This window comes from Galeopterus variegatus, unplaced genomic scaffold, assembly GCF_000696425.1.
Source record: "Galeopterus variegatus unplaced genomic scaffold, G_variegatus-3.0.2 Scaffold892, whole genome shotgun sequence".
NCBI classification, from domain to species: domain Eukaryota; kingdom Metazoa; phylum Chordata; class Mammalia; order Dermoptera; family Cynocephalidae; genus Galeopterus; species Galeopterus variegatus.
The window spans coordinates 431,241-491,551 of NW_007727003.1; the positions used below are offsets into that span (position 1 = coordinate 431,241).

Here is a 60,311-nt window from a genome sequence, read left to right on the forward strand (position 1 = left end):
GGGGGGGGGGGGGGGGGGGGGGAAGTACTCCCAAACTACCTAAAAGATTAAAAACAAAAACCAATGTTTCTTACTAATAAACTAAAAACTTTGCCTAGCAAAGTTACTCTTGCCTATTTGACCTCAGCTCTCTTTGATAATATTGGAGGTGAAAGGCCACCCAAATCACCTTAGAAGTCAACTGTTCACAATTTGAAATGACAAAAAGTATTTGTCCCTTTGTAGGCATAGTTCTCTACAGAACTGCATTCTTAATATGGCTAACACTGAATTCTAATCCCTACAGGTTGACCTTTCTAAGAATTCTGGAGTACACAGGTTTTTGGGCTTTGCTGGTTTCTTCGCTGGAATGGCTGTCCTTTCTGGACCACCTGTAGCAGGTAATAGCTTAGCCACATTCTGAGCAAATTTCCATAGCAATAAAAGAAAACACTGATCCGGGATTCATGGTAAAATGTAATGACAGTATCGGTTTAAAGGAAACTGCTATTTCAGTCCCTCCTGTACCTACTCTCACTTCATCACCAATACAGGAAAATCTGAGGGTCATTTCAACAGATGTGCCCTAAGCAGATTCTTATATTTCCTTAGGAGTCTTAGAGCAGGGATTGGATGTATGTCTACTTGTCTGGGGAGCCCATCCAGAGTTTTATCAGAGTTTCAAAGACCCATGATGCTTTAAGAAAATAGAACCACTAGTGTCTTTAGCTAAACAAGTCATTTTTACAGAGTTTGAAAACTGCAAGCCTGACACCTTTGTTCTTCCAATGTGCCACAGAGCAGTCTAGGGCTGCCCAGTATCTGTTCTTTTCAAAGAGGGATGGAGGCCCTTCACATTCTGTCTGTACTAGGGTGGGAGAATACTTGACCTGAGGGCTAGAATCTCTGTGGAGAGGATATCTGGAGCCACTGGTACACATTATATACAAGTACAGTAAATATTTAGGGAGTTCTGATTATTTAGATTAAACTTTAAGACTGAAGTGTAGTTTTACATTCACTTTTTACCTAATGGATATTTTGTGCTTGCTGAACATTTAATCCAAGACTATTAAAAATTTGACTACTCAAACAGAAATATTCTAGGGAACAGGCTTAAACTTTAGTTTTCTTATACACCATAGGTTCTTAATATATTTGAATGTTCAAATGACTACAGTATTTCAAATCATCCACAAAAAGGAACTTAGCCTAAAACTCACTTTTGCTTCTTTCAGTCCTGAAGTGAAACAGAGAAGGGATCTGATCTTGCCCCACAACCCTTTTTCTAAAACCTAAGTTTATAATGATGTTAAGTTTGCACCTCTTAAGACTTAGAAAAGGCAAATATTAAAAGAAAAAGAATATAAACTTAGGATAACAATAATTATTACTGGGAGGAAAAAGCACATCGCTATCTGAGGTTCATTTTAGGCATACTTATTCTAAAAGAAAAATTTATATAGATATACAAGCAAGTCTTACTTGCATTTATGAACACTCCACTTACCATGTTGTCTAATTCTTGGCCTACACTTCATACCTGGAAAGCAGGCTATAATTTTAAAGTAAAGCTCAGAATTGGTAGATAGGGCCTGATAAAAGGATGCCAAATAATAGAGGGGCCTAGCAGAGCAGAGAGATAGAGAAAACAGATCAAACAGTTTGCTGATACCTTTTATCAATCTTGGCCATCTTCTTCACTGGCCATCCCCAGTGGCACCTTGCAACTTTTCAAGCCTGTCGGGCCAAAAATATAGGGAGATAACAATACCAGGGCAGAGAATAATCTTAATCGAATGATAAAGGCAAGTAACAAAACTACATGTTTAATGTTCTATATGTTTTTGTATACTTCTTAAAATAAAAATGATTAAAGAGTTCAATATATGAGAAAACAAAGCAGGTTTTGTGAGGACCATTAGATGAAAAGAAAACTCTATTGGTACATATGTGGGTCTTGAAATCAATTTGTTGTGTCATGATCTTTTCTTACTTTTTCTTAATGCAAAAGGATAGACTACAACAAGCAGATTAGAAAACAGTATACATCACTTTATTGTGAAACTTTTATTTCATGCACACGCACATCTATGTAATGTAAAATATATGATATAAAAAATATTTATTATCAGTCCAATAAAGTTTAGATTTTATTACCCAAAGTACAAAATACCCTAGTACTATATTTGATTGAAGATAAAGAGAGCTCATGATAAATTTTTTTACCCACTAATTCTGAGGATATTACTTAGACAATCATAAATTTTATAAGTTCTACAAAAATGTCAAAGGAAATGATAAGGCTGTTGCTGAAAGCTTATGTAAAGATTTTTAGTCCAGGAGTTGGTCATAGTATCTTAAGATTATGATGATATATAATTCAGTTTAATTTCCTTCTCTACACACCATGATATCTCACTGACTACAAAACTGTGCTGCTAAACCTCTTGTTGAAGAGAAATTTCAGGAAAGCCTTGCTCTTATACGCCATTCTTCTGTGAAATGACAAAGAGGACTTTACAAAGACTATTAGATTTGTTCCTAACTTCTGACTCCTGCAACAACTACCAGAGAAACATCAGAAATGTTGATTTACAGATTAACTCTGTTCTCAGTAGGCATGGGCAGTCATTATTGTCTGTAGCATTAACTAAATCGGAAGGCTTACTGGTGATAAAGTATTAAATTCTCAACCAAACTTAGATCTTCTGAACTGTATGAGATTCTCATTTCTTACTTACCTAGAACTGTTATTACCAAATTGCAAAAGTTGAAATTCCTATAAAAGATTATAGGCATTTTTAATTAGGAATCTGGCAAATGGTAAAATTTTTCACAATAATCCTCAGTCAAAACACTAGTTAAAAATGGTAACACTGATTACATGACCAATATTTTTCTCTTTCCTGTATGGAAATGAAAAAGAAAAAAAAGTTAGTTCTATACAACACATTTTAATAATTCAAGGAAAGAAAACAGGAAATCCATAGGAATCATATAGCTATTTTTTATTTTTAAAAAATGTAAATAGAGCATATGGACAAGAATATTATTTACGAACCTTTCCCAACCGTGAATATAAGAAATACAGTAGCAACAAAATTCTTTATCAGATCTTTGCTGAAACTTATTGACAGGTATTGAAAAACTGAAAGTTAAAACTTACCCCCTGGACACTCACACACCTTCTTTGTAAGGCACCAACCTGCCCACTCTACCCCACAATCCCTTCTATCCCTTTCCAACACTCAGTGACAAATTCAATTTGAGTTAATAACATGAACTAAATTAGACTAAGTCAGTTTTAGGGTTGTTGTAGGTTCCCTGACCCAGGGTGGTCAGCAGACCTAAGTGTAGGCCAAAGGTCATGGCTTGCCCAAACCCAACTGCTGTTTTTTGCTAGTAGATGGCAGCTAGAACTACACACTGGTATGAAGATGGAAGCCTTGGAAGGTTGCAAAAAAATGAAAAATATTGATATTTTAAAACCTTCGCATATTTCTAGTAGACCCCTGTTAACAAAGTAAACCTGCAGAAAGCAATATAAATACAAAAATAGTGCCTTGGGCAGAAAAGGAAGTATATAATCATATCCTCCAATATACAAGTCAGATGTAAGCTACTGACATGAAATTCCTAATCTTGCCTCCAAGGCATTTGACATGTAAGCTCAAAATTCTAAAGGCTCAGTTTCATTTAAAAATAAAACCACCAAGGGCCCATATTAGCTGCCTGTAAAATAAAACTGAATGTAGTTTCCCTTTTCTCCATACACTCCCCATTCCCAACTGACATATGCAGTTATCATATATATTATGCTAATATTTATTTAAATCAACCACAAATATCTTCTGAAAACTCCTTTAAAACACCATAATTATTTGATCATAACTCAGTATTCATTCAATAATGATCAAGCAACTTATTAGCGTAACACTCTGCTAGATGCTACATGGAACAGAGAGAAGACAAAAGTCACTCTCTCAAAATCCTCCTGTGGCTCAATGAATCATGGCATGGTAGTCACTCTGCCACACACACTGCCAGGACTTCATACTAAGGGCAACAGTCTAGAGAACCTTTTAAAACTGAGAATTGTTAGAATTTGCATCTTCTTCCACTTCATTAATTGAAAATTTGGTTAAGCGACTATAACCCATCTCTCCATTTTCTTATTTTATCTTTAACTGAAGATATTCTGAGATGTGGAATAAGAGAAAGACCTTAAAATATGTTGAAGTTTAACTCAATCTAGCAGATACTTCACAAAAGTGATTTTTTTTTCCAACTAACTCTAGGAAAACCATTTCTGATCCCAAATAGCTATAAATTGATTGTACTATTTCCTAAAAAAGTAGTACATTTTTCTCTTGCTATTATTTGCCAACCTCACAGTTCATCAGAAATACCATGAAGTAAAAATGGTAATTTTGCATCAACTCTGTGTTTTATAGGAAAAGACAATGGTTAAAATGGCAATTCATCCATCTAAGCTTGTCTCTTGTTCCATTAACACAGATAAGTCATCTCTTCATGAAATGACAGGCCATTCCTTATCTCTTTTCCCTCCTCATTTCAGACATAACATTAAATAAAAATTCCATCTGGTCCTGAATGCACCTTTTACCAACCACGACCTCTACAGTTTTATCAGTCATGTTGGCCTATCAACTGACAATTTCTCTATGACCTGAAATTTTATTTGAAAAAAAAAAAAAAAACAACCAAACAAACAGAAATAACTCAGCCTTCTGAATAAAATATTACACCCTGAAGAGGCAAAAGAAAATAACATAAATCACTTATTTATCTAGTAATTATCTTCTCCACAAACAATAAAGCCTCGCAGAATTTTATTTTGATCCAGTATTCCTAAGATTGATGAATACCTACAAAAACATAAAAAATAAATTCTAGGGGCCGGTCCGTGGCTCACTTGGGAGAGTGTGGTGCTGGTGACACCAAGGCCAAGGGTTTGGATCCCTATATAGGGATGGCCGGTTAGCTCACTTGGAAGAGCGTGGTGCTGACAACACCAAGTCAAGGGTTAAAACCCCCTTACCGGTCATCTTTTTAAAATAAACAAATAAATAAATTCCAAATAATTCTCTATTGTGGTTTAAAAAGTGGGGAGGAGCAGTCCTTCCCTTGCAAATATAACACACTTTGCAAGGCCAAGGAATCAAACTTCCAAATACTAATAGAGACCACAATCCTTTTAATGAAACTTACAACACAAAGCCAATACTTAACGCACTTCCAATAAATCTTATTGCAAATTTCTATCCTGGGGCAGTTAGTGAATTTCTATCTTAAACAGCCCTGAGGTTTAAATTTGCTAAACCATGTTTCCCAAGATTTTTTTCATCATGGCACACACAAAAAATTTTGTATAACACAGCCAAAGTAAAAGGACAAGGCTGCTAGTAGCCAGCTGGTAGCCCCAGTGGCCCCAGTGGTAAGAGAAGATCATTGTCTGTGTATACCTGGAAGTCTGCCATTATGCTACAGCTCAACAGCTGGAAGTTCTGATTGAACACTGGCCACTCACTTACAGGATTCTCAATCCCTTATTTGAACCAGCTTCAAGAACTCTGGAATTAAGAATCTTCTGGGCATATTTCAAGTTTTAACAAAATGACTAATAGTAAACTTACAATAGTAATCCTAATAAAAACTATTCATAAGTCAACTCAATAATCAAGTTCTGAGATATCTGGAATATTTTTTAGACAGGATGTTAAGCTCCTTTTTTATTTTATTTTGTTGGCAGCTGGCCGATACGGGGATCCAAACCTTGGTGTTATAAGGCTGCACTGTAACTTTTTTTGGGGGGAGGGGGCTAAACTCCTTTTTAAATGTAAATGACACAGAATGATTTAAAAATATTGACATTTTAAAAAATTTAGAATCCTATACAGTAGTCCCCCTTTATCTTCACGGGATATGTTCCAAGGCCCCCCCCAAGTGGACACCTGAAACCACGGATAGTACTGAACTCTGTATACTACGTTTTTTCCTATACATGTATACCTATGATAAAGTTTAATTTATAAACAATTATAACAATATTCTGTAAAAATATTATGTGAATGTGGTCGCTCTCTCAAAATATCTTACTGTACTGTACTCACCTGTTTTCGGACCACAGTTGACTGCAGGTAACTGAAACTGTGGAAAGGGGGGCTACTGTATTAAATGTCAAACTGAAAAGATTATTCTATTCTTATCCCTCTTTTGCCGACTATAAGAAAACTGGTTTGCAAAACTGTTTGAGGAAGCTCGGCCCAATCTTCTTCTTTTAAATTATCACAGAAAACATTATTAGACATTCCTGCCCAAAACAACAGTTACAGCCACAGATATAAGGAAATAATTTAAACTAATCATTTAAAATAAAATATTATTAAATAATAAATAAGTTGACTGTGTATCAGAATCAACTGGGTGCCACCCAAGACAAAGTATCCTTGAGGGAAGACAATGAATCTGCGTTGTTAACATGCATCTCAAGTAAATCTGATACAGGTAGTACCTGGAGACACTGAGGAAATGCTTACAGAGTTCTTCAGCTTAGTAAATCTGCATAAGTTGCCAGTTTACTCCTCAGAGTGTTGGCTACGTACAGTAATACTCAGCATGGAATGAACACTCAGATGCATGCACGTTACCCTGAATTGTGGCTGGTATATAATCCTGTCTTTTTCTGACCTTCACAATGCTTTTGCTATGACCACAAAGGAATCCAGTCTTTTAAATGTCAACTTATGTGTGTGCTTTCATTCAAAACAGAATACAGTGGCTTCTGAACTACCAATGATAATTTCTTTTAAAAATGTTTACTTAGGGCTGGCCTGGTGGCGCACTGGATAGTGCGCCGCTTTGGGAGCGCGGCGGCGCTCCCGCCAAGGGGTCGGATCCCACATACAGACCTCAGCATGGAATGAACACTCAGATGCATGCACGTTACCCTGAATTGTGGCTGGTATATAATCCTGTCTTTTTCTGACCTTCACAATGCTTTTGCTATGACCACAAAGGAATCCAGTCTTTTAAATGTCAACTTATGTGTGTGCTTTCATTCAAAACAGAATACAGTGGCTTCTGAACTACCAATGATAATTTCTTTTAAAAATGTTTACTTAGGGCTGGCCTGGTGGCGCACTGGATAGTGCGCCGCTTTGGGAGCGCGGCGGCGCTCCCGCCAAGGGTTCGGATCCCACATACAGACCGGTTCCGCTCACTGGCTGAGCGAGGTGCGGACGCAACACCGAGGGTTGCGATCCCGTTGCCGGTCCCGGTCCGGTACGGGCGCAACACTGAGGGTTGGGATCCGTTGCCGGACACGAAAAAAGACAAAAAAAAAAAAAAGAAGTATTAAATTGTTTAGGGTTGGAGACACATTTGTATACAGCTTTTTCATGCTGTTACAAAAAAAAAGTACAGAAATCTAGTAAAATCAGACCAAATATACAATCTTCTCTTACTTTAAGTGGTAAAGTAAGACTAGTTATTCCAAGCAAACAGAGTAGATGTTTCAGTGCCAACAAAGCTCAAAATTTAAATTACCCCGTAGCCACTTAAACCTAAGCTTGATTATGACAACTAATACTTTTATAAGACAATCAGTAATATGATACAGTTCTGCATCCTACATTTCACCTCATATTTGCTATTATAAACAGGACTCTAAAACTAAATACTCAACTGCACACTGTTATCCTACTGAATGGTAAATGGACCTTAATAAGAATTTAAAAAATACTAACATCTCAATTATCAAGCATGAATGGGAGAAACATATTTAAAACAAATTATCTCATGTAATTTTGCATGGAAATACATGGAAATAGTTCTAAACTGTGCTAAATGATTCCCTGCCCTGGTAATAAAACATATTAAATATATTTTAATCCTTAATATTTCAGAAACAACATTATGCCATTAAATGTGTGTGTATGTATGAAATTGAAAGGTTGATAAGTAGTTTTATCTTCAATCCACTTCCACTATTTTCAGCTGTGCCCTCCTGACATTTTAGTAGCACTACCTACCTCTTTATCCAAGAATTCCTAGTCTTCCTCTTTTCCCAGAGGATCACATCTGGTACCTGTCTTATAATTCACAGATTACACACACACACACACACACACACACACACACACACACACACACACACACACACAAGTAAATTTGCTGTGCCGGTGGGACCAAGAATGGCAAGAATGACAAGGGATAACGGGGTACTGCACATTCCAAACTCCCTCCTTTCTAGAAATTTTTAGAAGAGTTCAGATACTGGTCACCTATTTCTTAAGAGATCTATATAGGTCAATCACAATCAACTTAATACAAGGACTTGTCCTAGTTGGTTTCATTCCACTCTCTTGCTTAACTCCAAGAAACATTTAATTGAGGTCACTGATCAAGGACTCCATAAGTAAAAAGCAATTTAAAGTTAGTTGAATTTAACAGGCTATAAAACATTCTATTCATTCACTTATTACATTAAGAATAGGAAACATAAAACTATTAAAACAATGAAAAATTTAAGTCTATGTCAGAGCCAAATAAGGGGACAAAGAGGAAAGCCAAGAAAGACATATACAACCACACCAAAAAAAAAAAAAAAAGGCAGGGATTTTCATATATTTCATTTACTGTTCATTAACTAGCTCCCAGAACAATGACTGACAGAAAGTAGGTGCTCAATAAACATTTGTGCAGTGCACATTATTGAGCTCCTTGATAAACAAATCACACTAGAAATCAATCCACTTAAATGTTGGTCTAAGCTAGAAGAAAAAAATCAAGAGATACAATATAAGCTCCACAATGGCAGATATTTTCATCTATTTTGTTCATGAGTGTATCCCATGAGAACCCAGAACTATGCTGGCATACCGCACCAAAATTTTTTGAGAAGTAATCAGATATAATACACATACAATACTCTAAAAAACAGTTTCTCAAAGTAAGGTCAGTGGACCCCCCCAGAGGTTCCTGAGAACTTTTTAGGGAGCTCATAGGTCAAAACTTATTTCCATAACAATACTAACTATTTATTTGCCTTTTTCCACAGTGTTGAGTTTTGCAACAATATTTAAGTGCCGGTGCCTTAGCACAAATATTCTTTGCCATCACCCAATCAGTTTTAAAACAAAAGTGTCTCACTTAAGTTCTAGTATGTGCCATTATTCAAAAGATTTTTGAGGACCCTTCCACTCCTGCTTTAAAAAATTTAGATTTCAGGGGGAACTGGTCATCATTTAACCTTCTTGACCAAGCAGCTGGTTCCTTCTCATATGCTCTCATGGCCCCTTGAAACTTACCTTCATATCACTTATCACGTGTAATTTATGTGATTACTACCTATCTCTCCACTGAACTGTAAGCTCTGTGAGGGCAGGGACCATGTCTGTTTCGGCTCATCATTGCATCTTCAATATCTTGCATATTGCTGGGAACATAGTAAGTACTCAAGTGTTTGTTCAGTGAAGGAAAAAAGATAAGTTCTCTCGCATTTTTCCTTTGGAAAATAGTAGTAATTGGTAATTATTTCCTTTGTAAAAATAGTGGTCTTCTAATAAGATTAATCATAAAATAAGATAGTATATGTCCCTAATTTTCTCCAACTTCCAATCTGAGAATGGAGATGAGTTCCAAGTCCACAATGACCTTTTCACAGGTTTAAGTTCCTAACTGAGATGAAACTGTTTCAACCTCATCAGTGAAAAATAAGACAGGTAAGAAGTTTGACTAACTTTCTAATGGGTCACACTACAGACTGGTAAGTAAAGGAGGCTCCTTCCTTCTGGTAGTCCATGGCTGAGAATTACTAATGGAAAGATTTTGTTTCACTAATAGAAATCATTCCTTCTTTCCAGGCTTGTTATATGATTATACCCAGACATATACCGGCTCTTTCTACTTCTCTGGCACATGCTATCTCCTCTCCTCAGTTTCCTTTTTCTTTGTACCACTGGCTGAGAGATGGAAAAACAAACAGTTCAAACAGAAAGAAAGAGGACTACAATCAAGTGAGAGCTTTAAAAAAGAAAACCTAAACTAATAGCATCAATAGCTTGGAAGAAAAGTTTCCTCATTTGTAAAATGGAAAAGTAAACCAGATGGTTTTTAAGGTTCCTTCTTCCTTTAGCATCCTGAGGAATGTCTAATGTCTAATGTACTAGCAACAAATTGTTAGTATTTAATCAGATAGGCTAAAATTTTAATCAGTTGAAACAACTATCTAAGGTATTAAATGAAAATCAGAGTGAAAATAAATTAATCCAAACTCTCAATTGTGCCATAGTAATTCAGTCACAAAAATATGTGAAAATGGAAACCATTTTTCTTAAAGAAGTATTAAATATAGCCATTGATTGACTAGAACTCTGGAATCTTAGTGAATATTAAAAACCTTGCTTAGTGACTGGGATAGCACCCCCCCACACACACAAAGTTTATCTTTGTTTACTGATTACAGGTAATCCTTGTTTTCTTTTGATTACTGTTTCTTAAATTTCTGTAATAAGCATGTATTGCTATGTAATAAAAAATAAATAAAAACTGCTTTTAAAAAGACTCTTTATTTCAAGATCATTTGAATAGCATTCCTGCCCATCCAAACAATATTACATTTTCACTACAACTAATTATCTAAAATATTTATGCTAAATACCTAGTTGTCTCTTTAGAACTACAAGTTTCATATGCAAGTTAAATAGATGGTTTTAATAGGAAATATATTTAACTTAAAAAGATGTTTCTTATATGTATATGGAATAATTACATTAACTAATTAATAATGTCACTTAGACTAAGCAATTACATGTGAATAGAGAGCCCTTCATTATTTGGGTGATCTTTAAGAAGAAAAAAACAGCTAGACTTCTTTGCAACACCAACCTCCTTTAGAATCTCTTTCAGAATGTTCCTTAAATTATCATCATTGTCATCATTATTCCACCCTTCTATTCCTCTCTGCTTTAAAATGTCTTGATTCCCTATAGAGAAAAATCTAAACTGAAAGCCTGTATTTAGTTCCAAGATGCCATACACTGTGACTCCCTATGTATGTCTTTGTGCAATCTTTGCCACCTGCTACAATCCAACCAACTTGCCTTTCTCCACCAGGCAGTTTCTCCCTTATCATTCACAGTCTGACTCACTCAAAGCTACCTCCTTTGGAAAACCTTCCCCAGCACTGTCATTCTGAAATCCTATCTAACTTTTTTTTATTTTTTAAAAGATGACCAGTAAGGGGATCTTAACTCTTGACTTGGTGTTGTCAACACCACACTCTCCCTAGTGAGCTAACCGGCCATCCCTATATAGGGATCCGAACCCGCGGCCTTGGTGCTATTAGCACCACACTCTCCCAAGTGAGCCACTTTCCGGCCCTCCATCTAACTTTTAACAGAGTACTATATGAGCTCACTTGTCAATCTTTTCCATTAGTCTACAAGATCAACAGATAGATGATGTTTTCTTCATCTTTGTATTTCCCAAGGTCTACCAAAATCTTTGGAACCAAATTAACCTGGGTTCGAATCTCAGTTATCTTAAAAACAGTAGCTAGTCCTATTTAAAATGTAGTTTTTATATTAAAATGTAAATGTCTGATATTCTTTCTACATTTTACATGTAAGACAATATGAAAAAACAAAAATGACACACCTCTCACACACACAAACAGCAAAAATAGTTAATAATAAATAATAAATAATAATTAATCTGCCACCTGTTACCATATGACCTCATGAAAGTTACTCAAGCTCTCTGAGCCACAACTTTCTCTGCCATAAAATCAAGGTAAAACCACAAACCTACCTCACAGATGTACTGTGAGGATTAAATGAAAATGTTCTTGTATAAAGCAAAATACCCTTCACACAGTAGGCAATAATTTCCTTTCTTCTGCTCTCTATGTCAAAACAGAAAATAAAAGAAACCAACGATTTACTAGGAACCAATTGCATTAATTCCCCCTTCCCTTTTGAGCAGTAATTAGTTCCAAAAAGGACTTTACCTAGGGCAACTGGATTCTTTCCTCCCATCTATGCAACTGTGCACCTTAAGTAGAAACAACTAAAGAACTCCAGATTGAATTCTGATTTAGTCTTTATAAATCCCATGCAACAGAGAAGTTCTTCATCCCACTCAATGGTTATAACCCCTCTAAACCTGGGTAGTGTGAATTAAGAAAGCCTGAATCTCAAGACTAATGGACGCTCAAGACTCCTACAACTAATGTGTCCATTGTAGTAACAATTAACTTACGATGTTCCCGTTCACTTGTTATAATGTCATTTTCACGGACAATATTAAAAGATGTCATACAACACATTTCTAGGAATCCATAAAATAGGAATATCATCCCAGATATATATGGGGTTTCAAGAAAAGCACAATAATCACTGATTTTCCTTTTACTGCCCCCTCAAGAGATCCCTATGAGTCAAAAAAGAAACAAATATTGGGGCCGGCCCGGTGGCGCACTGGATAAGTGCGCCGCTTGGGAAGCGCGGCGGCGCTCCCGCCCGAGGGTTCGGATCCCACATACAGACCGGTTCCCGCTCACTGGCTGAGCGAGGCGCGGGAGCAACACCGAGGGTTGCGATCCCGTTGCCGGTCCCCGGTCCGGTACGGGGGCAACACTGAGGGTTGCGATCCGTTGCCGGACACGGAAAAGGACAAAAGACCAAAAAAAAAAAAAAAGAAAAGAAACAAATATTGACTTGCCTTATATAAGTATACATGCTTGGGGTGATGAATAACTTCATTTCAACATGTAGTAATATACCAGTCACTGAGGAAGGCAAATTTTATATATTATCTTACTTAATCTTCATAATCACCTTTGGAAGCAGATACTATAATGGCCATTTTACAAATGAAAAAACTGAAGGTCAAAGAAAGTAAATACCCAGTAAGTAGTGAAGTCACAATTCAAACACAATCAGACACAAAACCCTCCACTTTCCCCTCTATAGTATTACCCTGGCTTCTTGACAGTACTAACAGATTATGAAGCTAGTTTAATTGAAAGCAGTTATCATATAATAAATTTGTTCTAACTCAAATTGGCCTAAAATTTAAATTTCTAGATTGAAATGAAAAGAATGCAAAGAACCTAAGATATAAACCCCCCATCACCAAAAAGGAAAAAGAAAAAAAGCCCATAAAACACATCTGCTACAATGCAGTTTCAATGTAGTTGTTAAGATAATTAACTTTTTTAGGTTTTCAAATATTCACTAAACCTGATCAAAGAAGGTAATGCCTAACTACAGGCCACTTCTAATTCCTTAATACGGAATTAGTTTGAATGTTTATGAATTGTAAGCCTTGAAATATACATATATATATAAATTATATCTTACTAGAAAGTAGAGCTATGACAATTTGAACATAACAGTTCAGTATACTTTCTTCTTAGCTACTCATTGGGTTATATTTAAAACTGTTAAGATTGTCATTTCTTGCAGTTCTTACTCTAAGAAAATGCCACACCAGTGTTTACAAAATACAGAATTTTCTATATATGTTGATTGTAAAATACTATTTCTAACACTAAAACTCTGCTTTATCATACTTGAGGCTTTTTGGAGTTTTTCCCCTTCTATTTTCTCGTTATCATCATGTCAATTCTGTCAGGAAGTTTGGATAAACATTATTATTCCTACTTTGTACATAAGGAACAAAAGCAAATTAAGACCAAGGTATTTGTCTAAGGTTACAAAGCTAGTCCTTAACGAAGCCAATTCTAAAACCTAATTACTGCTGATTAGATAATGGCCCCTGACTTTTCTTCTTCTTCTTTTTTTTTTTTTTTCCTTTTTTGTTTTTTTTCGTGTCTGGCAACGGATCGCAACCCTCAGTGTCGCGCCCGTACCGGACCGGGACTGGCAACCGGATCGCAACCCTCGGTGCCGCGCCCACACCTCGCTCAGCCAGTGAGCGGTAACCGGTCTGTATGTGGGATCCGAACCCTCGGCGGGAGTGCCGCCGTGCTCCCAAGCAGCGCACTGTAGCAGTGCGCCACCAGGCCGGCCCTGACTTTTCTTCTTTAATGATTCTCTAGGAATTCAAATTTATTAACAGCAACAATTATACTTAAATGTACTGAAATGACAATTTAGTAATAATTTTCAAATAATCTAGGCATATTAATATATGAGTATGTGATGTTATGTTTGCAAAAAATGAACTCCTTAGTAAATAAACTTGCCTAACTGTAAATCAGCTTTTTCCAGATGATGGAGGAAAAAAATCATATATTAGTATGTTATTTGTTTTTAACAGACATACCATAAAACTTGGACACTGATTTCTCAGAAGACCTCTATATAAAACCAAAGCCTAACTCTTTTTAACACCTTGAGTGCTTCTCTTAAGTCAGAACTATCTTGTATGAGGCTTTTCTATATATTTGCCTAATATGGCTACTCATTTGCCACAAATATCTCACATTTATCACCTATTGTTTTAACATATACACATAAATGAAATATAACTAAAGTGCTTGGGATTAACTTTTAAAATCAGTTTAAAATTCTTCATGTTTGGGCCGGCCCAGTGGCACACTCGGTAGAGTGCGGTGCTTGGGAGCATGGCGGTGCTCCCACTGAGGGTTTGGATCCCATATAGAGACCGGTCCGCTCATTGGTTAAGCATGGTGCAGGCGCGACACTGAGGGTTGCGATCCCGTTACTGGTCACTAAAAAAGACAAAAAGGAAAAAAAAAAAATTCTTCATGTTTTATTTCTATGAGAGTCAAACCTAGGATCACTGGAACAAATAAAACAAGACATTTCTTAAAAAAAAAAAAAAAAACTAATCCCTGGTGCATTCCAATAGAAGCTAGTATATTGTGAAAGTCTCCTTCTATCCAAAATGATAATCAATAACAACCTAGTTAGGCCTTTTCAGGGATGCAGAGAATGAACTTAGATTAGGGTAACCAACTGTCTGGGTTTAGCTGAAAATGAGGGAGTTTTTTTTTCCCTAATTAATTTATTTTTTAATTGATATGTATTAATTGTACATTAATTTATGGGGTGCAGAGTTATATTTCAATACATGTAAAGGGAATTCTTGAGACACAGGACTTTTAGTTTTAAAACCGGGATGAGTTGGCCACTCTTATTAAGGAGCAGACAACACATCAGGATATCTGATAGTACACAGCTAAAAACTAAAGTTTTTTTCTAGCTACTTTCCAAAAAGAAATTCACAAATTCAATTCTATTTTTATCTCATGCAAGCCTCAGTGAAGAAAATAAAAACTAACAAGGGAGGCACACAATATTTTTAATGAAAATCCACTTTTAAGCATTAATTGACCAAGGACTTGTGAAGTGGAATTTGTAAAAATGAGTTTACTTTTCCCGTTGACAAACTTCCATCATTTTTTAATTTTTTTACAAGTGACAATTTGAGAGGAAATAAAGTCAAGGTGTCCCGCTCTCTGGTTTGTGTCAACCAACACGTTTTTTTTTAACAGGGAAAAGAAGTCCACTCCTTAAAAGTAGTACTCAGGACCAAGGAAATAAAGGTAACTTTTAAAAAGCAAGAGTTAAAACTGTCTTTCTTCCAATATCTCAAAGCTAGTCAGAGTTTAATATGTTATTTACATACACCAACCTGTAAATCAGAAGTTTGCTTATCACAGTTAATTAAACAATTTCAAGCCTAAATGCTGTGCCGCACGGCCCTCCGAAGGCATAGCAATAAGATGACTCACCAACTGGCAGGTGTCTTAGGTTCTACGAATAATAGGTATCTGCCCAGATGACAAAAATGTATGTGCCCCAACAGACAAACTCATCTTGCTTGGCTAAGAGAGGAGAGAGGCTAAAAAAGCTGGTCAGTAATACAGTACTTATTTTATAACAGAAAGAAGAATCAGACTTTGCTACAAAGAGACTTAAAATTCATGCAGATTTTTTAAATGTCCCCTGTATGTATTTTATACTCCAATTTTCACTTACCAGAAAAACAGAAAAGAATAAGATCTAAGAGGATAAAAATCAATTTTATGATCCCCAAACTAAAAATAACTGAAAGTGAAAAGTATAGTATTGAGTTCACTGCTTCAAGAAATGTGAAGTCAGAGTCATGAGAAAAATAAATCCATATTTAAACCCTCCTATTATATTTAATGACTTGATGTCAGTTTCCGCTCAAGTGAAAATTAGTAGTTTGTATTTGAGTTGTAGTTCACTGATGTATATATCCTTATTTGAAAACTGACACCATGCCAGTTAATAAGATATGGGTTTATAAATATGGAATTAAAAGAAACTTACCCTTTCCCTTTGTGCAGCTCTGACTTCCAACCCAGTTTCTACAGAAACAGGAAGACAAGTGCCAGTGCCAGAAGTCTGCCAACTAGAACTCATCTTTTAGTTGCTGAATAATAAAGCCAGATCCCAAAGTCGGCTATAGGTTTTTGATTGTCAGTAGCTCCTAAAAAGAAACCCAGGAGGAAAAGAGATGTTTAACCAATTACTGTACTTAGAAATGCTCCCTTTAAACTTGGCTATTAAAAAAGCAGAGGAGGGAGATCCAATAGTATATATGTTAAAAAAATTTATTAGGACTTCAGACATCACTCAACTTAAGGAGCAGCAAAAAGATGAAAAGGTGTCTTTGAAGTGTCAAAATACCTTTAAACCACTACATTAAAGGAAGAATGTACTCATTTATCACAGAAATAAAGTAGTACCAATCACCAAACCTTAAGTTCAGGTAAATTCATTCCTTTTGTGCAATGAATTTTCAGTAAGATTCTAACACTGCAGAGGGCAAACTTCACAAATGAAATTTGTCAGGAGAAATAAATGACGACATAGGTTAGTCTCCAATAAAACCAAACCCCTCATTTTTCAGAAGAAATCTATAAATCACAAATGAACCCTCGAAAAGTTTTCTAGAGATGTTGACATTGCTGTGCTTTGTGAAAAATCTTTCCAGACCACATATATATTTAAAAATTAAAAAACTGTGTGATCAGAGTATAATTTGGCTGCAATTTCATTTAATACCAACAAGGTTGCTGGGGATATGGATTTTAGAGTCTTCCATCATAAAAACTTACAAATCAAAAATATCATTCCTGCATCTAAATTGATATACTAGAGTTTAGAGTATTCTATGAACGTTAATACTGGAACATTCCCTTTAATAAATATGAATGTTAATCTTTATTTTATTTTTTGTCACTTTATCCTTTAATATGAATTAGATTCTTGATTCTTGCTGCTATGTAAGAAAAATCAGTTTATCTAATACTAGATTACGATTAAAAAACAAAGTCAATTACGAACCATTCCTCAATTCTGCCCATGTCCATCCCCCCATAGAAATCTCTAAACCTACCTCTACCAAATTTTCTAAATCATGGGGCACCTAATGGTAGTGTCTCAAATATCCTCACTGGTACCTGTAAAAAAAATAATGTATTCTATCTCGCAATGGCGAGTGGACCAGTACAGAATGGGAAGGAGAGAAAAAATATAAGCATAACAAAATAATCAAGAACCAACCAACTAGGGTAGGCAATAGTAACTCCTCTCCCTGTCTTGGTGACAGAGATCTCTAGTAATTTTCTGGTCACCTGAGAAACTTAAGAAATCTTTCTTTTTTCTTTTTTTTTTTTGTCTTTTGTCTTTTTCTGTGTCCGGCAACGGATTGCAACCCTCAGTGTTGCCCCCGGACCGGGGACCAGCAACGGGATCGCAACCCTCGGCGTTGCTCCCGCGCCTCGCTCAGCCAGTGAGTGGGAACCGGTCTGCATATGGGATCCGAACCCTCGGGCGGGAGCACCCCGTGCTTCCCAAGCGGCGCACTTATCCAGTGCGCCACCGGGCCGGCCCAGAAATCTTTCTTAAGAACTCTTTTGTTGGGCCGACCCCGTGGCTCACTCGGGAGAGTGCGGCACTGGCAGTGCCGCGGCCATGGGTTCGGATCCTATATAGGGATGGCTCCTGCGCTCAGAGCGCGGTGCCGGTGATACCACACCAAGGATTGCGATCCCCTTACCGGTCACAAAAACAAACAAAAAAAAGAACTCTTTTGTTCCTACTTCTCTTGTTGAAAATTTTTTAATGCCTTAAACTAAATGTCATTGACTAATGCACAAATCTGAGAATCTTACACGAGGAAGATTCTAATTATCAATTTTAATCACAAAATATTTACACATCTACATGAAAAGCAATGCTTCTCAAACTTAATGTACACTGAATCTCCCAGGAATCTTATTCCATTCAGCGGGTCTGGAGTAAGGCCCTGCAATTCTGCATTTCTAACAAGCTTCCAGGTGATACCAATGTTGCAGGTCTGAGGACCACACTTCCAATACCAGGGATTCTAGAAGACTAAGCAATATACAAACTGTACTGAACCCAAATGATACTCTGAAAGTTTTTGTTTTTGATTCTCAAACAATCCCTAAAAGACTGATTGTGTGTAAGTATGAGATCTGTTTCTGAAGCAGTAGTTCTCAACCCTGGCTGCAGACAAAACAAAACAAAAACAATACCTGGGCCTTTGGCAGTCCCACTCGACTAGATCAATTTAAATGAATGTCTGAGAGAGGGCCCCAGCTATTAGTATTAAAGTTTCTCAGGTGATTCTAAATGTGCAGCCAGGACATTTATAAATTCCAATTAGGGAGTCCAGTTTACTGAAGTGTTTCTGTATGTAAAAAATATACACAAACTAGAGTATATAACATACTTATCTTGGGAGCCAGGTAAAACTATCGGTAGTCAATTTCTACATGCTAAAAAGCAAATCAATTTTATGGGACATCAATTTTCCCAGTATGCCTTAAAATGTGTAATAAAAAATATATGTGTATAAAGCACCTCAAACTGTTAATTTTGCCTATAATGATAGTTGTTGTTATATATGTAACAACTTATGCTTATGCACAAAAATTTTGGTTACCTGTTGGTCACCTGAGAAAGGTCAGATAAACTCAGCACTTAAAAACTGTATACACTATGGGCCGGCCCGGTGGCGCACTCGGTAGAGTGCGGTGCTTGGGAGCATGGCGGTGCTCCCACCGAGGGTTCGGATCCCATATAGAGACCGGTCTGCTCACTGATTGAGCGCGGTGCGGGCACAACACCGAGGATTGCAATCCCGTTGCCGGTCACGGTACGGGCGCGACACCGAGGGTTGCGATCCCGTTACCGGTCATGAAAAAAGACAAAAAGGAAAAAAAAATTTAAAAAAAAAAAAAACTGTATACACTCATGTATCTGGTTTGCATAGGATGACAGCTGTTTCACAAAAAGACCACCTAAATTAATTTTTAGCATAGAAGTTGGGTTTGACACCACTTGAAAAACTGCAAGTTATGAAATACAGAAAGCAGGGCCAGTGTGTTGTATCAGAAATTATAGGGCCAGGCCGGCCCGTGGCTCACTCGGTAGAGTGCGGTGCTGATAACACCAAGGCCACGGGTTCGGATCCTATATAGGGATGGCCGGTTAGCTCACTGGCTGAGCGTGGTGCTGACAACACCAAGCCAAGGGTTGAGATCCCCTTACCGGTCATCTTTTAAAAAAATAAAAAAAAAAAGAAATTATAGGGCCGGCCCAGTGGCGCACTGCTACAGTGCGCCGCTTGGGAAGCGCGGCGGCGCTCCCGCTGAGGGTTCGGATCCCACATACAGACCGGTTCCCGCTCACTGGCTGAGCGAGGCGTGGGAGCAACACCGAGGGTTGCGATCACGTTGCCGGTCCCGGTCCGGTACGGGCGCGACACTGAGGGTTGCGGTCCGTTGCCGGACATGAAAAAAGACAAAAAAAAAAAAGAAATTATATATGACTACAATGTCATGAAAATTTGTTGAAAGCACAGAGAATCAGCAGCACTTGAGAAAATGAGGATGCATTAGAAGGAAGGCTGCTTTGAAAGTTCAGGGTGTTGGGCCGGCCTGTGGCTCACTCGGGAGAGTGCGGTGCTGATAACACCAAGGCCACGGGTTCGGATCCCATATAGGGATGGCCGGTTCGCTCACTGGGTGAGCGTGGTGCTGACAACACCAAGTCAAGGGTTAAGATCCCCTTACCGGTCATCTTTTTTAAAAAAAAAAAAGAAAGTTCAGGGTGTTGCTGATGACACCAAGGCCATGGGTTCAGATTCCCGTATTGACCAGCCATCAAAAAAAGAAAAAGGAAGTTCAGGGTGGTCAGTTATGAGCCCTAAGAAATTAAAAACAAAAAATTTGGGGGCCGCCCGATGGCGCACTGCTATGGTGCGCCGCTTGGGAGCGCGGCGGCGCTCCTGCCGAGGGTTCGGATCCCACATACAGACCGGTTCCCGCTCACTGGGTGAGTGAGGTGCGGGCGCGACACCAAGGGTTGCGATCCTATTGCCGGTCCCGGTCCGGTGCGGGCGCGACACTGAGGGTTGCAATCCGTTGCCGGACACGAAAAAAGACAAAAAAAAAAAAAAAAATTTTGGCAGCTGGACGGTTCAAGGATTCAAACCCTTCACCCTGGTATTATACCACCACATTCTAAACAACCAGCTAACCAGCCAGCCCCAGAAATAAAATCTTTATTACTGAACTGATATTAACAATCTTACAGCGAATCTGAAATGCTTATAATTGATTTTCCTCAGCATTTGAAGGAAATTTATGTTACTTTTTTGATACACGTGGTCAAATCTTGATCAAATCATATTACACCCCTTGCTTAAAACCTCCAATGCCTTTGCACTGCATTCAGTATCTCTTTGCCTGTGGCCACAAGGCCCTAACTTATAGTTTGCCACCCCCACTCTTCTACCAGAATATAAGCTCCATGAGAAAAGAGAAACTTGTCTGTTTTTCTTCACCAACATACTCCCAAGATCTAGAATAATGCCTGGTATATAACAGATATCCAAATATTTGAAGAACTAATTACCTACACTTAAACATAAATGCAATAAAAATAATTCAAAATAAAATATCTTTCAATCATTTACAGGGCCAACTTACGCTCAAATTCACCTATAATTCCCTTCTGTCTCAGTCCTATTAGTAACCTAGTTAGTAGGTAATAGATCCATAGGTCATGGTCCATTAATGGAAATAACTTTCATGTGTACACACACACACACACATACACACACTCAATCCCAGAATCAATTTTAATTTTAGACTACAGTGACATAATTTTTAGATTAACATCTGAAAACTCAAGGATATCTCAATCAGTTCCTGGCTACATATTCATTACTCAAGTAACAAAACTTTCCTGGTGTCCCTTTAGCATTTCATACACTAAACAGTGGCCCTTCTTCGCAGAATTGTATGGGGCAAAATGAAACACTATACTAGACTGAATCCCTTAGAGAAATGATTACATGACTATAAAACTGTTACTTAAGTGACAATTTTAAGTGATGAATTCCGTGGCATTTGCAGTTTCATTCTTCTTGTCTGTTGCAGCAGCTTTGAATTTATCTTCTAGAAGCTCCTCCTCTCAGCTTCTGAGACAAAACACTATTCTTGCTCTCCTACCTAGGCTGTTTTCCAATACCACCTTCTCTTCTCATGCCTCAAATATGACATCATCCCATGTTTACACCTCAGCACTCTATCATCTGTGGGCCAGTGTTGCTCAACATGCAGCCCACTGACCACGGAATATATCAGAATCATGTGGGGAGCCTGTAAAAAACCAAAATCTCCTTGGTCATGCTGGTCCTAACAAATCCCAAAATGTCTATGGGTGGTGCCAAGGGCCTGTACGTTTCCCAAGTACTACAAATGTTGATACACTATAGTTTGAAATCCACTGCCTATGTTTTCAAGTTTGCAACTTTAATGCTATACCTACCCTCCAGAAAAAAGCAGTGAGGTACAACAATGCAGTGACCAAGAGAACCGTAGCTGGGAAAAAGTCCTGGCTGAAACCCTGGCTGTATCACTTACTAGCTGTCAGATTATGGTCTGTGGTGAAACTTAAATAAGACAATGTGTGTATGGTACCTGGAAGAAGGCTTGGGCTGAAGTGGGTGGGTACTTAGTAAATATCAATATGTCCCAACCGATCATCCATCTCCATTCCCACCCTCTTCAAACTGACTTGTCCTTCAGGATTCCGTTTTCCAGGCTTTGTCTGTGTCGTATCTTTTTGATCGATCAACAAGCTGCTGTATTCTTACTCATGCTTATCTGCCTGACATGTCCTTCTCCAACTAACAAATTCTTTTGGAAAGTCTTCCTTGACCAACCCGGTGGAAGTTACCTGTTCATATACTCATTCATATGTCCATGTCACCTATAAAAATTCATTATCAATCAAATATTGGCCTGTGACATCTTTCCTATATTTGTCTCGAACTATTCAATTTTCCCCTGATATTTAGCTATTTACTTGTTTATATCTAGTTTCCCCAATTAAGAGTATAGGTTGCTGAGGGGGTTAGATACTATTTGATACTTTCCTCTATATATATTCTTAGCACCTTAGTTCCTAATATACACCCAGCATCCAAATGATTTTAGAGAAACCCTAACTGAAGCTGAATATTACAGTTACTTGGGTTAAAGCACATTAGGTAATTTTACGTCAATTAAAATCTCTTCTTAGTTACTGAGACCAATCTTGTCTGAGGTTTGAAGACATTTTGTTATTCAATAAATTCTTCTGCTAAGAATTTAAAACTAGATTATAATTGAAGTTATTAAGTGAAAGGAATCTTTTATTTTTAAAATTTTTTTATAGGGGGAGGATCTTTTAAACAGGGAAGCTCAAAGAAAGTAAATTGGAGTGGGAGATGGAGGTAGTGGTCAGAGAAGCCATAATCAGATATACTATAGCAAAAAAGAAAAACAGATGCTGTACAGGCCATAAGCACTAAATTTATTACCTAGATAAAGAGCTTGTAAACAATTATATGATTTAAGCTACAGAAGTGGCAATTTATAAAATCTGGGTTGTTCTACTTAAGTCAGGGTAATCCCTATTCTCAATTTTAATACTCATAGCCAAGTTTTTCAAAATGAGACTTAAGTCAATTCAGAGGTGTTGCTGGAACTATTTCCTTTATAGAACCCCAAATTTATTGACTGGTTGATTGATTTTGTGGCTGGCTGGTAGAGGGATCCGAACCCTCCACCTTGGTGTTGTGCTCTAACAAATTGAGCTAACCAGCTAGGCCTACAGAACCCCCAAATTTAAAAAATCACAGGAAAGACACTGGAAAACCATACAAATACTTCAGAAGGGAAGTTCCCAATTTATAAAATCAGAACTCTGGATCTAACACTTGGACAAATTAACACCAGTTAATTTGTCCTTCACGGCACAGCTGGGAATAAATAAAATGATTTCACGAATAGTTTCAAAATTTTTCATGCTGTGTATCTTCCTATTTTGCACGTTAAGGTCTTATATACAAATAAACAAATGCCCTGTTTGCAACTTTTTTGTCTTACTTGAGAAATGAAGCCTGAGACCTTAGAAAGATACCAAACATGTAGAAAGTGTAACATAATCTTCCTAAAATCCCCATAGTGACTTAAAATATTTTCTTACTAGCTGGAAAAACTACTTAATGGGCTTACAGTATAGACTAGCCAGATTTTAAAAAAATAGACCAAAAACTGACATTTCCAACAGGTATAAAATGTATGGGGAGAGATCATTTTGCAAAGCCTTAACTGGCAGTCACCTCATAAACAGATGTGTTGGAAACTCTAGTAAATGATACACTGAGAACTGAAAAAACCCACTGTACTTTGTTTTTCCCCTTTTACTATATCAAAGTATGGGTACATAAGTTGGTGAGCTCAACAATCCAGGGTACACAATCAAACCTGTAGAAAAAGTAGCTAGTATAGATCAACTATTGCAGTTACCACATACTATAAGTCTTCTGGAAGAGAAGAAAAAGAAAAATTCTATTCAAAAATTTTGATCCCATTTAAAATAAAGCAAGGAAACCTGAGTTGTATTATATACTAAAAAAGTTGTGCTTGTGGTAAGGTGCCAAAGCGTCATACTTGATAAATGTTGGGGAGAGGGGGTTCAGAAGACTGGTAAGACTAAACAGACTATGAAAATTAATATTAAGAACAGACAAAAGCCAGACTTTTCTCAACACTGCCTATTCATTTCCCTAAAGTTGCAGTTGCCTAATTTTATAATTAATCTCTTTGTGAGATAAGAAAAAAACAAACCATTTTGGCTAAAATATCTATCATTCCCAATGACGGCATACTTTCATTTGTTGTTATATAATATTCTTAACTCTGAAGTTCAGAAATGTGTTTGTAAACGAGCAACATTTTATAGCAGTAAGTCCTCCTGCACCATTAAATCACAACTAAGGGTAAAAGCCAAGGTTAATGGAAAATGTCAAAATTTTAAAGGACATAATGGCCATAAGTCCAAATCCAAATCACAACTTTGGCTCCCAGATTAGAATTTTCAAATGTTAAATTAAAAATAAAATATGAAGGAGAACAAAAGTTCTGGTCTGAAATTTTGTAAACATACTCTTTAGAGAGGGAAGGAAGCTAGTAATGACAGCAGAGTGCCTAAAGACTTCCATCCAGAGAAACACACCCAAAACATTAAAAGCCCTCACCCTATTAATTATAATGCATTTTTGACCTCTAAAAACCCTCTTACCTGTTTACAAGAGTTTATACAGCTGTTTGCCACTGGAACACCACCTTGCAGAGTATAACCGTGGCATCCTTTGTTGATAATCACCTGTTGCCTAGCAATCATCATCCCGCATGGAGACAGACAGCACTAGGGCTCTTCCATCCGAGGTTAAAATTCAAAACAAGCCCAACAAGCCTGCATTTCAAGGTGGTCTTCGTCTGCAACTAGTTAAGTTTAAAACTGGCAAACAACAACAATGGTGTCTGAAGCCAATGGTGCAGCATTGCTGGCTTCCTCTTGAACTCCAGCGTTGTCACTGTGCACTGAAGTCTCCTGCTGCAAACAGGGGAGTTGTTCTCCTGTACTGGGAACAGGCTTCCAAAGCTCAGGAGCCCCTGTACAGGATAATGCAGGAACTAAAGGCAACAACTTTTTCCTTCTTAAGGATGCCTCCATTTTTTTCCTCACAATCTGTACTACCAACCGAAGTGACTGGGCCTGAGTGTGCGTTCGTACCTATGAAACCGTCACGGTGCATACACATCCAAGGCATGTGGAACCACAGGTCAAATAAGGTACAGAAACCAAGCTCTAATTACAAATGCTAGCTCTCAGGAACTCTTCATCCATTCAGAACTAAACCCATCACTGCATACCTCTGGTAAGAAGCCCCTGGAGACGAAGAAGGAGCTCCTCAAGTGTGTCAGGAAAGGCTTTATTAACATCATCATTAACATTTAAAAAGCAAACGGAGCATTTCTCCTTCTTTTGGCAATTTGGTGCAAATGTTAAGTGCAAGATAAAGCAATTTCAAACTTTTCTTCAAATTAAAAATGAAACTAAGGCCAAACGTGATGGGTGAACAAAATAAATCAAAACTTAAATTTCAGCAACTCCGGCTCTTCAAACCAGCAAAGCCCCCGACTCGTGCACTGTGGTGAGGCTTAGGGTGCTTGCCCCGGCTTCTTGTGTGCCAGCCAACAGCACCATTTCCTCATCACGTTGAGGACCGAGAAGCAAATGATCCCCTTCACTGCAAACAAAGGGGGTCACAGTAACACTAGTGATCCTTCAGAATTGACACACCGTGATAGTCAACACGAAATTGATGGTCTCCCTGCTTCTTGCTCAAGACATACAAGATCTGAGCAGCAGCAAGTACCCCCTTGGCTGCAAACAAAGGGGTCAAAGGTTTGCCGTCAATTCACTTCCAGGCAGAAAAACACTTTCCTCAAAAGAAACAATTTATTTAGAATAAAACAAAAGCAGCTCAACTGTGAGCGCACGTTTGAGTGACAGCTACTTTTAAGCTGTGTGAGCCATAAAAAGGGTTTTTCTTTACTTTTCCAGAAATCTTGTGTACACAGCACAAAGCAAAGAGGTCATTTTTTTTCCACTTAAAACACCGGCATTGGCATCACAATAGCAGATACACAACTTTAAGCTGCCATTTTAGTAAAATGCACAAATACTAAACAGATTAGAATTCTTCCATCAGAGGCCCATGTAAACTCCACATAAGCCACAACTTCTCTTCAAAAAGGTCCATTAGAGCTTTGAATTCCATATCTTCATCCACTGTTCACCAGTTTTGCTTGCAGGGGGGGAAAAAAAGGTTATTCAGTACAAATGTTTACAATATTAAAAATATATATATTTCCCCTATGCCATTATAGATGAACATAACATTAACAAGACCTTCCTGGATAGTCCACCTTGACTTCAAAAAGCACCAATAATACCCACTGGCACAAACCTTGAAATGAATTTACTATATGAATAGACAAATAACAAGTAGAACAATAGGGTGGGTTTTTTTAAAAGACTGCAATTGAGGATTATAGGACTGAAAAATATCCTTTATACTCATGTAACTGAGTAAAACATGTCAAAAAAATTCAGAAAAAAGCAAGTTTACAACCAATTTATAATCACTACATTCTAAATATAACTTAAAAAGTGAAACTATAAAAAGGTGGAGTTTAGTCAAATTTTTACCCCCTTTCTTTTCATCCTGTAACTTACATGGAGTGACACAGACTACTCCATTATTGGAGCAACACAGATTACTCCATTATTGCAGAAAGGGGTCAAGATACAAAGCCATTTAAAAATCCACCTTCATCTGTGTTACCAAAGACAGCAGCTATTATTTTAAGAAAACACTCATACAATTGCTACATAGCCAAAGAACGCTTCAGGATTCTCACTTTTCAACTTTGTTTAAATCATACATATAAAACTCTAATCATTAGCTTAACATTCACTGTGGTTACCTGAAATCATTTTCTCCCTTTAGAGACATTGCTATAACCAGAATGTTAACAGGGTCAGCTCCACTTCTCTTCTTGTTCTCATACCTAACTCCTATTTCAAAACCAAACACTGTAGCAGAGACAAAAAAAAAAAAAGTCCAGAAAATCTCTCCAAAAAAATTTTTTTTCACATAAGATGTCATTAAGGCCCTCTTCTCAAGAAGATTTCCTAATTCTGTTACCACAGAGTTTTCAGTGCACAGTTCCCATATGGACCCAAACTGCAGTTCAAGTTGTGCCTGCATAATGAGCAATTTTACTCCTTTAAAAAAGTGGATTTAAGTTTTTGTTAAAGTACTCTCAGTGAAAACCTGCTCATAAAATAGTTTTTAAATAAAACTGAATAATGTCTGACTCTGAAAACAACAACCAAACACCTGACTTTTACTACTGTACCTCAAATGATCTCAGCGAGTCAAGGGCCAGAGTATATCACCTTCGAAATGTGACAAAAGCCTGTACTAGCCAGAGAATGGACATTTTAAGATGTAATCCTTAAAGGAAAACTCTATCTATGCCTAGTTGAGTCAAAGTACACATTTTAAACCAGAAATTTAAATTTTCATGTGGAAAATTCTTTACAGGAATCCCAGTTACAGTTAACAAAATAATACCAAAAAAATAAGAACTACTGGCTAAGAGCTGAGTGACCGCTTAATTTTCCATAAACTTTGAAGTTGTTATCTAAAAGTCTTAATTCTCTTGATGTTTTTACCAGTAATACTTAATAAGTCATTAAATGACATACTTAAATTTTCTTTCCGTTCACTTTAACTGAGTTCCAGAAAAATCAACTATGCTAAAGTAATTACAGAAAAAACAGAAAAAAATTGGTTGTAACAAAGAACATCCAATGTTGGAATTATGAAATTCTGGCTAATGAGAATTAGAGTCATTTTTAGACTGCTTTCATTCAAATTCTGAAGCATTAAGTAGATCGTTTATGGATATCATGAACCTGCACAATGGAATGGGCAACATAAATAAGAGATTGCTCTGGACGATGACACCTTGCAGGTAAGCACCAAACTAAACATAATTAGTTTTTTTTCAATACATACATTTAGAAATGGTATCAAGCCATTGCTTCAAAAACACTGAAGCACAAATTGCCCAGATCTAACATAAGCAGCAATGTCAGAAAAGGATTCAAACATGGAGCAAAAACCATAGTACTCTCTGATAAACTTTCACACCAACCTTTAAAAAAAGAGAAAAAACCACACAAATTTTGGATTATAGAAAAATTAGTTGTCATGGACTTCACTCTCCAAAAGAGTAAAATCATTTGTCCAACTACCTTATCAAAAGATAATCAAAAGTTAATGGTTAGTGAGATTATTTAAACTGGAAAAATGTATCTAGCCACAAATTGTACTTTGACCCCATGTATACACAGACTTCACACTTACATTAGTTTCTGAAAAGGTGTCTACTCCATGCCAAGAACTGCTTTTCAAAAGCAAAAAGCACCCAAAAGTCTTGTTTGTAGGATTTCAGATATTTTCCCTACAGGCACACCAAGGACCATTTGTGCTCATAGCCTAGTTCCTTCCTTCTCTCAAAATGGCTCGTTTTTCCAGTTTAAAAACAAAAACACAAAAATCTCCAAATTAAAAAAAAAAAAATTTATAAATGCATAATGAAAATCAAAAAGGATAACACAGTAGTGATGAGGCTTTGGTGCTGACATGCATTAGACACCTGTAGTAACGGAAAATAAAAGTTACATGACATTTCCCTGGGTTATTATTGGTGCTATTTCAAAACTACCAGCTTTGATAACAGAAAGAAAACAGTTGGGTTCTGCCAGGCTTTGAATAAGTCACTTTCACAGAATAGAAACATGACTATGAACCAGAAAGTCCTAAAGTTTCTAATCATAATTAAATATCAAGAGCCTCAGATGAAGTCCTCAGCATTTAAATCAAGGGAGAAAAATATACTTACTCATGACCTGAGAAACTAGGGGTAGGGGCAAAGGGATAGGTGAAAAAATAAAAAATAAAAAAATCATCCTTTACTGTTAGGCAGCAAAAGCCTCTGTTCAGAACCAGAAGTCAATATCATCCCCAGCATGTGGAAAAAAAACAAAACCGTGAGGTTGGGTTAAATTATTTTGTATTAATTCCAGGGATCTAGGAAAATAAAACAAAAAAGGGTTTTCTGACACTGACATTTCAATTCTCTGTGGCTGGACAGCAGTGAAAATATTAAACATGAAATTTCAAAGATATTCAAAACATTTTCAGTAATATAATGTCAGCACTACTATTTAAATATAAAAATAAAAAATACAAGCAAAATTTTAAAAGCGCATGTCAAAGGCATTTTATGATTACTTTTTTTTTTTTTTAATTCTACAATCCAGATATGGCTGATTGATGCCCAGTGAAACAAAAGATGACTTATGAGCCCGCAGACAACTCTTCTTTCTATTATTAAAACCAGAAATTTGAATGGATACAAAAACAAAAACTCATCTTTGATGAAAAACACTTAGTTCTGAAATATGCACAATCAAATTTAGAACTGTACCTGCTATACCTCTCTGAAAAAATCAGTAAAATCACCACCACACACCAATAACTGAACAAAGAATTCTGATTTTAAAAGCACCCACTCACTTCTTGCATACTAGTGTAAGCATAAGACACATATGGTTTGTAACATAGTCCTCAATTTTTACCAAATTTACAGCTACAAACCAAAAGTGCATATGCGGGATACAAAATTCAAAAACTAATGGTAAAAATACGTGTTAAAGCAAACTATCTAAGAATAAACTGTATTTTATGAGAAATATTCAAATACCTGATTAAAAGAAGTACATTGCTATACAATTTACCAGCATACACTTTTGAAATCCCTGATCAAATTTTAACCAAATAGCATTTCTGGTACAAGAATTATTTACCTACATACCAATCAAGCCATTTTTTTAGGTGTGTATTATTACCATGTTTATAGTCAGTGGGCTCTTTTCTCCAAATTCTGATTTTTCTGAATTTTGGTTTGAGGATTTTTTTAAGCTCAAGGTTAAAAAAGAAAAACAAAACAGAGAAAAAAGTTATTCATAAGGATGGGCTCTCCTAATTAGAGCAAATCTGTCTGCTACCTTCAGGGCATCCCTTTCACTTAAAATAAAAGCTAAACAGTCCTGACTTCTATTTTAAAGAGGTTTATAAAAATATAAAAAAGAAAAAACTACAATTAAACTAATTAAAAAGAAAATTTCATCTGATACTATATCCTATTACACATCACAAAACAGGAACCATGTCAAAGCAGTAAATACAAGTTACACATGGACTTTAGGACGCACCACGGACAATGATCATGACCAGGTAATCTTCTTCAGATTTGGCCAGTGCCTTGGCAGGGGAATCCAGGAACTGCTGGGAGAACTCACAAGGTGGGAAGGCATGAAGGACCCCGGTGTTTTCCTTGTCTTTGTTGCCCCCCACAGGGAGGCTGATCACTCCAGCTGCTTGCTTTTGCTTTAAATAGGACACAAGGTTCCTAAGTGGCCTCTGAGTAGAGGTGGCAGTGTCTGATGTGGCTGAAGAAGAGGAGGACCGGCTGTCAGAACTTCCAGGCACTGCCAGAAGAATGGCATAACCATTGGGCCCTGCCACTTTGATGCGTCGAGTTACTTCATCCAACTTGGGTTGGTCCAAACGGAGGCGCTGAGTGATCTTGAGCTGGGCCACTTTGCCTCCAGTTGAGCCCTCCACAAGAAGACTACTAGCCACTTGGAGGTCACCCTGCAACAGATGCATGTTGGAAGGAAAGTTGCTGTTTTTCAGTAGAAGCATACCCTGCCAGGCCAAACAGAGTTTGGGAGAGGCTGCTGTTGCAGGGGTTGTCGCCCCATCCTGTTTCTGCGCAGGGGACTTCAGCTTTGAGGAAGCAGTGCTGCTGCTGGGTGCAGTCCCATCAGATCGGTCTTCTTTTTTCAAGGGGCTTTTTCCCTCAGTGGAAGCAGTGGTCCGGTGCTTTCTATCCCGTTCAGCTGATGCAGAGTTTTTACGGTCTCGCTTGTCACCTTGGCTCTTCTCCAGACTACCTCGTCTGTCTCTGATAGGAGAGGGCCTTTCCAAGAGAAGAAGACGAGAAGATCGATCATTGTCACTGTTGTAGCGATCCCGGCTACTGCTCAATTCTGGACTGCGGTCAGGAGATGGAGCACAATGACGTTTTCGTGGACGGTCGCTCTCAGGGGACCTATCCAGATGCCGTCCTCCACTCTCCTCAGGCAGCCTTCGCTTCCTAGGCTGGTCTCTGCTGCTGGGCAGATCTCGATCACCTCTGTCCCGGTCCAAGGACCAGCCATCCCGCCTGCGATCCAGGCTATCCAGTGGCTCATAAGCAGGCACAGCAGTAGCTGCAGTCCGAGTGCTGCGTTCTCGAACTGGGGGTGGGGGTGGTACCCAATCAGAGTCAGGGTAAAGGTCCCTATCACGATCTCTGTACAGTAAGGGTGGTGTCCTATCCCTAGCACCCCTCAAAGGATCAGGTGCCCGATGTCCAAAAGTATCTGTCACCAATTCATAATGAGTCAAGGGCAGAGGCTGCAGATACTGCTGCTGGTAACGATGTTCTGTGTCTGCAAAGTCTACTCTAAGGCGACGATCTGGGCCACCAAGTGGGAAGCCCCGCATATGGGTCCAGGCAGCATGAGCTGCATCCAAGCTTTCATACTGTATATACGCCCAACTATCACCTTTTCGGTAGTCTATGGTACGTATGGTGCCAAATCGGTCAAACTCTCGTGCCAGGGCAGCAAGAGGCACCCAAGGTCCCAGGCCACCTACCCAGAGGCGGGTGGTGGGTGTAGCTTTACCATAACCAATCTTGATAGGATTCCGAATTATAATTTTTCCAGACATTGCTAGTTTGGCCCGGTGAGACATGTCTAGATTCTCAAATTTGAGAAAGCCATAGGTACTGGTCTGGCCGCGAGAAGGCCTTTTGATATCTACTTCTGTGATGACTCCGAATCGATCAAAAGCCCTTCTTAGATCACTCTCTGTCACAGTGATGTCCAGGTTGCCCAAGAAAAGCGTCCGGTTAGCTCGCTGATCATCCTCGGGTGAAATCTCATCCACTTCTCTGAAAGGAGCAGCACCTGCTCCAGCTCCCACTCTTGGCTCAAGGCTGTATGCTGGGCGCACTCTCTCATAGAACGGGTAGTCTCGCTCTCTCTCCAGCTCTCGGGGCAATGGTGGCGGAGGTGGAGGGGGCAGGCGGCCAAGAGCCAACTGCTGCAACCGGTAGTCTCTGTATCCCAAGGCAGCGCCACCAGGGGAAAGTGATCTCTGGCCTCCACCACCGCCTCCAGGGGGGTGCCGGTGACCACCTACAGAGGCCCCGACCACGCTGGCTGACGGAGGATAAGTATCTTTGTCTAAAGGGGAGCGGCTGCGGCGCCGGCTCACATACACAGCTTCTATCTTCAGAGGCCGGTCATAGAGCACCAGGCGGCCTCTGGCATGCTTGGCCGCCCGCGCGTCCTCTGGCCGCCGGAAGTTCACAAAGGCTACCCGCTCATCCCCGCTGCCAGAACCCGAGAGATGGCTGATTTTGACACTTACATCGCCGAAGCGTTTGAACTCGTGAAACAGTCCGTCCTCCACTGCTTCGTCACTCAGCTGAGACCCCAACTCGCTTATCTTTAGGGTCTTGTATTCCCCGCCATCTCCGCCGCCAGGAGCTGAGGCGGCCCCAGAGGAACGTGACTCCCCGCCTCCACCCCGGGAGCTGCTGCGCGACTCGCCCCCGCCCGAGGAATTTTTGGTGCTTGGGGAGCTGTAACCATGCAAGCGGCTACTGGAGCTACCCCCACCAGTGTCATACTCGCGGCTACCACCTCGGCTGCTCGACTTGTCCAGATGAAGACTCCGCCGCGACCCGCCGCCGCTGTCGGTCTTTCCGCTGCTGCTCCCATTGCTGCCACCAGAGCCCCCTAACTTCTTGCTCCGCTCCCCGCGGGAAGTCGTGTCCTCACCACCACGGGAGCGTTTAGCCTTGACTGGAGAGCGCTCTTTCCCCTTCATTGTTACGGGTCGTCGGAAGTCGTCTGCGCGGAGCTGATTAACCCGCCGCCCCGCGCTCGTTTCACACAGGGGAACCGCACGCCGCCATCTTGGACTCCGGCGCGGCAAAGGATCCCGCCCTGCAGCCTTCATTGGTCAATCAGCTCTCTCTTCTACAGTCTCATTGGGAAAACTATTTGTCTGTCTTAACATCTCCCCGCGCTCCGGGAAGGCGCCCTCCCGATCACTGTTATTGGGTTCCCAACGCCTTAGTTAGAGTACCTCATTGGTTCCATTCGTTGTCTATCTTAACGGTTCCTCGCGCCAGGCTGTAGCTCTGCCCCTCGCACTGTAGTCACCTGACCCAAAGATTGGAGGCGCTGATTGGACAAAAAGTCTACCCTGTAACGGTACTTCGTGCGCGGTGAAAGCAGCGAGCCCACCTCCTCGTCCCTTTCATTGGCTTGTGATCCTGTCCTTTAACTCACTATTTGGGAAGTCAGGCCATCCATTCTGGCGTTTTTTTTTTTTTCTGAGAGGCCGGCTCACATCGATCTCGCAAGAAACAGAAAGCGCCCTCTTTCGACCCCTTTCTTCCAACACCTCCGGCGGCTGAAAGAAGTTTAAATCTGATTGGATGTTGACGAGGAAGTTGATAGGCTGAAATAACTGTCCATCACTTGCTTAAAGGGATAGGCCCGTATACAGAGGAGGCTGACTGAAGGTGAAAGAACGCGCGTTTGCTGTGCGCCGTGTCTTAGATGTCGCGAGATGGTGACTGCGAGCCAGCCCCGCCTCCCCGCGCTTTCGGCGTTCTCCCTTCAAACATCTGTTTGGTCCTATGGTTTAGTTGTCTGTGCTTCGGCCCTTGCGGCTCGAAATTTCTGGGCTCCCCACCATCTACCTGTGCCGGACACGGGGCTGGGCAGGCCCTCCTATCGTGGCCCACGAACCCCCCAGGGAGCCGTCCCAGGGAGCCCAGCGGACACCATCTTAGTCCCTCTGGCTGCTGCCCGAACAGCCGGAAAAAGCCCCACCTCCGGTGCACGCAGTCGGCGGTCATTGGTGCCCGCGGGGCAGGCCTGGCCCGGGAGTTCGCGGCTCACAAAGCCCCGGGTCACGCTGACGCCCCGGGGCAGTGCCGAGACGCGGACCCCGCGAGCTAGGAAGCAGCGGAACGAAGACACGGCCCTCGCAAGGAAGCCTGGCTCTTCTGGGCGCTCCCCGTTCCCGCCCAAGTACCCTGGGTAACCAAGGGGAGTGACCGACGCTCCCAGTCTTGCAGCCCGCTTGCGTGGCCGGAACTGTCGGGCCACCGCGGATGTGTCTTTGGGCGGCCAGTTTTGTGTTGCGAATCCATGTGGGTTTCGTATTCTGTAGTCCCGTGATATGTTTTCATACGTAGTGCTTCTTCCCTTAAAATAATCAAGTGAAATTTGCAGGTATGTCACTTTTTTTTGCCTGTGGCTTCTTGCACGTCCCGCCACCACGTTTATTCTCAATTAGAATCCAGTAGCACAGACACCATGCTGCCACCCTAAATCTACCTCTTTTGGCTCCTTCAATTATTCGCTTCAAAACTCAACTTTCCTTCTTTCCATGGACCTTTATTATGTCCAGGGTGCTGGTGATAACCGAGATCAGACAGATAGATCCCACGCCCCGGTGCTCACTGTCTGGTGAAGGGAGGTAGTTCTGAGTTCATCACGGCGGTTAGGCTTTCTGCAGTCCTCCCAGTTACCCGCTAGAGCAAAGGTTACGAGGATTCTTGCGTTGATCCTCTCCCCAACCACATCTCTCAAGATCCAATCTGTAGTAGAGGATGTGAAGTGTTTTCGAGCATGACATTTTTCAAGATAACAGTAATGGCTCCAAAACTGAAATTCAAACTTGAAAAATATTTCAACATTAGGACTGCAACTTATCTATCCTTACCTGAGCCATTCTGAGGAATGTGAAAATATGGGCCTTTTATCTCTTGATTAGATCAAAGAAACTTGAAAGAAGCCTAATATGTGAAGCATAAAAATCCACGATATTGTAACGTGTAGACATATTCATTGTATTAGAACGAGCTACTAAAAACTTCATAAGGCATAGGGTGTGTATAATATGCTACCACTTGTGGTTTTAAAAAATTATGTATATATGTATTATATACAAGTATGTGTATGTACATATATATTTTTAATATTTTTACAGAAATTTCCTTGATGAGTACATGCGAAATTATTTCTAGGATTGCACTGAGGAGGGGGCTGAAGGTCTGGAGCAGGGGAGACACTTAGCTTTTCTTTGTATGCATTATTAAAAGAAAATTTTTGTTTTACCCTGTGCATACTATTAGTTTTTCAATTTAAAAAATGGAATTATTTTCAGCTTCCCTTAAACTATTTTTATGGAAAAAGTTTAAAATATACAAAAATAGAATAAAGAACCCCCATACTCCAACAGTGTATTTCAACAATTATCGAATCATGTCAGTCTTGTTTCATTTACATTACTCTTCCCACTCTCCGCTTCTCCATTATTTTGTTCCAGGCTTATCTGATACATTTCCTGCCCCAAGTGTGGAATCAGCCATTTCTGCAAATTCTGGTTCCTTTTAGGAGGAAATGATATTTAAAGATAAAAATCTGCATGTTGGGGGATAAAAAAAACCATTATTTGTTGAAGCACAAAATAAAAAGCTTTACATAGGAGGTTTTAATCTGTTTCAAGGTTATATATTACTGCAACACAAAGGGAAATTGAACTTAAGCCATTATTTGATTGTTCAATTTATCAGCCAATTCAGATATACCAGGCTCCAAAGTGACTATTTTTGTCCTAAATTGACCTGCTTAAGTGACTCACTGATCAAAGAAAAAGATAACGACCAAATCAGAATAGTTTCCCAAATCTCATGATTGGGGTTGAGGGAGCAAAAGAGTTGAGGGGGGGAATACAGGGAGTTGAACTGGCACCAGTACCTGTGGTGATACTTGAGGTGTGATACCAGGCTTAGTGATTTGCCTCTTGAAATCTTAGGGAGCTTGATGGAAGCTACTGCTCACCGCTAGCTGCAGTAGAAAGGCTTGCCTAAGGGGACTGGTAGCCTGTCGGGAACGAAGAGGACTGATAAGTTTAATGGTTAGACAGAAAAGGTCTAATTCCCTTACCAGTTACAGAAACATAATAGGTGTGTGGGTGTGTGTGTGTGTATCCATGACAACTAAATAATGATATAATATGTTGGATCCATGCTGTAGTAAAATAAGTGATTTAGGGCCGGCCTGGTGGCGCACTGGAGAAGTGTGCCGCTTGGGAGGCTCCCGCCGAGGGTTCGGATCCCATGTGGAGACCGGTTCCCCACTCACTGGCTGAGCGCGGTGCTGGCGCGACACCGAGGGTTGCAATCCCGTTGCCGGTCAGTAAAAAAGACAAAAAGGAAAAAAAAATAAGTGATTTAGTTTGTTTTCATTTCCTTTTTGTTCTTTAAAGCATGAAGCTGCTTAGTGAGGTGCTTTAGAAAGGGCCGAGAGAGGATAAAAGTGGCTCAAAATTTAGAGAACCAGGATTTTGAACTCTTCTTTTGGTGTTGGTGGTGGAGTTGAGATGCAATCCACAACTTTCATTTGGTTTCCTTGTGATCAGTGGCCAGATTTGTGAGGACAGCTGACTTGGTTGAGGTGGATCTTTAGGTGGTCATGAAAACAGAGTCAAGCTACCAATAGATTCTCTGAGCATCATAGCACCATGTTGATTGGTCTCTCCTTTCAGTGCCCTGCTAAAAACCAAGAAATAGTGTTGAGGAAAAGTTGCTATAGCCTATTTTGGCATCAGTGTTGACCCTTGGAGCTGTACAACTTGAAGGCCCTAAAGATACAACCGAGTAGACGCAACTAGCTTTCTATATGAAGTGCTTTTTCTATCTGCTTTAAAATCAGTTTTAGATTTAAAAGAAAAAGGTAAAATTTATGCACATGGAAGAAAACTGCACAATGTAAAATTTTCAGTTTGTTTTCAATCAAATGTCCTCTTTCTACCCTCTTCCTTCCTAGGTGTTATTGTTTGTGTATCCTCTGTACACATACAGAAAATTATGATTGCAATGTGAAATTTATCTTGGGAGCTGACAGCCATTTGATTTCCTGGGAGATGTAAAAAGGGCTGAAGCAGGGAATTGAAAGTTTTTCCCACCTGTGATAGTAGATTAAAATTTTGTGTTTCAGGGTCTGGCTAGTTAGCTCAGTTGATTAGAACTCAGTGTTATAACAACAAGGTCAAGGGTCCAGCCACCAAAAAAAAAAAAAAAAAAAATGTGTTTCATCTTCTTTCATAAAGAGAATGGCCTCTTGATTGACAGTGAGGTTTATTTTATTTGGCCCACAAAAAGAGTGTATATTTTACCCAGAGGCGTATATTAAATTCCTAAATAGCAAACAATCATTTAGGACCCAATTTGCATTTTAAAGTTGTTTACTTATTTGTGGTTTGTGGGGTTTTTTTTAAACAGCTTTATTAAGATTTAATTTATATACCATAAAATTAACCCATTAAGTGTACAATTCAGTTTTTTTAGCAAACATATATCTGTGCAGGTGTTTCCTCCTTGAATATTGTTACAGAAAGCACTCTACTACAGCTTCTTCATGACTAAGTCCTAATATAATTATCTCTTTCATTTATTTAAACACCTTATAGAGTAGTCATTAAGAGCATAGACTCTGGAAACAGCCAGCCTGGATTAAATCCCAGTTCTGTTAACCTCTCTAAACCTTAGGTTTCTTGTCTATAAAATAGTAATAATCATAGAATCTCCTCGCTGGGAGGATTAAATGGGTTAAAACATATAAACAGCTTAGAACAGTGCCTGGCACATGGTAAGCACTATATAAATATTTCCTTATTACTAATATATTTTCTCTTTGAACTTGGGTATGAAGAATTGGATTAATCATAGTCCTTAGTTCATGACACACAATCATCAATAGTTCATCCATGGACCTTTAAACTTTTCATTATTTTTCAATAATATAGTGAATACCCACGAGCCCAACACTCAATCAAGTACTCAAAGAAATAGAAAATTACTAATAATTTACGTCCACCTAAATGCTGTTCCTCTATCTTACCCACTGCCTGCCCTCATAGATATCTTGAATCTAGTATTTAGCAATCCTTGCTCTTTTTAAGAACTTTAAAGAATTTATACATGTATATGTGTGTGTGCTTGCACACATATGCATCTTAAAATTACTGTATATTCTTTTTGTTTGTTTCCAAACTTTCTACAAACTTATATTTGAACAATATACTATATGTAATCATCTGAAACTTGCATTTTTCATTTATTGTTACTATGATTCTTTTATATTACTATGATTCTTTCATGTTATCATACATAGCTATAGCTTATTTCCATCGGTGTAAAATATTCCACTATATTGAAAATACCAGCATTTATATATCCATTCTTCTTTTGAGGGGGATATGTATAATTTCCAGTTTTTTGTGCTATTATGAACAGTGCTACTATGAAGATTCTTATTGATGTGTCCTGAGGCACACATACAAGAATTTCTCTGGGATGGGAAGAGAGATAGAGGGTGAGGGATATCTAGGAGTGGAACTACTGGATTAAAGAGTATATTGAATGTTCAATTTCACAAGATAATGTCAAATTATTTTCTAAAGTGGTTTATAGCAATTTGCAATCTCATCAGCAATGTTTAAGAGATCTTATTGATCCATATCACTAGCACTTTAAAGCTTTTTTTTTAACCTGTCACTATACAAAATTGCAACATTTAGTTTAATGATCTTAATTGGCTTTTTGTGTATGTGATTCTACAATCAGGCAACACCTCATTCTATAAAATAGAATGACTGTTCCAATCAGCTGAGCAGAGGAGATTGGTTTTATGGAAAGAAAAAGGCTAAGGAAAGCAGAAAAATAAAACAAAAAAAGGATCAGTTGTTTCAAAGTTACTTTTCTTGGGGGCCGGCCTGTGGCTCACTCGGGAGAGTGCGGTGCTGATAACACCAAGGCTACGGGTTCGGATCCCATATAGAGATGGCCGGTTAGCTCACTGGGTGAGCGTGGTGCTGACAACACCAAGTCAAGGGTTAAGATCCCCTTACCGGTCATCTTTTTTTTAAAAACAAACAAACAAACAAACAAAAAAAACCAAGTTACTTTTCTTGTAAAGGTTAAAGCAGAGGGGGCTTCCTTATCATGACAGCTAATTCCCTGTTTGGGGATTTGGCTATTATCTCTCTTCTGATTTCTCAGACAGTCAGATAAATAACTTAATTTTGGTTTGGTGACTTAGAACTTCAGCATGAGTAACTCCATTTTCATTTGGTCTGTCGGGCCTAGTGCAGGAGTTCAGTTCAAATGAATGGCCTACTATAAATTTTATTTTACAAACTGAACAAATACTTATAAAATAATATCTCTCTGTCGTTTTTAGGTTTTATTTCTCTGATTACTAGTGAGGTTGCATATATCTTCATAAGTTTACTGGTCGTATATGTTCCTTTGTCTATGAAGTATCTATTCTAGCCTTTTGCTCATCTACTGAGTTATACTTTTCTCATCTGTGTAGGAGTTTTTCATATATTCGTGATTCTAATCATCTGTAGGGTATATGTGTGGCAAATATCTTTTTCTAGTTTGTGGCTTATCTTTTCACTTAATTTAAGCTGATTTTTTTAATAAACAGAAATTCTTAATTTAAATAAGTTTGAATTTATCAACCTTTTATAGTTAGCACTTTTTGTATCTTGTCTAACAACTCCTCATCACTTCCCCCAAGCCTATCACCAGTATTCCCCTATATTAAAGTTTTGTTCTTATAAATTTTATAATCAGTTCATCAAATTCCATGAAGCTGTCTATGATTGGAGTTTCATTAAATCTCTGAATTAACTTAGAGAAAAGTGACATGTTTATGAAATCAAGTCTTCCTTTCAGTGACTAGGGATATCTTTTTATTAGGTCTTATTTAATTTCCTTCTGCAAAATTTTTATACTTTCGTGAGTGCTTTTGCATGTCTCTTATTGTGGTTTGTTACTATCATTAATGGTGTCTTTTTTTTAAGCTATGCTTTTTATTTGTCTGTTGTCAGTAATTTGAAATGGAGCCATTTGCTAAATTTTCCTATTATCTATATTGATTTACTGTATAGATCCCTTTTAGTTTTCTATGTAGACAATGATATCATCTACAAATAATAAAAGCATTTCTTTCTTTCTAATCCTTATCATTTTGTTTTTCTGGTCTTACTGTGCTAACTAGAATCTTTGATACAATGTAAAATAGAAAGAATGATTGTGAGTACTCCTGTATTATTCCTGACTTTTTTTTTTTTTTCAAACCGAACCCGTGGCCTTGGTGTTATCAGCACCGCACTCTCCCGAGTGAGCCACGGGCCGGCCCATGACTTTTTTTTTTTTTTTTTTTTTCTTTTTTTTTTTTTTTTTTAAAACCCGCCCCCGTGTCGGGGGTTTTCCCCCCCCCCCCCCCCCGGGGGGCCCCGGGGCCGGCCCCTGACTTTTTTTTTTTTTTTTTTTTTCTTTTTTTTTTTTTTTTTTAAAACCCGCCCCCGTGTCGGGGGTTTTCCCCCCCCCCCCCCCCCGGGGGGCCCCGGGGCCGGCCCCTGACTTTTTTTTTTTTTTTTTTTTTCTTTTTTTTTTTTTTTTTTAAAACCCGCCCCCGTGTCGGGGGTTTTCCCCCCCCCCCCCCCCCGGGGGGCCCCGGGGCCGGCCCCTGACTTTTTTTTTTTTTTTTTTTTTTTTATTCTATTCCTGACTTTAAAGGGAATACTTCTGATATTTTTCCATTTAGGATTATGTTTATTACATGTTTTATTTGCTTATTTTCCTTACACTAAGGAAATTCACTATATTCCTAGTTTGCTAAGAAGTTTTTAATCATAAGTAGATGTTGAATTTCTTCCAAAGTAAAGGAAACTAAAGAAACATGTCAATAAAATCAATGCATGATGCTACTGTTGGGGCTCAGAAAACAATACCCCAAAGCATGGTGCTTTGGCATGCTGAGTACTTTGAACTAAAGAAGATTGGAAGGCCTCAGAAGCAGCCTCAGAGGCAAAGTCTCTCTCTGACCTTCTGCCCTCCTGTCTCCCCACCCCTCCTACTTCCCTAGAGCAAGTCATAGAAACCAGAATTCCTCTTCCCCAAAGCAGGTCATAGAAACTAGAACCCCTCTCCCCCAAAGACAGCTGTAAAACCTAGAAATATTACTCTAACCTTGCCCTGCCTTTCTGTGTAGGAGCTGGTCATAAAGAAATTCTCTGACCTACCTTGTCTGATAGTAGGTCATAAGACCCTTATTCCCAAGGGGTTCTGCCCTATACCCAGGAGGAATGAATGCTACACAGAGAGGCCAAAAAGAATCTGAACAGACAGGTCTTGCTGGGTTTCCTCCTCAGTCTATTATTGATGCCAGAGGAGAGGGTCTGGGAGGCCCAATAGCCAGCCTCAACCCACTCCATCCTCTTACCAGGTTCTTGACTCCACCATAGGAAAGAATTCAATGGCAGAGTCATAGTAGAAAGTGAGAACAGGTTTAATATGACAAAAAGAGATACAGATTTCACAGAGTGCAGCATAGCTCCAGAGACTGAACAGTGCCCACACCAAGTTTAACACAAAAGTAAGAAATACACTCTTAAAGTTTAGTATGCAGTGCAGGCTGGCTCAAGTGAGTGAGCAGCCACCTGCTAAAAGTATGCTTAACACAAAAGTAAAGCATACACACCTCAGCCAGCAAACTGCAAATTGGCCCCAGCAAAGTGAGCAAAAACCTTGCCTTCTGCTGGGATTCAGCTTTTATAGTTTGCTATCTAGCACATATTCATGCTATCTAATGAACATTCAATTAAGGGGGTGGTTCCATGGTATGTAACATAGTTTTGCACTTGCTCAGTGGTCTCTCTTTGGAGCATGTTCATGGGTCAGATCCTATCACATGCACTGAACATATTCAAGAATATTCTGTGCTCTTTAGCACCTCTAGTGGAAGGTCGTTCAATGGATACATTCCTTTTCACTGAGCATGCTTGGTCACTGGGATCATACAAGCCAGTATAAATTCCTTTTACTAAGCATATTCAGCTACTGGATTTGCATAAATCTTCCCCTTGTGGTCTCAATCTCCCCAAGTTGGTGCCCCAAATAGGTCCAACAAGCAACAGTAACTCTCCTCTAGGGGAGGGCTTAGGGGAAGGGTCTGTAACCTTGGGGAGTGGCTTAAAATCCAGATGTGTGTCCTGGAAACCGAGCACCTTATTACCATTAGGTCACACCCTTCTGTCTAATCACACACGCTGTCCACTCTTCATCAAACCTAAGCATAAAAATGGATAGTTTTCCCTGGTTCTTTGGGTCTTCATTTCTGAAATCTCCCGTGTCACATAAAACTTTGGTTAAATAAAATTTGTTATGCTTTTCTCTTATTAATCTGTCTTTTGTTATAGGAGTATTGGCTGTGACCTTTAGGATGGTTAAGGAAAGATATCACACCTTTTTACCCCTACACTACATTATATCCTAGATGGGGAAAAGAGCTATAAAGGATAATACTGGAACAACTAATGAAATTTGAATATGTATTGTGAATTAGTTACTAGTAATGCATTGATGTTATAGTTCCTGATTTTGGTCATTGTACACTGGTTATTGAGATAATGCCTTTGATTTCAGAAACACATGTTTAAGGGTAAAGGGGTATCTCCAACTTACCCTAAAAGGTTCAGAAAACTTTCAGGGGACAGATCATTTCCTTCTATTTTGTTGCTATGCAGTCCTTATGCTGCCTCATGATCTGATATGGCTTCTTAAGTTCCAGCCATTCCACAAATGTCCCTGTAGTTTGCTGCCAGAAAGAGAAAACAGTCCTGTGGTCTTGGATGAGGAAGGACATCAGAAGCCTGTGCTGGACCTCTCTGGACTCCACAAATGCACATCTATTTCTTGCTAATTTTGTTTGGTATCATTTGGTGTAATAAATCTTAGCCATGAGTATAACTTAAAAAAAAAATGTTCTCAGATGTCCAAAAAGTCTAAAAGTTTTAGTATGAGGTTGAGTAAAGCCAGCAGTATCCCAAGACTCTGTCTAGTTACATTAGCAAACTCCCAATAGCTTATAAGGTAATGAAACCAAACTAGTATGGGAACAAATGTTTGGTAGTACTGACATAATTTTTCTAAAAGCATACACCAGTAACCCTTGGATTTAAAAGGCATGAAAGAAAGCACCAATAAAATAAGGCATTTTTTTTGTTGTTGTTTAATTTTATTTATTGAACCAAAATCAATTATACATATTTTTGGGGTTGAACATTGAGATATGTTGATTAAATCAATATTACTAGCATATATATTGTTACAAATCATAATTATTCTTTATGCCCCTTGTCCAACCTCTCCCCTTTCCCCATTTCCTCCCCCTCCCCTCTCTAATTGCCCTAGATTTCTTCTCTCCTTCTGAAAGAATAATGGTTACTCTGTTAACTTGTTGCCTAGATGATCTGTCCAATGCTGAGAGATGTGATCAGGTCACCCAATATTATTATAGAGCAGATGCTTCTTCTGTCACTCTGAAATGGGTTTTGTGGAAAGAGACATCCTCTTCTTTTCTTTGTCTCTGCTGGTGACTCTTCTTGTGAATGCACTCCAGTGGCTGGCAGACCATCTGCATGGTGGTTGTGGCATCTAGCCACTTTTGCAGCAGCCATGGTTATTGTGGTGGCTGTGGTGGGCCACCCACATGGAGGTGCTGCTTTTGGCATGCTCCTTGGCAGTGGCGGTATGCCTAGTTGTGGGGTGTGTTTGGTCCTCTTCTCCATGCCTCTGGTCCCTGGGAAGGCCCCAAGGTGCTGGCGCCATGTGCCTGGATGTGGGAGAGGGTCCAGTCCCCTTCTCCATGTCCTGGGTCCCTGGGCAGGCCCCGAGGCACTGGTGCTGTGTGCCTGGTTGTGGGAGAGAGGTCCATTCCCCTTCTCCTTGTCTCGCGTCCCTGGGCAGGCCCCAGGTTGCTGGTATGGTGTGCCTGGTTGTGGGAGGAGGGTCTGGTCCCCTTCTCCATGCCTCGGGTACCCAGGTGGGCCCCAAGGTGCTGGCATGGTGTCCCTGGTTGTGGGAGAGAGGTCCAGTCTCCTTCTCCTTGCCTCGGGTCCCTGGGAAAGCCCCAAGGTACTGGCGTGGTGTGCCTTGTTGTGGGAGGAGGGTCTGGTTCCTGGCTCCATACCTCGGGTCACTGGGGGGGACCCAAGCTGGCAGCTTGGTGTGCCTGGTTGTAGGAGAGAGGTCCGGTCCCCTTCTCCATGCCCTGGGTCGCTGGGTGGGCTCTGAGGTGCTGGCATGGTGTGCCTGGTTGTGGAAGGGTGGTCCGGTCCCCTTCTCCATGCCCTGGGACCGTGGGCAGGCCCCAAGTCACTGGCTCGGTGTGCCTGGTTGTGGGAGAGAGGTCCATGCCCCTTCTCCTTGCCTCGGGTCCCTGGGCAGGCCCCAAGGTGCTGGCATGGTTTGACTGGTTGTGGGAGGGTGGTCCAAGTCGCCTTCTCCAAGCCCCAGGACCGTGGATGGGCCCCAAGGCACTGGCTTGGTGTGCCTGGTTGTGGGAGAGAGGTCCAGTCCCCTTCTCCATGCCCCAGGTCCCTGGGTGGGCTCCAAGGTGCTGGCATGTTGTGCCTGGTTGTGGGAGGGAGGTCTGGTCCCCTTCTCCATGTCCTGGGTCCCAGGGTGGGCTCTGAGGTGCTGGCATGGTGTCCCTGGTTGTGGGAGAGAGGTCCAGTCCCCTTCTCCATGCCTCAGGTCCCTGAGCAGGCCCTGAGGCACTGGTGCAGTGTGCCTGGTTGTGGGAGAGAGGACCATTCCCCTTCTCCTTGCCCCAGGTCCCTGGGTGGGCTCCGAGGTGCTGGCAGTTTGTGCCTGGTTGTGGGAGGGTGGTCTGGTCCTCAACTCCATACCCTGGATCCCTGGGTGAGCCCCAAGGCACTGGCTCAGTGTGTCTGGTTGTGAGAGAGAGGTCCGGTCCCCTTCTTCTTGCCTCGGGTCCCTGGGCAGGCCCCAAAGTGCTGGTGGTGTGCCTGGGCCGGACTAATTTTTTGTCTTTTGCTTGCTTCTAAGAGAGAGAACTTCCTGTGGGGACCAGTACTTGAGCTGTGTGGTTGTTTAAATTGCTACTTTCTGCTGTTTCCCTAGGGAAGGCTTTTTGTGCAGCTCAGGGTTTAATAGTTGATCTTATAGGTACTTCCGGCTCTCCAGAGACCCGGTGGATCTGTGTTCTGTAGAATCTCTGATCTGGGCCTGAGTTTTTTCATCAAACTACCCCATGCAATTCTGCATTCCCAACCAGTCTCTTCTGAGTGGTCCTGAGCTGACTGGGGGGTGGATTGTCTGTCCTTGCTATGTCCCAGTGTTCTCCCAGTGGGCCTGTTTCCCCCACCACCCATGCTCCAAACACTTCCCATGGAATGGACCGTGTGCCAGTCCCTTGCGATGACTCACCGGCCTCTGAATGGCTCCCATTTTCAGCTGTTCTGGCTCTTTGTTCCTGTGTGGGTCCATGGGAACCCTATTAGTGGTCTTGCTGTCCTGGGGGCCGCCAAGGCCTTCTTCTCCTCTGCCACCTCCAAGTAACGCCATCTGAAGGGCACAGCTGTGGCTTCTGCCGGCTCCTGCTCCATGTGCTCATCAGCTCAAGCCTTAAAGCAGCCATGGCCTGAAATGCTCAGAGCAGCTTTTTCTTTCTCTCATCGTGGTTTCTCCCACCTTCATGAACTCTGTAGGTCTCTCCTCCTCTTCCCCTGAGCTCCAGCGGCCCCAGCTTGGCTGATGTTACATTTTTATAGTTGTAAATTGGTTGACTTGTGGGAGAGAGTGACGTTGCGGATGTCTATTCTGCCATCTTGATTGGATTCTCTCTGTTTGTCCTTTACAGACCATATTTTTTTTTCTTTTTTGTCTTTTTTACTGACCGGTAACGGGATCGCAACCCTCGGTGTTGCGCCCGTACCGGGGACAGGCAATGGGATCGCAACCCTCGGTGTTGCACCCGCACCGCGCTCAGCCAGTGAGCGGGAACCGGTCTCCACATGGGATCTGAACCCTCGGCGGGAGCGCCGCCGTGCTCCCAAGCAGCGCACTCTCCAGTGCACCACCGGGCAGGCCCTACAGACCATATTTCTATAAGCATTCTGCTCACCACCATGTAACCAGTCTCTAAGACATTCCAAACTTTCCCTTGTCTTTTTGTCTTCTTCTGAGTCCTCCAAACTCCTCCAACCTTTGCCTTACACCCAGTTCCAAAGCCACTTCCACACATTCACATATTTGTTATAAGCAACATCCCACTCTGGTACCAATTTTCTGTATTAGTCCATTTCCATTGCTTACATTAAAATACCTGAAACTGGGTGATTTATAAAGAAAACAAAACGTATTGCTTAGTTTCTGAGGCTGGGAAGTCCAAAGTCCGTCTGGTGGTGGTGACAGTGACCCGGGGTCTCATATTGGCAAGATGGTGGAAGCAGAGTGAGCCAAAAATAAGGCATTTTAAGAAGAGGAATCTCAGAACTAAGTCTGTAACTTCAACAAAACAAAGTACTTTCCAGACACTCAGATGGTCCAAAGTAGGATTTTAAAAAAATTAAGCAATTTAAAATAAAAGGTGTAAGTAATATAAAAGAACAGAATATCCTGCTAGCAATACCAGTAACCAAGCACACTTAATCTTTGGGGAGGTTTCTCTTAGAAAAGCCTGATTTACAGTGATTTCGTCTGCATACATAAAAGTTGTTTGGAGCCCAACTCCAAGAGAAATTCCTGTTATACGCTGCATACCAAATTTGACGGCCAGAATCAAAATATGTGGAAGACTTTTTTGCAACCACTTGAAGAGACAGTGAAATTCTGAGGAGGACCTACTACATTGATCTCCAGACTCCATGGCAGTATCATCTAGCTGCCTTGCTCCACTGTGGGAGTAACTCCGTAAGCGACTATGTACACAGTCAGGCGTACGGCTATGTGTACCTGACCTTATATTTCTGGAGCTTGGATTTTCTGCACATTCTTTAGGTATGGAGTTTATCTGGATATGAACATTTCTAGAATGAAGACAAGAACCCTCTCCTGTCAATTTTGTATGGACACACTGGGAGGCTGAGGAATCTTCACTGCCTGCTGTTCCTGGAGGACTGTGCAGTTGCCTAGAGTTGGCCTGCATGGCCCTTGAATGCTTTTTCTCTGATCCAGATTTCTTTGCTTTAGGGCTCCATCTCCTCTCATGACCAGGAGTGGATGGAGCTGTCAGCAGCAGCAGCAGGAACAGTGGTTCATGCCACCTCAAGCCCTTCCCTCAGAGCCATCACCTTATACCCCACAACCGGCAACTCCCAACTCCCCAATGTGATGATCTTAATTGCAGATTAGGAAACTAAGACTTGGAGAGGCTAATTACAGTTTTTGGTGGTGATAATGGTTGTTTGTTTTGTTTTTAAAGAAGGAGGAAGTAAAGTCAAAGGGAAAGGAGCAGTAGCACCTTTCTGGGGCCCTAGAGTCTTTAGACAGAATCTACCTCCATAACGTTCTTTAATTCTACATTGTGTGACTTTCCAATTTGGCACATAGTTCTGCAAGGCACAGGATAGAACTTAGGTCTACTGACTGCCACCATGAGACACTTTCCACTGTGTCCCATATAAACCAGGTTGCTGGAAATGGCATGGCTATTCATGGCCTCTCCTTCTCATAAGTAGGAATGTGACCTATGAATTGTTACATGATCCATTCACCAATAGATAGTAAAAATAAAAGCCAGACTATTGAACATATACCACAGGCCGGGCACTCTGCTAAAACTTTCCTCACATTAGCTTACTTCACCCTCACAACAACCCCAGGAGACAGGTAGGCTTATAATCCCCTTTTTTCAAATAAAGAAATTGAGGCCTAGAGATTCTGTGTTTTACAAATATTTAAGAATAATATGTGAATCCTGGAGGGTTCCCCCCTGCCCAGTCTGTGTAAAGCATTTGCTTTTAAGTCATCGTAACATATGGGTGACCCTGATGATTGCCTAACCTATATCTGTTCTCCCCTTTGTTGTAAACAGGTACAAAACTTTAGCAAGAAAATCTGATGACAAAAAGTACAGACAATTTCATAGGTCACTCATGTAATGGGGAAATATATAGTGTGTTAACCTCAATAGTTTGCAGCAACCACAGGAAGGTATCTCATTTGGTTGTAATCAGTTTACAGGTGAGAATTAGGTGTCTTGCAAGGGAGATGGGGATTCAGGAACTCTCAATTATTGGACAAAGCTTCTAAAGTCAAAGACAGTAAAAGCTCTATTTGCAGCTCCTTGTTGAGTATTAGGCAAAATCCTCTTGCCCTTTCCCATACCTGGTGGAGGAGATTCCAATTTAAAGAGCTCTTGATAATGTATTCTATGTAGTCTTCCTATCTCTCACATCTCAAATTCCACCCAGTTATAAAAACTGGTGTGGTTATAAAGTTGATAGAACAGAGTGCTTCTGTCACCAACTGTTTCAATTGGACAAAAAGTGGCAAATTCAGATATTTCCAGAAGTGTTTAGCTCATGAAGTCTGTCACACAAATGCAATCAACTTCTGAAATCTCACAAGTTATTTCTGTAAGCCCACTATTAGCTAGAAAAGACCAGCTTTGGGGAAACCTAGCTTCTCAAAACAGCTGTAAATCATCTAGTAGAAAAAAAGTGAAATTCTGCAAATGTTTGTGTATATGTGGCATGAGTATAAACAGTATTTCCATGACATTTTAAAATTGTGAGTTCCTTTAATCAGTCAACTAACCAATCTTTATTAAGCATTTCCATGTGCCCATAGTGAAAATACAGGGAGAAAAATTGTAGGACATGATTCTGTTAACCCAGAAAAAACACATTAGAGAAACATATCTCCAAATATGTTGTTTAAGGCCGGCCCGTGGCTCACTCAGGAGAGTGTGGTGCTGATAACACCAAGGCCATGGATTCAGATCCTATATAGGGATGGCCGGTTGGCTCACTGGCTGAGCGTGATGCTGATAACACCAAGCCAAGGGTTGAGATTCCCTTACCGGTCATCTTTTAAATAAAAAAAAACAAAAACAAAAACAAATATGTTGTTTACTCAGGAATAGAAAACAGGATTGTAATCTGGAATGTATACCATGGCAAGCCATTAATGCATTCAGTGAGGGAGGGGTAAGAGAAAGCTTTAATTGGCAAAAAGGGGGAGTGTCATATATGCTGCTTGGAAACAGAGTTTGTTGGTTTCAGAGGCTCAAAGTCAGATCTTTTGTCATCAGTTCATTGGTTGAAATGCCACTACTGGGCAGTTTCTTCTTGGAGCATCGTATATAAGTTACCACAGTTCTAAATAATATCTGATGCTAAACTGTCACAGAAACGTGTGTACATGCAAAGCAGGAGACGCATGAAGGACGTGAAAGACGTGAAGAGATTTCTGATGGGTTTTTAGAAGATCCTCTGCTGTGGTTTGAATGTCCCCCTAAAGCTCAATGAAGCTTGATCCCCACTGTAACAATGTTAAGAGGATGGGAAATCAGACTACAGTATTTGAAAGGTGGGGCCTTTGGGAGGTGATTGAGTCATGAGGACTCTGGTATTAATCCACTCACGCATTAATGAATTAATGGTTTAATGAGTTATCAGGGAGTAGACTAGGGCCTTTATAAGGAGAGGAAGAGAGCATGTGGAAATGTGCTCTCGCTCAGCCCTCGCCATGTGATACTCTGCATCAACACAGGACTCTGTAGGGAGTCTCCGCCAAGAAGAAGGCCTTCACCAGTTACACACCTTGACTTTGGACTTCCTAGCCTCCAAAACTGTAAGAAATAAATTGCATCCTCTTCATAAATTACCCAGTTTCAGGTATTCCATTATAAACAGCAGAAAACTAATACATCCTTGGAAACAGTTCTTAGACAAGCAACCATGAGTCCCCTCCTTCATGCCTTTCCTGGTTCTATTTTGTCTGGGCCTGACAGAAATGATTTAATCAACTTCAACAATCCCTACCCAGAAGTTGCTTGAGGAGGACAAAACCCAAGCACACTTAAAATTAATCAATGAATAATTAAAATATAACATTTAAGAAGTGATAACATTTAAGTGTAAACATTTAGTGAAAGGAGACTTCAGCAGAGATGCAGGGGAGTTACATGTGTTCATTGTAACATTCCAGATAATACAGAATGCATAATGTAGAATTCTGACTAAGTTCTAAGTAATGTTTTGTAAAGGGAGCTGACCCTAAATTTCCTTACTCTGTGACCTTGGGCATGGCATTTAACCTCTCTGTAAATTGAAGCTGTCGTGAGGAAAGAGAGTATGTAACTGTAAGAATGTGAGGAATTGTTACAAGTGAGTTGTGAGATGGTGTTAAGCTCTAAAGACCCCAGATGCTTAAGTACAGGGTGAAAAGGTAGGATCTGGGGTCCTAATCCTTAGTGTAATTAGGGATAGAATGAGTTAACTCTTGTTTGAGATGTTTGCAGACATATAGAAGGAATTCTTGCATACAGTTGAAGGTAATGGAGACCTCTATGATCCCTCCCAACTTTGAAATTCTCAGATACAGGCAACAAACTTGCAGTTACATGGGGTAAAGGACAGGCCCCCCAAAACGTGGTGTTATGTTGGAAGAGAGTCCTGAGGTTCTCTTTGGATCCCAATGACAGATGCTCCAGAGAGCAACTCTAATCCTAAGACAAATGTTTCTATACGATGCTTTGCTTGAATGAATTGAGGTAAGAGCAGACCACTCCCTTCCCCATCCCCAATCCTTCAGGTACAGAGGGGAGATCTCTGGTGAAGTGGACAGGTGGCTGGGAATCCACAAAGCCAGCTCCGTGTGGATTCAGCTGCTTTGTAGAAGAGGGACTTAATCTAGACACATGAGAATTCTTTTCAGCATCTCTCCTATCACATCATCATGGGCCAAGTTACCATCATCCTGAACCACTTCAACAGCCTTCTGAACAGCTCACCTAGATCTACTCTGGCCCACCTCTGATAGGTTCTCCACTCAGCAGTTTGAATGATCTTTCCAAAACACAAATATAATGGCCTCTGTTGCTCCTCAGATACAGACAAACATTCCCAACATGGCCTATAAGACCCTATATGGTGTGTCCCTTCTTACCATTCTTTTTTTTTTTTTTTTTCCTTTTTGTCTGTTTTCATGTCCGGCAATGGATCGCAACCCTCAGTGTCGCGCCCGCACCCGACCGGGACCGGCAACGGGATCGCAACCCTCAGTGCTGCACCCGCACCTCGCTCAGCCAGTGAGAGGGAACTGGTCCGCATGTGGGATCCGAACCCTCGGCGGGAGCGCCGCAGTGCTCCCAAGCAGCGCACTGTAGCAGTGCGCCACCAGGCCAGCCCCCCTTCTTACCATTCTACCCTCATCTTGTTCTCCATCCTCTCACTGGCTTGCTTGCTTTCCCACATACTCACTGAACTCCCTCCTGTCTCAGGGCAAGTGCTCTCCTCCACCCTCATCACCACGTAAACTCTTATTCAGGTCACCTCCTCAGGGCAGGTTGAAACCCTGCCCAGACTGAAAGCCCCTACTATAGGCTTTCATCTGGCCATGGGATGTGCCTCTCCTTCACTGTACCTGTCACCGCTACAATTTACATTTGCTGTGATTATTTGACTTAGAATTGAGTGTATTTGGTTCATGTCTATACTCTCCCAAGTCTTCATAAGGAGACGCCTGTTTGGTTAGTCACCATTTTATTCACAGTTCTTAGCACACTGCTGGGCATATAACTGGCACACAAAAGTTTTTGTTGACTGAATTAATGAACATAATCTATGCCAGTATTTTCCAATATCCTATAAAATGAACCTAAGGAAAAAAAGTTAGATGAGTTTAGAAAACTCTTTATACCATATTACCCAAGCCTCCACTCCTACCCCCCATGCATCTTTGCATATAAAAGACTAGCAGACCGTGCAGTAAAGAAGCCCTCAACTTATTTGAACATAGGATGTCAACCAGGGTTTCTCAAGACATACTCTGGGCAACGTTTCTACTCAAGGGAGATATCCTAGATGCCCATGCTAGTGCTGTTTCTGGAAGCAGCAAATGGCAGAAGAGTTCTAAATGTTTCCTAACAGGAATTTCTCAGGAGTTAAGCTGTCCTGGGAATCCAGGCAAGTTTAGGATTTAAGATTTTTAAAATGGAGCCACAGGCACAGACAAGCTCTATTTGTAGAGACTGCACCATTAGCTGGAGAAGGCCACTCTGCTCAGCACAGCATGTAACACAAGATATACTTGTTCAGTGAATGAATGGAGGGAGAAAGTATCTGGGGTGATAACACCTTAGCTAGTGGTTCCATCTTTTTTTTTCAATATTATTAGCATATACATTATTACAAATCATACTTATTCTCTATGCCCCTTATCTAATCTCTCTCCATCCCCCTCTCCCTCCCCCCTCCCACCTTTGATAACCCTAGATTTCTTCTCCCCTGAAAGAGTAATGGTTATTCTGTTGACTTGTTGCCTGGATGATCTGTCCAGTGCTGAGAGAGGTGTGTTCAGGTTCCCCACTATTATCATAGGGTAGATGCTTCTTCTACCACTCTGGAATGGGCTTTGTGGAGAGAGACATCCTCTTCTTTTCTTTGGTCTCTGCTGGTGACTCTCCTTGTATCAATGCACTGAAGTGGCTGACAGGACATCTACAGGGTGGTTGTGGTAGCTAGCCACTTTTGCAACAGCTGTGGCTATTGTGGTGGCTGTGGTGGGCCACCCCCATGGAAGTGGTGTTTTGGCATGCTCCTTGCCTGGTTGCAGAAGGAGGGGTTTGTCCCTGGCTCCATCCGTTTTTACATTCTAAGATGTTGTTGCGGAGCTGTTGGGTGGGAGGGGGAGAAGGGAAGAGGGAAGAAAATAGGGTGGGAGGAAGAAGGAGGGGGAATGTAGTTGAGGCCCGTGGCACTTCCCCTCATTCTTGCAGGGGAGACCAGGGGGCTTCCAGTGATGGCTTGGTCATTACTGGGCTGAATGCAGATGTCAGGGGGGTGTGGCTGAAGACTTCAGCCCCCCACCACCCTGACTTGGGAGCCCAGGGTGTTTCCCGCAGCAGCTCAGTGGTTGTCGCTGGGCTGAGCGTGGGTGCCTGGGGGGTGTGGCTGAGGCCCTTGGCCCCTCACTGTCCCTGCTCAGGGGCCCAGGGTGCTTCCTGTGGTGGCTCGGTGGTTGTCGCTGGGCTGGTTGTGGGTGTTGGGGGGGCATGGCTGAGGCTTCCGGCCCTCCCCCTCCCCCACAGCTTGGGGATCCAGGGGGCTTCTGGTCCTTCTAGGTTTTATAGGTGAAGTGAGACCTTTACTGGTTAATATCAAACTTTGTCTCTGGTCTATGGGTATTTTGTTTTTTCTTTCAGTCTGTGTTGGATTATTCGCTGTTTCCACTACTCAAGCACTGCACTGTAACTAATTTGTTGTCCTTTGCTTACTTCTAAAATTGACGAACTTCCTGTGGGGATCAGCACTTGAGCCCTGTGGTTGGGTCAAATTACTGCTGTGCTGCTGGGTTTTTGTGCAGCTCAGGTTTTAAAAGTTGACTTTGTAAGTACTTCTGGGTCGTGTGAGTTCTGGTACACCTGTGTTGTATGGAAACTCTGGTTTTTTCAGCAAACTGCACCCCCTGCGATTCTGTATTCCTGAAGAGTCTCCACTGATGGGGCCTGTGCTGATTGGAGGGCAGATCAGCTGTCCTTGCTGTGCCCCAGTGTTTTCCTGGTGGGCCCATCTCCCCCACCGCCTACACTCCAAACAATTCCCATGGGATGGGCCATGTGTCAGTCCCTTGTGGAGACTCACCAGCCTCTGGGAGACTCCCTTTTTCAGTTGTCATGGTTCCTTGCTCCTATGTGGGCCCACAGGAACCCTGTTAGTGGTCCAGCTGGCCTGAGGGCCACCAAGGCCCTCTCCTCCCCTGCCATCTCAAGCAACTTCGTAGGAAGGGCACAGCTGTGGCTTTTGCCAGCTCCTGCTCCGTGTGCTCACCAGCTCCAGCCTTGAAGCAGCTGGGGCTTGAAGTGGTGGTAGTGATCTTTTCTTTCTCTCATCCTGACTTCACCTGCCTTCATGAACTCCGTAGGTCTCTCCTCTTCCCCTGAGCTCTAGTGGCCCCAGCCTGGCTGTCATTGCTTTTTAATAGTTGTAAATTGGTTGATTTGTGGGAGAAAGTGACGCTGCAAACCGTCTATTCCACCGTTTTGACTGGAAGAGGTGGTCCCATCTTTTTATAGAAAGGACATTGTATGGTTAGATCTAAAATTCAAGTGTGAGTGGGAGATCTTTATGCTTTGATAGCTAATGTATGGGCATTTTAACTAGCTAGGTAGTAAAGACTGTGACATAATAAACCTATCATTACAATAAACATATTGCTACTTATTCTAGGATTTAACATTAATTTCTTTTTTGTCAAACCCAATGTTTTTCTTTTTCTCTCTCCTTCTCCCCATCCCCAATCTTTCGGCTTTTTTTTTGTTTTGGTTTGGTTTTTTAGTGGCTGGCTGTACAGGGATCAAACCCCGGACCTTGGCATTATCAGTACCATGCTTTAGATATCTTTTTGACAATGTTCAATAATCCCTCCTTCTTGAAATTCTGCCCTTGCTTCTGTGACCTGCGCTTTCAATTCACTTTTATTTCAACCAATATTTATTGATCATCTGTGATGTGCCAGACACTGGGCTATCATCATTCATTTAGTACTTCATTCATGAACATTAATTGAGTTCCTACTGGTTATCGGGCACTGTGCCAATGACTGAGATACAAAAATGAACAAGATGTAGTCCCTGATCTAAGAAGCTGCACAGTGTAATGAAGGAGAAAGCTAACCCCATCATGGAGTGGTGAGGCTGTGATCAAAGTAGGCTCTCAGCGAAAGAATCAATTACTTCTCTATGGGGGCGGGGGAAGGGATGTGTTGCATAGCACCATGCCTGGAACATGCTAAATCTTAATAAATTTTTGTCAAAGGAACAAAAATCTTCCCAGCAGACAGAATAGTACAAACAGGATCCTCAGGTAAACTTCAGTGGCTAAAGTAGTGGTTTTCAACACAGTGGGGCAGAGCAGTAGATTCTTTGGGGGCACAGAAGAGGGTGGTGAGTAAATAATATTTATCTAAAAAGTATTTTTTCCTAATGTTACTATTTAATTTATAAATGTTATGCGCATGCATATTTTAAATCACATTACATAAAATATTAATGTATAGATTCAATTTTATGCATTTATATCAAGAATGAGAATAAAATTATTGTCTTTATAATACAAGTTATAGAAATTAAGGCTAAACTAGGAAAGCTGGAAGATAAATATAGAAGCTACAGAGGTTCTCCAGCAAAGCCATTGTCCTCATGAGGGTGATGGTGAGATTTTTGTGTTTAACAAAAAGTGGACTGGAATAATGGGTGGTAAAGGAGGGTATCCTGTAGGTTATGTTTTGTCAACCAGTGTCAGAATCAAAATCAGATTTACCCGGGGATCTTGTTTTAAAAAGCAGATTAATTCCTGGACCCCACTGTATTAGTCAGTGTTCTCCAGAGAAACAGAATCATATATATATGATTATATATATGTGTGTGTGTGTGTATATATGTGAGTGTGTGTGTGTGTGTGTGTGTGTGTGTGTGTGTGTGTATGGAGACTGAGAGGTCCCAAGATCTGCAGTCAGCAAGCTTGAGACCCAGAAGAGTAGATAATGTTAGTTCCACTCTGAAAGCCCAGAGTGGAACTTGGCTTGAGACCCAAGAAGAATCAATATTTTAGCTCGAGTCTGGAGGCCAGAAAGCTCAAGTAATCAGACAAGTGGAGTTCTCTCTTACTCAGCCTTTTTGTTCTCTTCAGGTTTTTAATTGATTAGATGAGGCCCACCCACATCAGGGAGAGCAATCTGCTTTACTCAGTCTACCAATTCAAATGTTAATCTCATCCAGAAACACCTCCACAGACACGTCCAGAATAATGTTTGATCAAATGTCTGGGCACCATGTGGTACAGTCATGTTGGCACATGATATTATCCTTCACACAGTATAATGCATATTTAAATTTGAGGACCTTTCCAGGCCATTTGGAGCCATGGAAGGTTTTCAGGAAGGGAAATGATATGATCAGATTATCTGGGAATTACTTGAGAAGGACCCCTGGCAGCTATGTGGGAGGTAAATGGTGATGGGGTAGGGTAGTTGAGGCAGGGTGTGGGGGCATGGAACAAAATTGGAGAATGGGAGGTTACAGTGCAGGACACAATGGGAGGTCCTATTCTCCTCTCTACTAATGACCCTGTTCCCCTTACTATTGCTACAGAGCAAATTACCCCAGTGCTTAGTGGCTTAAAACAATTGTGGGGCAGGAACTTGGGAAGGGGTTTGCTGGGTAGTTCACCCTTAAGGTCTCCCACATTATTGCAGTCAGATGTTGGCTGAAGCTTTAGTCATCTCATCCAAGATGAGCTAGATATCCAAGATGGTTCACTCGCATAGTTGGCAGTTGATGCCACCTGATATCTGCTACCTTGGTCTCTCTGGCAGAGTAGTCTTAGGGTAGTCAGACCTCTTACATGGCCTCTGGCTTCATTCCAAGAGAATCAGGCAGAAATTGCATGGTCTTTTCTGACCTAGCCTCAGAAGTCAACTATATCTCTTCTACTCTACATTAGTTGAAGCTTCTCCAGATTTAAGGGGAGGGAAATTAGATTTTATTTCTTGATGAGGGCAGTGGCCAGTTCACAACATTGCAGAGCATGTGGGATGAGAAATATTGTTGTGGCCGTCTGTGGAAAATACAGTCTGACACAGCTCCCAAATAACCTCTTCCATCCTGATCTCTTATCGACTCTTGTTCTGTATACACAACTGCACACAATATATCTCTACTAGGAAGTTTTTGTTTGTTTGTTTTTGTTTTTGTTTTCTACTAGGAAGTTTTGTTGTCAAGTTAAACTCAAGTCTAAAACAGAACAACAGTTTAGCACAACCACCCATCAGAATAATCTTATTATTTTGGTAATGTGATAACAACAACAACAAAAAAGATGAAAATCTTTTATCTTTGACTTTTTTCTCTGAAAATAATCTCCTGCCAAGTCCTGTCTTTTCTTTTTCCTTCAAATTGGCTCGTGAATTCTTTTCATCCCCTGCCATCACCCTGGTCTTCCTCTCCTTTTGGCCTCCCAGCTGATCTTCTTGCCTCCATCTTCTCCCTTGTTCACTCCCATTTGATATACCCTGGCCTGATTAGTCTTTCCCAAATTCCACTTCCCTGCCCCTGAGTGGGCCCCTCATGGAAGTCCACTTATCTAACTTTGTAATATTGGGTTCCCTGGGAAATAAACTCTGAATTTAGCATGAAAGGTGTTTCTTAAGGAGTGACTTTGACATGGACACTTGTGGAAGGGAAGGGAAGGAACTAGAATTAGGAAAAAGAAAAAGTGGAGGTCCAATACAGACCTAACACCAGCCTCAGCCTATCCCATGAGGAGCTCTAGAGTTAGAATGTCCTCTCAGAGTTGTCCCAGAATGGGCTGAGATGGCTGAGCCTTTATATTTCTGCATTGTTCAGTCATTAGATGGGCAATTGTGAAAAAGAGCATGAGCTCAGGCGAGGCAAACCTCTGCAGCTGAGGAAATCCCAGAGGAGCTGATAGCTGCAGGTTGTCTACTCACAGCACTTCCAGGAGGTGGAGCAACAATTCTTTCCTTCACTTGATCTTCAGCCAACTTCATTCCACATCACTGTCTCCATTTTGACTTACCCTCTCTTCTTATAAATTACCCAGTTTCAGGTATTCTGTTATGAACAACAGAAAACAGACTAATCCAGAAAACTTGTACAAAGAAGTGGGTGTTTCTTATAAAGAATATCTGAAAATGTGGTAGTGGCTTTGGAACTGGGTAACAGGCAGAGGATGGAAGAATTTGGAAAAGCAGTCTAGAAAAAGCCTAGGTTTCTGTAAATGAAGTATTAAGGGTGATTCTGGTGAGAGCTCAGTAAAAGACAAGAAGACCAGGAAAAGTTCAGAACTGCTCAGAGATTGGTTAAAGGATGGTGATCAGAACGCTGATATTAAATATGGACAGCAAAGGCCATTTTGAGGAGATCTCAGATGTAAATGAGAGGGAGTTTATTGGAAACCGGAGAAAAGGTCACCCTTGTTAAGAACTGGCAAGGAACTTGGCTGGATTGTATCCATGCCCAAGGTTTTATGGACTGTTGACACTTAAGAGTAATGAATCAGAGTATTTAGTGGAAGAAATTTCCAAGCAACAAAGCATTAAGGCAGCTACATGGCTACTTCCAACAGGTTACTCTAGATTATGGCACCAAAAGCATTATGTAAAGGCAGAATTCATAATTAAAAGGGAAGCAGAGGGTAAAAAATTAGAAAACTCACAGCCTGGCCATGTAAAGAGTGAAAAAGTGTGTTCAGGACAGGAAACCAAGGGTGCAGCCCAGCAAACATTTGCTAAGGAGATCAATATAGAAAGAAGGGATCATCAAGAGAAAAGAAGAAAGCCCCTAAGTGCATTTTGAAGATCTTTGAGGCTGCCCTTCCCATCGTAGGCCCAGAGGCCTAGTAAGACAGAATGGTTTTAAGAAAAGAAACAGGGAACCTTCCATGGGCTTGCTGCCCAGGACCACCTCGGACTGTTGCTCCCTACACCCTGGCTGCTCCAGCTGCTCTAATGGTGGCTAAATTGGCCCCAGGTGTGGCTGGACCTGTAGCTTCAGCAGACACTAGGCAGAAGCTCCTCTTCAAAGGATGTATGGAAAAGCCTGGGGATGCAGGAAGAGATCCATCACAGGGGTGGAGCCACCACAGACAGCCTTCACTAGAGCAATGCTGAGCAATGTGGGGTTGGAGTTGCAGCAGAGAACCTCCACCAAGGCCATGCCTAGTGGAGTCATGAGAGCCACCAGGATCCCAGAACTGTAGTTCTACCAGCATACACTGCCAGCCTGGAAGAGCCAAAGCACGGACTGAGCCCAAGAAAGCCACAGAGTGGAGCTACCCAAAGACATGGAGGCCCAATCCCCACACCAGTGTGCAGAGGATGCCAGACATGAAGTCAAAGTAGATTATTCTCTAGCTCTAAGATTTAATGCCTGCTCTGCTGGGCTTTGAACATGCTTAGGACCTCTTACCCCTTTCTTTTGGCCTATTTTTCCCTTGTCGAATGGGAATATGTACTCTATGCTTGTCCCACCATTGTATCTTGGAAGTAGATAACTTGTTTTGATTTCACAGATGAGACTTTGGACTTTGAGTTGGTCCTGGGATGAGTTACGACTTTGGGGCTAAGAGAATGGAATGATTGTATTTACTTGTGAGAAGAACATGAATTTTGGGGGCCAGGGATGGAATGCTATGTGTTGAGTGTGTCCTTTAAAAGTTCATATGTTGGAAACTTGATCCCCATTGTAACAATGTTAAGAGGGTGGGAAATCAGACTATGGTATTTGAAAGGTGGGGCCTTTAAGAGGTGATTGGACCATAGAGACTATGCTGTCACGAATGAGTTAGTCCCATTCATGGAGTAATGGATTATCATGGGTGTGAACTGGTGACTTCTAAGTAGAGCACATGAAAATGCTCTTGCCATTCTCGCCATGTGATACCCTACATTGCCATGGGACTCTGTACAGAGCCCCCACCAAGAAGAACACCTTAACCAGATGTGCTCCCTGGGCATTGGACACTCCCCAGCCTCTAAAACTTTAAGAAATAAATTTAATTTCTTTATAAATTACCCATGAGCAGACAGAAAACTGACTAGTACACCCTCTGATCATTTTATGTATGTTACTTTGCCACACTCCACTTTAGATGGGTTATGTGCTCCTTGAGGGAAGGAATGGAGGCATGACTTTTTCCCATGATATTCAGCATAGGGAGTACAGTAATGAGTCACTTAATGACAGGGACATGTTCTAAGAAATGCATCATTAGGGGCCGGCCCGGTGGCGCACTGGATTGTGCGCCACTTGGGAAGCGCGGCAGCGCTCCCGCCCGAGGGTTCGGATCCCACATACAGACCGGCTCCCGCTCACTGGCTGAGCGAGGTGCGGGAGCAACACCGAGGTTTGCAATCCCGTTGCCGGTCCCTGGTCCGGTACGGGGGCAACACTGAGGGTTGCGATCCGTTGCCGGACACGGAAAAAAAGACAAAAAGACAAAAAAAAAAAAAAGAAATGCATCATTAGGTGATTTTGTCATACAAATATTAAGTG

The 60,311-nt window shown here is 40.9% G+C and overlaps 2 protein-coding genes and 1 pseudogene across 4 annotated transcripts in view; 1 reads left to right on the plus strand and 2 right to left on the minus strand.

The window, feature by feature from the left end:
* Window positions 1-10,529, plus strand: part of SLC16A4 (solute carrier family 16, member 4) — a 23,937-nt gene extending 13,408 nt beyond the window's left edge. For both annotated transcript variants that reach the window (XM_008573248.1, XM_008573247.1), the window contains 2 exons: window positions 287-380; window positions 9,870-10,529. In XM_008573248.1, coding sequence (XP_008571470.1) covers window positions 287-380; window positions 9,870-10,054 — 279 coding nt within the window. In that variant the 3' untranslated portion in view covers window positions 10,055-10,529. The remainder of the gene's footprint in view (window positions 1-286; window positions 381-9,869) is intronic.
* A 14,790-nt stretch (window positions 10,530-25,319) lies between these two features.
* RBM15 (RNA binding motif protein 15) lies at window positions 25,320-34,008 on the minus strand. 2 transcript variants are annotated; one of them, XM_008573250.1, is made up of 2 exons: window positions 30,261-34,008; window positions 25,320-26,214 (listed from the first exon to the last, which is right to left on the minus strand). In XM_008573250.1, exons 1-2 carry the CDS (start codon window positions 33,124-33,126, stop codon window positions 26,192-26,194), a joined length of 2,889 nt encoding a protein of 962 aa, XP_008571472.1. In that variant the 5' UTR covers window positions 33,127-34,008; the 3' UTR covers window positions 25,320-26,191. The 2 variants fall into 2 exon arrangements, with proteins under 2 accessions (XP_008571472.1, XP_008571473.1); XM_008573251.1 differs by lacking the exon at window positions 25,320-26,214 and adding an exon at window positions 28,553-28,639.
* A 9,005-nt stretch (window positions 34,009-43,013) lies between these two features.
* Window positions 43,014-47,318, minus strand: LOC103590913 (annotated as a pseudogene).
* Window positions 47,319-60,311: the final 12,993 nt, after the last annotated feature.

Bases quoted from the DNA above. Each gene is read 5' to 3' on its own strand.
- RBM15 (XM_008573250.1), bottom strand. From the start codon at position 33,126: ATGAAGGCTGCAGGGCGGGATCCTTTGCCGCGCCGGAGTCCAAGATGG. The intron at 26,215-30,260 runs GTGCGTCCTAAA...CCCCCCTGCAAG, and splicing joins GGTCATGATCATTGTCCGTG to CAAAACTGGTGAACAGTGGA.